This window comes from Empidonax traillii, unplaced genomic scaffold, assembly GCF_003031625.1.
Source record: "Empidonax traillii isolate 1590-97213 ecotype Southwest subspecies unplaced genomic scaffold, ASM303162v1 scaffold67:size1865537, whole genome shotgun sequence".
Taxonomy (NCBI): domain Eukaryota; kingdom Metazoa; phylum Chordata; class Aves; order Passeriformes; family Tyrannidae; genus Empidonax; species Empidonax traillii.
This window is the reverse complement of record NW_020955260.1, coordinates 427,058-498,843: the sequence shown is the minus strand read 5'-3', so window position 1 is coordinate 498,843 and position 71,786 is coordinate 427,058. Positions and strand designations below refer to the sequence as shown.

Here is a 71,786-nt window from a genome sequence, read left to right as displayed (position 1 = left end):
GCCACAATCTTTTTCTGTCCCTGATCCCTATCAGCAAGATCATTAGCTGAATAAATGATAGTTAAAAACCCATTAACAAAAGTCAGATTTGCTAGGCTTGATCAATTAGGTTTTCCAAGTGTAAAAAGATCCTAACTCACAACCCTTAAGGAGGAAGACACTTCAGCCTAATGTATTATGTAATTTCTGATCACTGCTTTCCTTTTCCAATCCCTTCTCAATCGCTCCTTGAAAAACAGAGGTTTAGGGGAATTAGAGAGAATAGGTTATACTTTCTGATACTCACATCAAGGATTGTCTTTTTTGTTTTAAATTTTGAATAATTTTATTATTTGATTTTTTTCTCATCTCCAAGTCTGACCAAGGAGTTAAAAGTGAGGTGGATGATGCTAGATAAACACAACTGGATTTCCTGTTGCCAATTTGATTCTTTTTCCCAGGGTTCATACCAAGGCTGTTGTGGCACTGCTAGCTGTAACCATTCAAGATCAACAGCCCAGTGGGACCAATTACTGCATTTACAGTAAAACATGCAAGGAAATCTATCTCCCTATCTCCATACAGCCAAATTTACTGAAGGATAACCTACTACATTACACAGATTAATACTCCAGTGAGTAAATTAATCCTTAGAATTTCACTCACTATTTGTGGCTTATAAATTTTAATTGGTTCTAAACTGCCACATGAATTTATGTGAATGTATATTGATGAAGTAGAAAGAAACAGAAATTACTCTAACACTCAGAGCTTAGACATAACAGGAAATGTTGGTACCAACTTGTAAACATATATAAATGTTTACAAAGCAGGATTCAGACTGGTTTTAAAGGTGCATCATCATAGCTTACATCAAACTCCACTGAGGAGGAAAGCAGCAACATGAGCTGAGAATGAAAGGCAGTTTCAGAAGGCAAAATGCTTCCATTTTGCAAAAATTCAGATGCAAAGCTGAAGGGTGAACAGTGCTCATGCTATTTTTGATTGTCCTGTTATTGATCCTGGTCGATCAATATGACCAGTACAGCAATCAGAACAGCTCTCTGACACATTGACATCCTGCTGCACCATACAAGGATTATTTCTAGAAGAATGAAACATAGTACCAGACTTTCAAGTGTACCAGAAGTACCTAATGATATAGACTAGCATCTTTAGGGCATCATAGAGTTTCAGAAAGTTCTATCATAAGGACAAAACATTTCCTCATATACCCATTCGTTTAAAAAGATTCAGTTCATTGATTGAACCTTCCAACAGTGAATTGTGATAGCATTGTTTCCCTGACATACTATAAGCGAAGTTTAAAAGGACATGTGTTTTTTTAACCACTTGCTATAATATTATTTGTTAATCCTGAAACATAGCCATGATTATTTGAATGCCAATAACAGACAGTGTTCTACTACTGCCCATGACAACAGGGGCATCCACAGCATATTATCCATCTTTGTGAAATACAGCAGCAGTTAACAAGTTAAAAAATCAGAAAACTGACTTATAAATTCATATCAAGAATTGGTAATATGAAAAGCCAAGACTATCTCTGGTCTCCTGACCAAATATGAATAGCTTCTCCAGAGCCAGGAAACAAAACTGCAACCCAAGAACCATCTCCCATCCTTGCATTTCAGTTAGGTATTTTTTCATTTAATGACTGTGGCACAAACTAGTAATTATTACACCACACTAATCAATTTAATATACCATGAAAATAAATAAAATATGATATAATGAGAGGATGGAGTTTTTTTCTTATTTATTTCCATACCTACCAAGGCTTTCACAAACCTTTCTAAGCAGCTTCATAAATTGCTTTAGCTTCCAGTAGCTAGTTATTTAGAATGTACCATTCAGCACCATTATCAGTGATACTGCTGTAGGGAAGAAAAACGCTCCCAAACTAAAATAACCCATTTGTCCTTTGCATCTTTTGGTTGGATCATGGAATTACTCCAGCAAATATTTCAGTAGGAAAATATCTGGCGCATCCTTTTCAGACTACACTTTCAAGTTCTGTGAACATATTCTTGTAGTTATTATGGTTCCTAATCATAAATTTAGCTTCTGTAACAACTAGATCATTTCTGTCTTCAGAAGCCTTGATATCTGTTATTGTTGGGTAAACCATAACAAGAAGGCAGCATAAATTTTGTTCAAGACAAACTCCTTAAAACCAGATGCACCAATATATTGTAGTAAACCCTGAGAATGCCTTGGCATTCACAATAGTCTTTTTAACACTGAGGAATAAAAGGTAAAGCAACCAGTAATTTTACTGTTACATATGTACTAAGCAACTACTAATCCTCACATGTCCTCAATTTATACTCTACAGCTGTCTATGGCATCACCAAGCAAAAAGACAATTCAAAAGCAACAAAGCTACACAGCCTCTAAATTGTGAGCTATGCTACACATAATAAAATGAGACTCACTAAATAGAAAAAGGTTTTTGTAGCTCTAATTTTAGTTTTTAATCCTACCTGAAAACACTGGTTAAACTAGAGAACACCTTTTTATAAAGTCATCTTTTGGTTCAAAACCCAATGGGCAAACAAGTGAAAATAATTACAAAAAGAGGACTTATTTCTTGATATTTCTTTATAATGTATTTATTTTACCCATTTAACAGCATACCCTTTTTACTTTATCATTTTCTCTTTTGCTAGCTTTTAACATTGTGAAGCTTAGAGTTAAGCCAAACCATTTTTTTACTTTGAAAGACAGACTCTCTCATTTAACTTTTTTTGCTCTTTCTTATAAGCATTTCCAATTTCTGAATAAAAGCAGTGAAGCTCCCACAGTATTAAACAGAGATTCCAGAGTTTTCCTACCTTTATCTGAGCTCAAGACCTCTGCGGGTTGTTCTTCTTGAATTTCAGGATAAGCAAATGAACCCTAGCACATTCAAAAACATCTTGGCTAAGCAGTCATTCTTCCACCCTCTTATCCAAAGAAAATGAGGCTGTAAACTTTCAGCCAGACACTCCTGATTCTCCTTTCTCTGGGTTTACAGGCTCAGAACAGCCATGAGGGTGGAAAGCCCAGGCACCCTTGCTGGCAGCAAAAAAAGCTCCCCAGCCTCACCTGGCTCTGATGAAGAGCAGCTGTGCTGCATCACTGTCCTGATCACTTTGGGCCACTGGAGATGAGAATCAGCTGTGCCTGGCACAGAATCAGCACCTGCACTGGGTGTGGTTGCAACACTTCATGTTAGGGTTAACAGGGACCAACCTGTAAGGCTGTTAGGAAGAGCAGTCTTTTTTTCATAGGGAGGAAAGAATGATGTGATTGAATTTGTTGTTCTACCTCTTAAAAAACAGTGTGAGGTACTGTACTTATGTCACACTGCTTGTTCTAATTGTTTCCATGCACAGTGTATCTGTTTTGATATGAGCTCTTCTTGGTAAAACCTCAGAACTTTCAAGTAGATTAATAAATAATATAACTAATATTCATTAAGCATTTGTTCTTTTATTCCCTTTGGAGAAATAAGCATATAATAGAGCATTTTAAGATAGTATATATTCTCCTGTGTTGTTCTCTATTTCTGTCATTGCATACTATATATCAGCTGGAAATCAAAAGATGGCCCTTTATTTTACTTTCTCTCCCAGGTGCTATTCAATATATCCAGATTGCCATACATAGAAGGGGTTCAGAGTTCTCTGGCTGAGAGTTTAGCAGGGGAAGAATATCATCTTTTCTAGGATAGTTTATTGTTTTGACCACCTTTAGAAAAACAGATACAGAGTGTAGCCCATCCTTTCTCTTCCAAAAGGTTCTGAGGCAAAACAGAAATAGAACACAAAGTTTGTGAGAACATTGTTGGCTAGACACATCACACAGATAGGCCTGGCACATTACATCTAGACAAATAAACTAATTAGATAGTAAATATTAGGAGACCTACTTGTTCATTAGACTAATCGAGCTAATGTTGTCCAGATATTAAAATACGAGGAATGAAAGCTATATTCAAACAAAACAGCTGTAATGACTTTCTGGTAAATACTGCCTGGCTGCATAAGGCTAGAGTATATTACTCAAGGGCAGTAGAAAGATTTCCTTTGCACAGCAACAGTAATCTATATAACCACAGAGATTTTAAATGCATGACTGAGATCTGCAGCATCCAATGTTCCTTACAGAGGGAGAGGTAATGTTGCAGCTAAGCTTCTATTAGAAACCAGAATCCCTGAATTCACATCTTCTCTTCAGGAAGACATTTTGTACTAAATTTTTGGAGAAATGGACAAGGGGTCTTTGAACTAAATTGCTGGCAAGAATAAGAGAAAGACTAAATTCTAATGACTGCTTCTAACTCAATTGTTACTTCCTCAACAAAACAAAATTGAAACACAGGAGAAAAATACTTCCAAGGATGGGGCATCCACAACTTCTTTGGGCAACCTGTGTCAGTGCCTTACCACCCTCACAGTACAGAATTTCTTCCTTATACCTAGACAAAACCTGGCTTCTTTCAGTTTAAAGCCTTTCCCTCTTGTCCTGTCACTATACACCCTTATCAAAAGTCTCTCTGGCTTTCTTGTAAGCTCCCTTTAGGTACTGTAAGGTCATCCCAGAGCCTTCTCTTCTTAACCCTGGCTTTCTGAGTTGGAAGAACACATTGCCAGGTAACACTGAGCTTCTTGTCAATCGATACCCTCAAGTCCTTTTTTCTTGGGACTGCTCTCAATCTGTTCTCTACCCATCTCTGAGATAAAATTGTTTGTTCAAGACCAAACCTTGCTAATTTCAAATTCTTTCTTTCTGTGAAAAATAAAGCACTAAAGCTTCATTCAGCCTGTCATGAAGTCCCATTGCTGACAGCAGATCTCTACTGTAGCTGTAAATGAACAGTTTCTGAGTGTAGTCTTTTTCTCTAAAGCAATTCTGTCCTCTAATGTGTAGGAGTAGTTTAAAAGAGGACAGAAGAAGACAGGAGGAGAATATACACCTTATAGAGGTTTTTTTCTGATGTATCAATGGGAGCTTGGGAATTGTCTGACATGCTTGCCTTTCAAAGAACAGGAACTTGCATACAGATCTCTCTCTACGTGTATGTCCATATTATCATACAATGAGCACATGAACCATAGCAAGATGTCAGCAGAATCAAGGTCTGTAAATGGTTTTTTTCCCACATTGCATCCTTGTTTGATAAAACAAGATGGAAGATAAAGTGGACAGAAGCATGCATGCGGGAAGTAAACAGTTTTCCACTTTGTTGCTTCCGCAGCTTCCTGCTAGTGACATTGGTTTTATTCACTACTTCCTACCTGGCCTTAACTGAAGGGATAGGCTGACAAAAGCTTTAGGAAAAAATGAAAAAAGACTGGAAAAGGGAATTTTATGTATGGATATGAGACAGAGTAAAGAAGAGTATCAAAAATAGGGTGTAAGGCGAGAGGAAAGCCTAAGGACAGTGATGTGGTGGGTATACAGTGGAGCCACTTGAGAGAGAGAGAAAGGTTACCTAAAACTGAAACTCTTTGTTTCACTGCTCCTCTCTAGCCTAACTAGTTTCTATGTTTACAAAGTCTTGCTGGTATCCTGGTCCTGTATATGGAGACTGCATGACTGCCATACTAAAATTTCTTTCAGCTTCCCCAGATTATTATTAAGAATACACGTTCTGCCTGGAATAACTCAAATGGAATCCATATATCACAGTGCTTCTTCCTTTGGATAGTTAGAGAAAACAATATTTATATAAATGTCTTCAAACATCTCAATGGCCATTAACAGCTTTGGACTGAAAGGGAACAGGAAACAATTCCAAGGATTATTTTCAAGGGGACTGTCTTAAAGCTGTGGCTTTCTTATGGTGCTGGTTGTTTGTACTCTTCCAGATGCATCCTAGTGATAGGAGTTCAATCATCCTTATCCATGAGATATCGTCTAATTTGATATGAAAATGTGAACATGTTTTGCGAAATAGATCACAACAGAACTTACTGCAAATGCCCTACAAGCCTCTTACACTGAAATCATTTATCAAATATGTGCAAATACGTCAGGAATGAGGATTTCTGAACCTTGTCCTAGATTGCGTTTTACATATGGATTAATGAATGAAGTAATAAATCAAGAAAGACTGTTGTGCTCTGATTATTCTCATTTCCTCATATACAACTTTTAATGTCCTACCTGCAAGGCAATGGGGGCAAGCAAGGGGAAGGAATAGGACAGAAAAAATCAGGACTGGAGGGAATCAGCTTTTCTCTTTGTAGTGTTTCTAGCTAGTGTTGCTTACACTTTTTTGATTGTATTTGCACTGTGATGCCTAAAACCTGGGTGAGAAACAGAATTCCTCCATCCCTAAAAGCACCCATGCGATCTCTGAGAATGGGTTTCTTCATACATAGCATAATAATTGAATGTATTTCAAAAACAGGATAGATTTTAAAACTTATTTGTTCTTGTATACACTAAAGCATGGAAACACATCCAGCTAACTTGGGCATTATTATATCTCTTAGTTCCCCCAAAGTAGTTAATTACAGCCTTATTATTAACATCAGTTATAGTCCTAAAGGTCTCAGGTATTACAGAAAACAGCATGGATTTAGATGCCTAATCTAGCTAAGATAGCTTGTTATAAGATGAAGTGAAACCAAGTGAGAATGACTATAGATGAAGGAGTTATGCTTCTTTACCAATATATCCCTTTTTTTAATTGTGTGAATTTGTCATATGTACAAACCCAAAATGTCATGGAAATTCATAAACTGTCATAGTCTACACCAGGTAGTTCCTGGCAGGTAGTACAAAACAGAGTCCAAAAGTCTTTTCTAAAACTTTAATAAAGCAAATCTTCCTTCTGTAGCTTGTGGAATCTGTCTAAATTTATTTTCTTTCAGGCATTATAATATCTTTGGGAAGGAGTGTAAATGAGGAAGAGACATTTCTGGCTCCCAACAGTGGAGGGCTATATGACTTGTAATCACAAGTGTCCTGACAATGTTTGCTATTCTGTTGCTGGAAAATCCCCCTTGCCCATCCTGAAGCTTTTATTTTCTCCTTATCCCTCATTTGCATTCTCTCTTTCATCCAAACAACAACACAAGTTCAGCATTTTGACAGGTTGTCATCAGTATCATTCCTATCCTGAGGGCTAGATCCATGATGTACAATTGTTCTCCATGGCCTCTTTCATCTTTCCTATAGAGCATAAAGGAGGATGCAGAAATATTTCAATGTTTTAACATGCTCACCACTGTAGAAAGAGGGGATAACACATTTTAGCATTCAAAAGGGTGGATGCCAGATTAATATGACTAACTTGGAAGAAGCTGGATAGATAGCCAGGAAAAGATGACACAAGGTGCAGGAGAATGAGTTTTAAATTGGTGCTGAAACAAGCCCTGCTAGCATTGATGTCATGAAGTCATAGAGTGTTTGCATACCACAGCAAGTGTTTGTTTTCTCCTTAGGGACCATTTGTGTTTGCTATAGCTGACAACACGAAAGGTGAGGAAGAGAGAGCTGGTGTGTTTTAAAGCATGATAGGAGAATAAAAAAAAAAAAAAAACAAGTCTTTTATATTTTCCTGGTATTTGGAGAATATTTTGCTCTGCAATTTAAACAGATTGTAGCTGGTAAAGGAAGGATGGGAGTCCTTCAAACAAAGGGACATAGGAAATCAAAATGAGAATTGTTGGCTAAATCCTGAGTGCTGAACTGACCAGGATGCTGTATGATAGAGGGTGTAGCAAGTCAAACAGACGCTGGCAACTTTGAAAGCCATTTGATAGGGATTTCAAGTCACTGTACTTTAGTCAACCTATTGACATAATATGAAATGGCTCAGACTTTGTTTATCCTAAAGTTAAAAGGAGTAGATTATCTGCAATTTCAGCACATACACATATAATCACCTGCAGCACAGTTTGACTCAAAAAATATCCCAATATTTTAGGGTTTTTTTGGTTACCCCATGCACATGGAGGGTTTAGAAAAAAGTAGCTGATGGTAACCACTGAACAGTCCCACTGATGACAAACATGGGACAGTTCATTTCCCTTTGTGGTCTGGGTTGGATCCAAAGACATGATAAATGCTGAATTCGAAAAGGATTGTTTCCCTACAGTGACCAGATATACATATACCCATATACATGGAAGCTTGAATAAGAAATAATTTTAAGATATTTAACACATTTTAAAAATAAATACTTATCCTATAAGTCTTTCCATATCATATCAAGTTTTTAAAAGAAAAAATTATTTTCCTCTATATATTACAAGATTTAAGAGCTCAGAATTGAGATGCAAAATAAAATCAGTATTTCAGGGTAGGACGGTGTCATACTGATTACTGTACAGTAGCCAGAACAGTGTTGTCTCCTGTTGAAGTATGAGAAGAAATTAAAGTATGGTTCATTTCAGAAGTTCACATTGCAGACAAGTGATGGTATAGCAAACACTGGTTTTTTTTTTTTAATCTCTGTTGAGATTTTTTTCTAATTGGAGATGCCTAACAATTACTCTGAAAGAGATGGGTAAGTGGTGAATTTTTTTGTCTACAGATGTGCCCAAAGCAGGTTAACTACCTTCAGGTGACACCTCCTCAGACAGGCAATTTCTTGTTCTGTTCTTGCACTAATGGATGCTTAACAACCCAGCTCAGCAGAGACTGTGGAATTTGCTAGGCCAGGGAAGCTGCAGCAAATAGCAGAATTTTAAAGAATTTGAGTGTTTGTGTATTTGTTTTTCTCGTGTAATAGTCTCAGCCTTCATTTAGATATACAGCATTAGGGTATGTTTTTAAGTACTTTATCCGCGTATCAATTATTCTCTGAAGAGGGCTTCACTGTATATCTACAATATTGCACTTGTGCAGTAAAAACAAGCATCTGAAGAACCCTCATGAAAATACATAAAAGCCAATTATTGTGATTTGTGTTTACATTCCAGCTGTCTTCTAATGAGATTTTTTCCATGCCATTAAAAAGAGAGGATAGTGCTGTCAATTTCTGGACTCAGAGATAAAGTTCCTGAAGACATTTAAGTATCTATTTCAGGTTTTGTCTTGCTGGAAGATTTTCCTTAAAATAGATGAATTTAAACATATGCAGGAGTGACTTCATGAATTAAAAATTTGATTTAATAGAAGCAAGTAAATGCACAGTGAGACTGAATTCAACCACCATTTGTAGCCGTGGGTTCTTTCCCAGCACAAAGTAACCACTCACCTTTGAGGATAAATGCCCCGTGTATTTCAGGGCAGTTGATAGGATAGATCTGGCTTCCAGAGGAATTCTTCCAGACTACTTTGAGCAGAGAACAGAGGATAAAAGGTAAGACCTCGTTAATGCCAGTAAACAAATGCCAGCTTCTGTGGAGTGCCTCAAGTCAACCTGCCGACACCCAGGCACAGAGGTCTGGAAGCTGCCTATGGGGCCCCCCCTCCCTCCCCAAAAGTCTCTAGTCTGCTGAGGCAGCACAGCACAGCACAGGCACACACATACTGAAAAAGTTGAATTAACTCCTGTAGGAAATGAGGAGTGGAGTGAATATGCCACTGTAACTGCATTGTAACACCCAAACTGCAGCTGCTGTAATAGCGCAGTGAATGTTCCTGTTTCTTAAAGGGTGTCATGCATATCAAACCTTTCTCAGTCTTAATTACAAAACAAAAAATAATATTATCCTCTTACTGTATGCCTTTATTTACCCTCTCATCTGCTCTGGCATTTTAATATCCAAGTTTTAGTTAGAAACAGATGCCTCAGCTTTAGCACCCTCTTGTAATGGCTTAATACTCTAGGTAAGATCAAAGACAGGGTAGAAAGATGCTACACTGAGCACAACTTTTGAGCAAATGGGTTTGAATATTCATTAAACAACATTTAATTTAAATACCCAAACCCTAAAAGCAGCAACATATGGGCCTGTTTTATTTTACATAAACTGAATAGGAGGTTGTGCCATTAGTTTCTGCAGACATAATGTTCATTACAAATGAAGTATGTTTTCCTTTAGGGAATGCACCACCATTTCTGTAGTGTTGTCATTCCCCCAAAAGGTTCAGTATACTTGCCATATGAAGTACTATTCTTGGCAATGTGCTTCAAAATGTAAACAAAATTCCCATAGATTTTCATCGACAAGGGGAACCTGGGGCAAATTAAATTCCTTAATGAGAAACAAATAATGTAAAGAGTCCTCCCTTTTTAAGAGACTATCTCAATTACATAGTTTGGTACATGGGTTTTCCCCTTACTCTTTGTGATGGAACATTTTTGCATAACTGTGTGATACATGGTTCTACAGTCCTCTGCTGGCTAAAAAATTACTTTGCACAACCTCTTTCATAATCTTGCACGAGTCTTTACTGAAAAGCAAGATATTTGCTCTTGAATTTTGTGTAGATTAAAAATGGCTAGATAAAACATTTTGATTACTCAGCAAGCTCCATGAAAAGTATTTTACATGTCCTCCTGCACTTCATATCCCAAGAGAGCTTCTTGAGTGAGGGAAGAAAAAAAAAAAAAGGAGAAGGAGGAGACTGGGGGAGATAAGTACTTGGAGAACTAAGCCAAAAAGCAACAGAAGCTTCTTTACATTTGGGACTGGAGGTTCTGTTCTCTCTGTAGTGTTGCTGTAACTATGTTATTGAGAAGTATCAATTCAAGAGTGGATCTCTGAAACACCTTATTCAGAGTTTACTTGGTAGGTGTCTGATGTAGTAATCTATTTCCATTTACTAATTCTAATAGAAGTGAGGCAGTGAAAGGTTTGTTTCTATTCCTTTTTGGTGTTTTATTTGTTGTTGTTTTAAATTGAAAAACCCTTCAGAAATTATTTTGGATCTTTGTTAAAGAAAGACAGTTAATGTAGGACTGAAGATGTATAATACCTTTATACTCCTGGGAAGTCTGTCTCCTTTCATCCACATAACAGCAATAAAAATTGCTTTACAAAGTTCCCTTACCCCTGCAGATAGCAACCTCAGGTTTCTGCAGGGTTTTTTGGCACTTTTACCCACACAGGTACCAGTGGAACACTGATCAACCCCTAGGATAGAGACTGATAAATAAATTGCTTTATATGAGCTGTGTGATTACTGTTCATTCTTACACAATTTATGGCAAAGTAAAGCTAGAAACAGAATCTGCAAGCAGAACAAACCTAAGGAACAAAAAGTCATTGGAATGAAAATGGCAAGAATGCAAAGTAGAAACACAAGAAAAATTGAGATATATCACTAAGCACGTATGCCTTGAGACATGCATCAGTGCAACAGCCATACAGAGGTAGCATTTCCCAAAAGTGGGTAGAAAGGTTTCAGAATGAAGCATGGTCCATATGCAACAGACATCTTGAATAAAGACAGGATATTCTCTTGGCTAAGCAGGCTTGCAGGTTAAAGAAAACTCAGGCTTCTTTAAGGGCACAGCAAAAAAACTGAACCCGCTCTTACGGGCTTTGCATAAGGCTGACAGTGCTGGTCAAAATATCAAATATGGAAACAAACATGGTTGAAGTTTCAGGGTGGCACAGCTATTGACCTAAAGACTGTGTTATAGAACACCACTGAGGCAGAACAGAGCTGGTTGAGACTTGGTTGCACTCAGTGCCTCTTACAAACTGAGCCTCTCCCTGACTATTTCCACAGACTCAAGTCCCATCTCTGGTTTGTGAAAAGAGAGCAGGTCTAGTAGTTAACAAGATGCTTACCTTGACACAAAGGTTCAATTCCCCAGCACATTTGCTTCATTTCTGATCTGTGGAGAAAGCCAGAGGAATCGTTGTTATATTAATAAGAGTTTCAAAGCTGCACCAGGAGAAGTTTAGACCAGACATTAGAAAGCATTTCTTTACCAAGGCCGGAAAAACACTGGAACGGGCTACCTCAAGCCTGTCAGTGTTTTAAAAGTCTTTTGGACAGCACCCTTAATACCGTGCTTTAAATTGGTCAGTCTTGAATTGGGCAGGCAGTTGGACCAGATGATCTTTACAGTTCCCTTTCAGATGAAGTATCCTATTTATTTGTACAGAATACATTTCACAGAATCGCAGAATATGCTGAGTTGGAAGGGATCCCCAAGGATCATTGATTCCTCCTCCTGGCCCTGCACAGGACCATCCCCAAGAGTCACACCACGTGCCTGAGAGTATCATCCAAACACTCCTTGAACTCTGTCAGGCTTGGTGCTGTGAACACTGCCCTGGGGAGCCTGTTCCAGTGCCCAACCACCGTCTGAGTGAAGTACCTTTTTCTAATATCCAACCTAAACCTCTCCTGACACAACTTTAGACCATTCCCTCAGGTCCTATCACTGGTGCCTGCCCTTCTTCTTCCCCTCTCAAGGAAGTTAGAGACTGCAATAAGGTCTCCCCTCAGTCTCCTTTTCTGTGCATTGAAAACAGTCAGGTAAAAAAAAAAAAAATCTTCGTACTTTATTCTTCCGTGCTTCATCTATGAAGTGGGAATACTGGAACATTCCAGCCTTATAAGGAATTGTAAGTTTGTCTGATGACATCCTGCCAGGACCATAGGAGTGTCCCACTTGTCTTCAAAACCAGTGTAGGTTTTTCTAAAGAGACCTTCCAAGCATTGGTCGGTGCAGCACACCATGTTAAAGCTTCTGTGAAAATATTTATTAATCCTACACCAAGGCTTTCACCCAGGTCACCAGACATGCCAAACCAATGAAGTATTGCCAGGAGCCCAAAGAACACTCTTGAACCAAAGAAAGTATTTTAAAGCAATCATCTACTACACCAAAAGGAGATTTATTTTTTCAAAAGCACAAGTCAGAGTCACAAAAGGCAACTAACAGACATTTATGTCTGTGTAAATGTTCACGGTTAATAAAAATGAGAAAAAAATTTAATGCATGTTGCATTTATTCCTTGTTTAATGACAGATGTTTACTTTGCAGCATTTCTTTGACTCTGGACAAATCAATTTCACCATGTTTTCTGTGGTTTCTGCGTGAGTACAGTCCTTTGTGCTTATTTATATGAGCACTACGGAGTTCAATGCTTGGAAAAATACATTCTCATTTTATTTAACTCCTGAAAAAATCCTAAAAGTTTAATATTTTTGTGTCAATAGGAAGCAGTTTCTTGCAATCCCAAGTCCTTAAATCAGTCTTTCCTTTTGTAACAACCTGAAGTAGGGCCTAGATCAACCTTTCCCCAATAACCAGAAGTGATCAATTAAAATAAATACTCAAACCATGAAATCTGTCAGTTCTCATGTTTTATTATACCCCTCTGCTTACCTTAAAAAAAAAAAAATTACTTTCTTCTCTGTAGCAGGATTCATCATACTATAAAGAGAATCATAAAACAAACTATGCAAGGACTGTTAACCAACATCTTAAAAATCAACTTTTCCCCCCCTTTTAATTTAAAAGTATTAAGCTGCTTTCACTGTGATTTTTACATTGGCTATTAAACCAGACAGAAAACACTGAAAAAGGAAAGTGTCAGTCCCAATTTTCTACTTATAGCCAAAACTGTGCAAGAGATATGGATCTGAGGTCATTTGTCACAGAAAAGTTTTATTATCAGTGATTGAAACCTGTTATCAAATCAACACAAACGATGCCTGGCTTAACAAACAGGCTAGCAAAAATTGACAGAAAATGATAGCAGGGTAGCAGCTCCAGCACAATCAAATCAGATCATCATGAAAGGCAGTGAAGCATGTTTCTCCTAATGGGGGTCAGTTTGCAGTCTGGTCAGCTTCATTAAATAACAAGCTGCATTTTAACCCAATGAACACAAGTACAAACTGTTATCATCTACCTCAGTGATGCATTGCACTCACATGATTTTTGCTGATTGTGTAATAGCTACTATGTTAAGAGAAGGCACAGATGCTCTGAATCTCCTTCTGCCTCAGCACACTACTTGAGCTTATTTAAGGTCTCTGTGTATGAACAGCAGTAACTTGAAAGGGAGATGGAGCTTTATTAGTAGTATTGGTTGCCAATGGCCAGCTCTTGGAAAATACAGTTACCTTCTAGCACATGATGTGTCTTTTAGCCACCTTTGCAGCTATTCCATTAGCCACAGCCTTTACAGAGAGCTAAGACTAAAATTATGAGGAAACTTACTGAATTTGAAATGAGGATAAAATTCCACAGAGAATATTTTAAAGATATAACTAGAGTTCAAAAATACTAACAACAAACCTAAGTTTCCATTTAATCCCTTTGAAATTAAGGACTCCAGAGGCATTAATGTACTTGGATGTGCCTGCTCCTGACATTGTTTTGTCAAAGGTTACTTAAACCTTTTCATTTTATATCTTAGAGGCATTGTAAAAAATGCATTCATAGAAATAACTTGATCTTATTGCTATTGTATTGGGAACATGATGAACAAAAGAAATTTGCCACCTATGTTGGAGAATTCACCTGCTCAGATGAAATTTTGCCAGAATTCATAGCAAAAAAAAAAAAAAAAAAAAAAAAAAAAAAAAAAAAAAAAAAAAAAAAAAAAAAAAAAAAAAAAAAAAAAAAAAAAAAAAAAAAAAAAAAAAAAAAAAAAAAAAAAAAAAAAAAAAAAAAAAAAAAAAAAAAAAAAAAAAAAAAAAAAAAAAAAAAAAAAAAAAAATTACTCTCATCTGGTCTCTTAGCAGTATCAAAATAACCATCCTCCAAAAAAGGTTCAGTCGATCTTGTTTTGCTCAAATAGAAGTAAATCAGCAGGGAGCATTTGCAATTGGAATTTCAGACTTAGTGTATGCATCTAGTATCAACAGCTGCTACAGGACAATGTTTCATTTCCTCTGTGTAGGAAACCAATGACATTAAAAATTCATTTTTTACAGCAACTGACCAGAGTAATATGAACAAGTTAATTTTGTCTGACTGTTGCAAACAGATTAGTTAGTGACCTAAATACTTTAGTCCTTAAACAACACATTTTCTATCAACAGAAAGAATCCACATCACATAGCACACTATGCCTCATTTATTTCGAGACACTGACAATACTAACTTCATTTGTTCCCGTCAATATTCTCAAACCTTTTACAAGCTGGTCCCTAGACCAACCCACCTCATTTTGCACAGATGATGTCAAATTTTACTATCTTTCATCTTTATCAGACTTATCTTCTCCTATGAAGCCAAGACACTCATCTCTGTTCCTCCAAACAGACTCTGCTAAGTCCTTCTCTGATATGCTGTAGTTTGTCTTTTGCCTTCAGTACAACAATCTCCTTCAGACAGGAGCCACTATTGTCTGGCTGTGCCATACCTATCTCACTGAACGTAGGAATGGAACCTCAGCAAAAAGTTGGACCACTTGATACAGTTTAATTTAAGACAAGTCCTGAGGCTTCTGCACAGCTTCCAAGTGTTTCACACAAAGATTTAATTTATTCTTACTAGACTGGTTATGCAGTTTTAAGTCCTTCCTACAGAAAACCCCCCCCAAACATTTTCTGTGCATGCAACTCCAACAAGTCCAGGTCCATTATTATAATAATGGTGGTTAATAAAAGTCTTTCCACATGTACCAGTTTGAGATAACTCACCACCAGATTAATTTAGAAGCTGGTCTCCAAAAATGCCTTCGGAGTCTAATCTGGACTCCAGACTGATAAAATACTTGAGATATTGAAATATGACAGCCAGGCCAAAGTCTGAAAGCAGGCAACAGTGACCAAACTACTACCTATAGATGATGGGATGTGCCAAGATGGGCAGAAAATAAAAGGGTTCCTTCAGCACACAGTAGGGAAAGAAGTGCAGATTCCAGTTCCACTTAATTTTTTCACCTCCCACAGGAAAAGGGATTAACCCAGAGTCTTCACAGCACAGCGTGTGCATTAAACCTTTGAATTACAGAACACCTGCTACACATAGCTTAAACTGGAGTGCATATGGACAAAATGTTGGCAGAACAGAAACTCACATGAAGAGCTGCTCACAACTCCCAACCCCTGAAGCACGAAGATTTCATTTGATTGCTCTTTTCCAAGGAGAATGATAGGGAAAAGATAGCTACATCAACACAGAATATTGCAGAATAATGGAAAAACACCAACAGGCTGATCTCTTCAATTAGCTCTAGATCTATACCATTTTGACCCCTTCCCCATTTTTTTGTGCTTAATGGTTCATACTGCAAGACCAGAGTACAGCTTATAAATATGTGGTTATAACCTAACCATCCAACAGGAGTCAATTGTTTTATGGATTCACTACCTGTTTTTTTGCTGTCAATCTTCAATCAAAATAGGGCATCAAATACCAACTTAAAGCACCAAGCAATATCTATTTCAGTCCATCTCCTTTGGCAAGTTACTGTACCACAAAAATCTGTAGTAAGTAGAATGTAAGACATTGCAAAACCGAAGAAGAGAACCTTAAATACTCCAACTCCAGAAGTAATTTCTGCTTCTAGAGGTAGACACCTCAGGACAGACACCATAGTACTGTTTACTATGTAATCTCAGAACACCAAGTCTACGCAAGACACATACCCCTGTGACAGCACTTATTTAGAGAACCTTTGTTGATTGCACAAAACCAAGATGAGGCTTTTGAAAAGACCAACTAAAATTTGTGCCAGCACTCTACAGCTTTCAAGTAGTAAACATTTGGAAAACACTAACTGTATGATCTTCACCAAAACTGATGGTTTCCATTGAATTGAAAACAAGAGTGAAGCAAGAACATGGCTTAAGGCCTCAGCTTCTCAACAATTATTTTTAATGCATGTTTTCAAAGGAGCTGAGATCTTTGGCAGGTGATTTGACCTCCTTTCAACCTATTCTAGGAAAAATTGTTATATAAGTCTTCCTTTTATTAGTATTCCTGTGTTCACACCACCCTCTAGTGATTGTTCAATTACATTAAATACCATGACTCTTCTTTCCTTTCATATATGTAAAGGGTTTACCCTTGAAATAGGTTTAGATTCTAAGACTCATGATCATAAGATTTGCTCCATATCCCTCACAGTATTTTCAGATATCTGAAATTTACTCACCAACTCAAGAAACTCAAGTACAGTGCACATAGTGTATCAAAGTACCCACATCCCACTTTTAATACCCCTCTAGCAATTCTTCTGTTAAGAGTACTTTCCAGTCTGACCATCCACGAGACTCTCTTGCAGTAATACTCACACCACCAGAGACTTTCGCTGCGGCACCAGCAGGCAGCCCCTGCACAGCAGGTGGCCCCCACACACTGTCAGACCAGGTTTCCTTACCAGTTCGACCCCAGACTTCCCAGAGTCTCATTATATAAAGCCATTTATTCATGGCACAGTAACATACAAAGAGCTCCAAACGGTACCCCTGAGGAGTGACCCCAAGCTAATGAACTCCTGGGCTTTTACCCCTTCAGAGTCTAAGCATGTGACTCCTCGGCTCCTGGTGCCCTCCATCTCTGTGTCTTTGTGCCCATCATTACTCAAAGGTTTGGCAGTTCACGACCTCTCATCTCAGGTTCCCACCAAGAGCTCATCTTGCAGCTCCCATTGCTGCTGCACTCTGAGCTACTTGCACTGGACATACATTCAGAACATACCTTTAGGAAGAACATCCAATGGGTATGTATCTTTGAAGCCCTGCCTGACAAGTGTGTTAACGTCCATAGGATCTCAGAATCAAATCCATTATGGAATTGACCAGCATGTTTCGCCACCCCCTTAGTCTACTATCACTAGTTCATCTGTGGTTTTAAGAAACCAGTGCCCTTTCACCAGACCAAGTGCCTACTACTCCCAGTTGCTAACATCAATAAAGGCAAAAAAACTACAGCATGAGGTAGAGCATTTATGGTTCAGCTAACAGTGTGATGCTGCTGAATACAGACAACAGCAACCTCAGTAGGTCAAAACTCAGGCTGAAGGTATTAAGCGCTTCATCTATACTTAGCAGATCTTGCACAGTATCCCCTTAAACCACTTTAACAACTCTTAACTATGGTAGTGCTGGTTTCCCCAATAGTAAAAAATGCCTTTCCTGCATTACAATGTGCTGCCTAAGTACAATGGTAGTACAATTCAAAAATACTGTACTTTAGATAAGTCAGAACCCTAATCAGCACAGCTGCTACAGCTGCTGTCTGTTTCAGTCCTATTTAGAGTATAAAACTTGTATTTTGCTTGCTCCTCAAAACATCCGCACCAGAATGCCCCTGCTTTTATCTTATATGGTTGCTTTAACACTACCAGATGAAAAATTAGGGGTGTACTACAGAGAGCTGAAGACAGACCCCAGGGCCTGTCCTGACAACTTGGGAACGAAAGACAAATTATGCCCAACTCCTTCCCTACTTAAAATCTTAACTGTGGAAGTAAGCAGCTCTGAATATCTCTGTGTACATGTTCTGTTCTCCCTAACGCTGTATTCTACAGGTCTGTACACATCAGGCAGTCAAACAAGAACATCTTAAAAAGACTTTCCAAACCAGTTTTAACAGATGACAAAAGCCTGTCTATCTCCATGAAATAACTACCTGCTTGGAATTAGTTCGTATTTCTACCTGTAGAAAGCATTTCAAATTGGTACTCAAAACAAGAGGTGTTTAATTATGAAGATTTTAATACAGTGCAAACAGTGCACCTATGCTCAGTTTCTCAAACTTTACAAACAGTAGCTTTCAAATTAAAACTATAGGACAAATCAGCATTTTATTGACAGTTTATTTGATGTTAAAGTCAGATGAACAGGTTCTACTTTCCAGAATAATTCCTTCTGTACATCTTCATAGAAGGATGCAGACTGTAAAGGAAAAAAAAAATATTACTAATACAAAATTTAAACAATTTTTACACTTTTACATTTATAAAGCCTGAAACTCTGGTTCCCAAACAAGTCAGGTGAACCACACTGCTCTCCTTTCAAGAGCTTAAGGTTCAGAATTTCACAGCACTGTCATGGGAATAAATGAGAGCCTAAATTACAGCATTTCTGTAGAAAAACTCAACAAGCTACAAGTGCTTTGACAGCTTTCTGTTTAAGACACTATACATGCTATATCATCTCCCAGACAGATCATTTGTAATAAAACCACTTTTTTCTGGAACACTTACTGAACACAGCACTTAGGTTTCTGCAGCAACAACACAAGGACTTATCTGTAAGAGTATCACCTTTTTTTATAAGGAATTTAATTGAAATAAGTGTAAGAAAACAACAGAAAACTCTTCTGAAAATAGTCATCATACTACTTTAATCTATTTAAGACAATAGAAACCAAGGTCTACCATCCTCTCTTTAGCATACCTACAAGTGAAAAATGTAAGCCTTGTTTACAGTTAGACTGAATGATCAGCAGCTTTAGGAACAGTAAATGTGAACTGCCCAATTTATTATTTCAGCCTTTACACTAATGAGGTATTTCATGTAAGTGAAGGTATTTCACATAATTCAGTAGTAATTGACAGTAGTAATTTGCAGAATTGATTTGTAAATATTCTTTCCTAGTCTTAAAACTTTTGCATTTGGTTCTGTGTCTGCACAAGTACCACGGTCTTCACATAAATCAATGTTAGACCTACGACATCATAATGACTGGACTGCTGAATGTCTACCCTTACGAAGTGTTCTCAAGTCATACCTGCGATCCATTTTCCATCTGAGGAATGTTCAATTACTGAAAAAAAGAAAGTAGTAATTAACAATAAGAATATTTTTATTTAAGTTCTACTACTGTAGAAGATGGAGCTTTGAGGAGTTTTACTGACACTTGCAATATGCTTTTTTCAATAACCACATCGAAATGTGCGACTTCAAAATTTTGACTACAGTAGAGACTGAAGACTTAAATTTTTTCACACATTGTCTCAAACTCAAAAGGGGACAATAGTTGTTAAGAGCTTAACTAATATTCAGAACACAACTCCATGTTCAATTATACCTACAGGCTACAATGGCTTAAAGTGCCTATCCATCCACACTTCTGTTTGATAGCTTTTTTTTTCAGAAAGGCCTCATGTGTCACAGGTACAGCTGTGACATTAAAAGGGAGGGTGGTTGGCTTTTTTAGCATTTCAGTGTTGCACGGTATATGGGTCACTGCACTGAAAGCGAAGACTAGGTGAAGGACATCCACATATACTTGTTGCAAATTTTTAGCGAGCTCAGCAAAGTCTAGAGCTACAGTTACATTAAATAGCACACAGCACTTTAAAATACTTCTCTTGAAACTGCAGGGAAAACAGAATGGGAATTCTAATGGAGTGAGAAGGAAGCACCAAAGAAAACAATCAGTCATTGGCACAGTTACATATGACCTGAAATTAAAAAAAAATTATTCAAGTATGATTCACCATTTCAGTAATTTGCATGACTAGATGGTACATAACTTTTAGAATATACACTTGCCTGAAGATTTTTCAGAATCAAGTGCCTACATATTTCTGAGATAAATAGTTCTCACAGACTGTATAGGTGGACTCAAAAACATACTCCAGGACTCCTATTAAAAATTCCTCTGCATAGCTGTGATAAAGGATGATGAACCACATAATTATCTTTTAAACACGCATTTTTTAAGATAAATTTTAAAGACACCAGTGTATTTCACATTTTTCTGTAAAGCAGCACAGAACTCTTCTCAAGCAAGTTTTCCAGAAAGCACGCAAAATAATTTATCCTAAGTGAGGACACAAAGATTAACAAAGGTAGTAAACAAGTAACATCTAAACCATGCATACTTATCAACTTAAAGATAATTTAGAAAGATATCAAAATGCTAATCAAAACCACAGTTCACCTACTACTAATATTGCATGCTGGTTTGGGAAGAACTTGATATGTAAGTCACATCTCCTACATAATTACCACAGAACATGATCCTGGCCTTAAATTCGTGAAGTGTTGATATGCTTTAAGAGGATTTCTCTGACCTGGACAGCTTGAGTAATTCAAGTGACAGTAATTTAACCATTTTGCATTAACTCTCAACAACAGGTGCTAAAGTCTTGATGGGAAGTAGTTCATCCATACCACTGGGATCGGTACAACACTCAATTACTCCCTTGCCATTGACAAAAGGGTGTATATTAAGTGTTACTACTACACCAAATGCTATTTTGGTGCCATAAACAATTGTAGGACTTCATGGTTAAAACAGCATTAAAGCAGAAAGAAAGAAGGCTCAAGACCTATCTAGTAGACTAGTTCCCTCATTTAGTAATTGCCAGTAACACTGGTTCACTTCCATCCAGTGATAACAAGAATTTGACTTCTACGCTAACTAAAAAATGTTATTTCACTGAAATATCCAATTTCACTTGAATTTGTGTCTTAGCTTGGAATACTGTAGGGCAATAGTTAAATACAGCTTAAGGCTGACAACTGTGCCTTTTTAATTTTCAAACACCATCTCAAATGCACTAAGGTGTGATGTGACTCAGCTTTCATGTACACAGCTACTTACACACAACAGTCAAGTTACACATGCAATTGCACTGTACTACTTTGAATCAGATCCTGGAGTGTTCTGAACCAATGCCTCCAATTAGAGTATTAAGCTTCCTGGATCTCTTCTCACCGAGTTCCTTATTTTAAAGCTGATTCACTGGTTTCAAAAGTCTTGTTTGCTACTGGTCAAATTTTATTTCTAATTCACACAGAATAAAGTTCATTATGTTATTATTCAGCCCTCGAAGGACAGATTTAAGTTTAAATCAAACACGCATGCAAGGCAGTACAGTGCTTTAACTGAAAGGATGGACACATGTCAGTGATGTATAATTCAGTCACCACATCCATGCTCATTTCCAGTACCTGTAGATACTTCATTTCTGATGATGAAATCCAAGAAAGTTGAAAAAAAGCAAAAGTGAAGATTACTAAAGTACAACATGTCAAGGCATTTTTGCAGCTAAAGAACTAAGCATCAAAACCCACTACTCTCTCTCCCCTTATTAAAACATCTGAAGAAAACCCACTTGGCTGCACAGCTTATTCTGCATTGGTCAAAGGACAAAACAGCACAAACGAAGATGACTGGCTTCCCACCCAGTCTATTCCTCAGTTGTGGTTTTGTTTCATGACAGAGGAACTCTGACTCCCTCCTAGCTGCTTGTATCAGGTTCCAGCCTCAGCCCAGGAAGCTCCCACCAGAGGAAGACTCCACTATCTTGGGAATCAGTCACTTAAACCCAGGATAAAATAGGCATTCTACTTATTTCTATTTACACTCTGTTATTATTGCCTACAATATCCTTAACAAACTCACCTTGATAAATAACACCATAAGTAACAGTAACTTGGTGGAGTAAGCATTAGGTATTTAGGCAGTCTAAGTAACAAGTGTTAAGATTATCTAATGTGTGTATTGCAAGACTGATTTATGTGATTAGAGCAATACTGTTAGATTTATGAAAGTGTAACTTTAGTTCAAGTGACACATAGGAAACAGTAATTTAAGAAGCATTCTTTCATGTTGTATCAGCTAAGCTTGCAGCAGTGAGGAGCAAAACTAAGCTACTGAGCTGATGACAAGCTATACAACACACAGATTACCTTCTGTTATCCAGTAGAACAGGTGAAAAAATGAAAGAAAAAAATTGTTATTCTGTTGAAGCATCTAATCAACATTTCAAAGGCAAATGCTCACTCTAGTTTAAACATATTCTCATCCTACCTTCTTGCCAGCACCAACATTTGCCTTGGCTGTGCCCCGGACTTTCTTCATTCTGTTCTTACGCTCCTTTCGCTGCTTCCTGGAAGTCTTCTTCTTTTCATACAGGCCATGCTATTAAGGAAGTTAAAATTGCATTTAACATTGTTTTGCTGTTATTCTCAATTTAATTTGTATTACTTCTGAACTCTTCAAATACAGTTTAAATTTGAAATATTAACTAAACATCAAGTTCATTAACTAATAAATGATTCAACACGCTTAGGTAGAATATGGATCAGCCCCATCTCTTATGCTTCTTCCAAACCATTAAAAGTGATTTGTTATCTATTACCGCTAAACATCTCTGGTAAGAGGTATTGCCTTCCCAATTCCCCTGTAATGTAGAGTAAGAAACTCTTAGCCTCTTTTGGAAGTGCAGAAGCTAACCTGTGTTATTTTGTCTCATTTTCATTCATGGCTAGGCTTCTCAAACAAAGATTTGAGAGGGGCTCTACCCACGCTTGCTACAAGGGTGCTGAATTTTGTCTCGTATGACTGAGTACACCAACAGTACTTCGACAACACTTGAGGTTTTACACATGCAAGTACTGAATAAACACTTTCAACCTGTCCCAACTGCTTCCAAGATACCAGAAGACAACGTACCCTGGCAAGCCTATGCTTTGGTTCATTTTTCTTTGCATAGTCCAAGGAATCGTAGATCATGCCAAAACCAGTTGTCTTGCCACCACCAAAGTGAGTTCTGAAGCCAAAGACGAAAATTACATCAGGGGTTGTCTTGTACATTTTTGCCAGCTTTTCCCTGATTTCTGTTTTGGGGACTGTGGCCTTCCCAGGATGAAGCACATCAATCACCTGAGAAAGAATTTTGACAAGTTGTATAAGAGGTCAATACCCAGTGCAATAGCCAAGTGCTACAGTCCCACTGTGAACTTAACACTTAAACTAACCCACCTTAGCAGCACAAAGTATTATTTGATATAAAAGGAATCAAAAGTTTCCTGCTTCACAGTCATTCAGATTGGAAATCACCTTAAAAATCATTCAATCCAACACTGTCAGGTCTGTCAATAGTAGTAAGCCATGTCCTCCAATGCCAAATCTACATGTCTTTTTAATATCTCAAGGGATGATGACTTAACCCCTTTCCTGGGCAGCCTGTTCCAATACCTAATAATCCTTTTGGTGTGGAATTTTTCCCTAGTATCCAATCTAAACCTCCCCTGGTGCAACTGCCAATGACAGAACAATTTGCTACCTCACCATAAGTATTTACCTTCAGCAAACATCAACACATATAAAGCCATAAGCTTTTACAATAAGAACTCTGGAGATTTCAAGGGTCCCGTACTGACAGTGGCTAAAAACCACGTGCAGCCCTGAGCCAACAGACAAATAATTAAAGGCAAATTTCTGTATTCTTTTACCATCTGCTTGCGCTGCAGCAGCCTGTTTGTCATGAACTTCCTGGTTCTGATGGTCACTGTGTCATTCTGCAAGAGAAAACAAAACAATAGCTACACATGCAACTGAAATTTAATAAATGAGTAAATAATGCACACTACAGCAACAGTCAGGAGCCTCAGACACTGATAGTGAACTCGTGATCTAAGCGGACTGGTCCTGGGCTACAGAAAACACCTGTAAGGACACTGAAAAACTGACAAATTCATCCCCAGTTTTCAAACATCACAGCAACATACACACTTTCACCATTCCGAGAAGGTGAAGTAGCTTTTAGTGAAACACATGCATTACAGACCAAGAATTGTAACAATGTAACAGAAGTTTCCTTAGGAAGCTCAAATATTACCACCTCTGTGGTGTCCCACCCTTAAGGGGAAGGGAGCACCCAAGACTCCTAGATGCTTGTGGCTGACAGGTAGGACAAAGGTCAGAGGGTCCAAAAAGCTTACAAAGTTTTATTAGCAAATTACACGCTTGGCATAGAAATGGGTATGCTAGATCTTGAACTCCCACTGACAAGACACAGCACTGGATTTTGTATAAAGGGATATGCTGAAAGGCAAGAGAGAGAAAGAAGAGAATGGGAGAAAGGGATCACCAATCCTGGCTCCAGCATCAATCCCAGCTTCCTAGGGGTACCTTTTCCAGGTAAGTTTCTTCCTTTCTATGCCACTTAGTTATCCTGTACAGTCTATTCTTCTGGACCTTTCCGGAAATAGGTGGGAGGACTCTGATGCCCACCAACAGTCCATGTCCACTTCTTAGCCTCATTCCTTCACCTGCACTGTGCTGTGCTCATCTCAAGGAGCCAGAATAAGAATACCTCTTCCTGGAAAAGTGCTGCCCCACCTCCCCATGGCCCCTTTCCCCAACCACAGCAATCCTTGGCTGTCATTATCAACACTTGGTTGGCTCCACAGCCACCCAGTTATTGTTGCTGAAGACACACATGAGCCCCTTCAGCTTTCAGGCTTCTAGAGCTTCTTAAATGTTATAGAAGGCTTGAGGCAGGGAGGGGACTACCGTGAGCCATCTGGCTCTGCTCAAGAAGGGTCATCCCAGAGCACATAGCACAGGGTTGTGTCCAGACAGTTCTTGAAGATCTCCTGTGAGGAAGAACCCACACCTCCTCAGGGCAATCTGTTCCAGTTGCTCACACAGTAAATAAGTTTTCTCTCATGTCCAGGTGTAACTGTCTATGCCGCAGTTTCTGCCCATTGCCTCGTCCTATTGCTCAGCATCACTGAGCAGAGCCTGGTCCATTCTCTTTGCACCCTCACTTCTGATACTGACAGACATTGACGAGGTGACTTCTAACCCGTCTCTTCTCGAGGTTGAGATGGCCCAGTTCCCTTAGTCTGTTCTCATACAAGAAATGCTCCAAAACCTTCTTTCTTGCCCTCCACTGGATCTGCTGCAAGAGCACCATATCTCTTTTGAACTCGAGAGCCCAGATCCGGACACAGCACTCCAGAGGTGACCTCCCCAGGGCTGTGCAGAGGAGCAGGATCACCTCCCTCGACCGACCGCCCATGCTCTTCCTAACACAACGCGCAAATTTCTCTAAAAAAAACCCCGCACAAGCCTGTTCCCGTAACGCCTCCAGACACAGCAGCCGTGACAAACACATGGCTATAACCCACGATAACCCCACAATAGCACCTGAGGAGCCCCGCGTTACCGCGCTATCAGAGCCCGTGGCCGCACCCGGCCCGGCCCGCGCCCCACCGCTACTGGCGGGCAGTACACAGGGCGGTCCGGCCACCGCAGCGCCGGCCCGGTGCGCGCCATCGCAGGGCGGGCGGGTGCGGGCGGGCCAGCGCGGCGGGTCCCGGCGGGGCAGGGGCGCGGCGGGGCCGGGATGGCGGCGGCGCGGGGCGGATGGCGGGGACGGGCCGCGCACTCACCATGGCGGCGGCGGCGGCGGAGGCAGCGGCGGCGGAAAAAGGGCTGGCACCGCCCCCCGGGCAGTCATAAGGCGGCGCGGGGGCCTTCCGGCTGGGTGGGGCTATGTGTGGCGGTGACTTCTGTAGAGCCTGGTTGGAGTAGGAGTCTCTCTGTGTGCCTGATGGCTCCCGGGGTGGAGCGGGGTTGCGTCGCGAAGGAGCGGCGGGATGGGCTCGGCTCGGCTCGGCTCGGCTCAGCCTAGTTCAGTTTAGTTCTCCCGTTTGAGCTGGCGCTGCCGCGGGTCTAGCTCCTCCTCTGTGCAGCCTGTGCTGGGGCTGCTGCCGGGACCCCACGCTCAAAGTCACGGGCTGAGCCAGAACCACGGACTGAGCGTGGCTGTGGAGTTGTTGAAGGCTGAGGGAACTGGATCTGTTCAGCCTCGAGAAGAGGCGACTGAGAGGGGACCTCGTCCATATGTATAAATATTCGAAGGGGGGGTGTCAGAGAATGGACCAGGCTCTTGTTGGTAGTGCTGAGCGATAGGACTGGAAGCAACGGGCAGAGAGTGCTGCACAGGGAGTGCCACCTCAGCACGAGGAACAGCTTCTTTACTGTGCAGTGACCGTGCACTGGAACAGATCACCCAGCGAGGGTGTGGAGTGTCGCTCACTGGAGATGTCCAAGGCTGGACATAGCCCCGTGCCGTGTGCCAGGGGTGTCCCGGTGTCCCCGCTGTGATCGCTCCCGACCCGGCCCACCCACGCTCCCGGAGCCCCGAGCTCGGCGGGGGCCGCCAGGGGGCGCTGCGCGCGGAGGCCGCCCCGCGCGGCCTTGGCGGCGAGTGCAGGCAGGCGGGCCCGGCGGGACCCGGTGCGGCCGCCGCGATGGTGAAGGAGCAGTTCAGGGAGACCGATGTGGCCAAGAAAATGTGAGTGGGGCCCGTGCGGCGCTCCGGGGGCTGGGAAGGGGAGCTGCAGGATTCCCAGGGCAGGGCGGAACCACTTGAGCTGGGGAGAGGTTCGGTGCGGGGAGCGGGGGGAGTCTGATGGCGCGGCGGCTCCGCCTGGTGAAGCGCTGGCACCGGCTGGGCTGTGCCTGTGCCCAGGTGCTGGGGCTGCGCAGGAATATAAACCACCAACTCACCGCAAAGCCGCTTTGTTCTTTACAGTTACCTGAAAAGATCCTACTTCAGCACTACTGTGCATCCATTTAACCACCTTTGCATTACTTTAGGGTACTTTCGGGTCCGGAGAAGGGCAGCGGGGCTGGGAAGGGTCTGGAGCACAACTCCTGTAAGGAGCGGCAGAGGAAGCTGGCCGTGTTTAGCCTGGAGAAAAGGAGGCTCAGGAGGCACCTAATTACAACTACCTGAAAGGAGGGTGTAGCCAGGTGCGGGTCGGTCTCTTCTCCCAGGCAAGGACGGATAGGACAAGAAGACACAGTCTCAAGCTGTACCAGGAGAGGTTTAAGTTGGACACCAGGAGGAATTTCTTCACCGAAAGAGTGATTAGACAGATTGGAAGTAGCACTGAGTGCCATGGTTTAGCTGACATGATGGTGTTCAGTCATAGATTGGACTCGATGACCTGAGGGCTCTTTTCCAAATTAATTGATTCTGTGACGCTTAGGGCTGTGTGGGCTTGTCACTGGAAGTGTTTCTGCATACGTCTGTGTGCCCATACATACATATGGAATTTTCCATTCTAGAAGCCACATCTGCTTTGGCATGAAATCTCCAGAAGAGATGCGACAACAAGCTCACATTCAAGTGGTCAGCAAAAACTTGTATAGTCAGGACAACCATCACTCTCCACTGCAGTATGGGGTGCTGGACCATCGCATGGTGAGAACCATTTGTTTTTCCCAGACTCTTTCTGTGGAACTACTGAAGTGGTTAAAAAAAGCTGGGGTCACTGAAATGTACCACTTATCCAAAAAACACAAAAATGAGTCTTTACTTGAATTTCATAAACTGTTACCTGCAGAGGCAACTACTTTATTCATGCTTTTGGGGGGTTCAGGAATGCATTCTTTTGAGGCAGGAGGTAAATTCTTTCTGCCAAGTTGTTGGGAGACCTAGAGACATGTGTCAACATCATGCCATATCAACAGGAACAAAATGCCATAATGTAAATTAATGGGCTGTGGATCACTTCCAAGAGCTGTTTAAGTCCATGTCATTGGTGTCAGTAGGGGCTGTGCATAAAAAACCATTTTTCTTAAGGGTCGGAGTGAATATAATGCTACTGTCATGCTTCTGATGCTGGGAAAAAGGAGGGAGTCTGCTGTTAGGATACCTGACTAGCTTAAAAGCTCTTGTATTTTGTGTCTATTCAGTCAATAACAGCAAATTTGTCTTTCTTTACATGTGCGTTCTTTTTCTCCCAAAGGGAACCAGTGAAAAAGACCGTCCCTGTGAAACCTGTGGAAAAAGTCTGGCTGATTGTTTAGGACATTATGGGTACATTGACTTAGAGCTGCCATGTTTTCATGTTGGATACTTCAAAGCTGTGATAGGCATCTTACAGGTAAACATGATTATGATTTGTTGTCAGTTTTTAGTCTTGAGAAAGGAAAAATTCAGGCAAGATGATGACTGAAAGTTAATTGAGAAGGCCAAAATAAGGTTGCGTTATTAATTTATCTTTATGTTTTCTTTTGCAAAATAAATGTATTTAAATACAGTCTTAGTGATGTAAATACATCCATTTTGTTTATGCAACTTCAGAATGATAAATTTAATTCATTGTTTTTCTGTCATTTCAATTAAATATGTGCCATAAGTTGCCTTTAAGGACATCCTGGTACATCAAAGCTCTGTTTGCTATATATGGTTTTTTAAGGTCCTGCAGAGCTTAGATAAGGGTTTGCCTCATTTACTGTAACTTCTTTTTCTCCTGGGCTTTTTAATGTATCTTTCAGTGTTTGAATTGGTCTTTCAATAAGACAGAAGGTAGTATCTCATTAAAAAAACTGCATTCTGTTGAAGACCTTAAGCTATAGATAAAGAGGTTACATCTCAATGTTCGACAACTCTGTTTCTATGTGTTTACATTTAAGATGATCTGCAAAACCTGTTGCCGTATCATGCTGTCAGTGGAAGAAAGAAAACAGTTTTTGGATTACCTAAAGCGACCTGGCCTTACATACCTTCAGAAGAGAGGGCTAAAAAAGAAAGTGTCTGAGAAGTGCCGAAAGAAAAACACTTGTCCTTACTGTGGGGCCTTTAATGGTGAGTGTTGGCATTAGCAGTTGGTGAAGTTGTCTACTGTGATGATTTTTACCTCGACAGCTGTGATAGGATCCAAATCCTGAATGTGCTTGTTCGTTGCACTGCTAGTGGGTGTTCTCTCTGCCTTTGTTAAGAAACAGGTAGTTCTATGTCTAGTGCCAGGCACATGCTTGATCACGTCTCATTTGTGTAGATATAGACATTCTCCTAGTTGCTTGTATTGTTTCATGGGAGTAAGTAATAGTTGATACTTAATGTGTTTTTAAAAATACTGGGAACTGTTGGCAGTGATTAATACCTGAACATAAATACATGGGTAGACTTTGAGTAAACGTAATTTTTCATCATTGTATTAAATTGTCGTTCTTAAGATTATTTCTTCTTCAGGGCAGAGTATCATCATAAGATTTCACAGTGATTTTCAAAACACATCTTGTTTTTTTTCGTCTATACTGATCACATGTTACTGCTGTTTAAGGACTTGAAGTGTTACAGATTCATAGTAGATAGTTAATCCGTAACTTAGAACTTCACACTTTTAACTCATGAAAATTGTGGGTTGTTTGTTGTAATGATCAACAACCTCAATAAATGGAGAGTTACTTCATCGTAAGTACATCTAGGGGGCATAAACAGTAGGCATTTACAAAATTATGTGTTAAGTTGGAATACTTCAGTAAAAAAAAATGAGCATTTGTTCTAGTTTGTGAAAGTTTCAGGAGTAATGTTACCTGCATGACGTGCAAGTATTTATTAGACTTTTTTGATAATTCACTTCCAAAATTACTTCAGAAGATACTGGGATGATACATAAATGGAACATCTTAGTCCTGTTTTTTAGTGTTGGAACTTCTATTTTAAAAAAATACCTACTGTGGATGAGATAAAGCTGAATTAAAAAGTGTGGACTAAACCACCTGCTTTCAGGTTCAGATGCAGCATCATGATGTAGACACACTAAGCCATCCATACAAGCAAGTATGACTTGGCTGTCATCATATTTTGTGAGTTCAGGAAGCTGGTTAATAAAACTATTAACGTTTTATTTTGTTCTTGTGCTTACAGCAGGTTTAACTAGGTTTGGAACTGTACTTGTTTTAAGTTCTGGTATTGTTTTGTTGCTTGCAGGAACTGTGAAGAAATGTGGTTTGTTGAAAATAATACATGAAAAGTACAAGACAAACAAGAAAGTCGTAGATCCAATAGTATCTACTTTTCTGCAGTCCTTTGAAACTGCCATTGAACATAACAAAGAAGTAGAACCCTTACTGGGAAGAGCTCAGGTGACTTTTATTACAACTTAAATTTTTTGCTAGTTTTTGTGCATGAAATAAAACTCCTTAAGGGTTTCCAGTGTATCAGCTGGAGTCTTGTGGTAGTCCAAGAATTCTGTATATCAAAAGACACATGAAGAATGTTTGTATCTATTGCAATAATGTTAACTTTGCTAAAATAAGAAATTTAGTTTATTGGTATGTTCTGATACATCACTTTCTGCCTGTAAAGAATGAGGATGTTCTTGGTGTGTTAAGGTTCCATAAACTAGAAAAGGAAGAATAAACACAGAAGAAAAACAAACAAGTTTACACATACAGATAGTTTGACTGTAACTCCTGTATAATTCCAATATACAAATACTTTTTTTCTTCAGAAGACCATAACGCTGAGAAGGAGAGAGGAAACTTTTATTTACTAACTTTGTTTCATGAAGCTTTGCATTGAATACAGTTTTGTTTCCTCCTGCTCTTTGCAAGCTGGGAAAAATCTCCAGGTGCATCTTTGAATAGAAAAAGTGGTGAATATCTGGAGTTTCTTACCCTACAGTAGTATCTATTCTAAGAAGAAAGAAATTAAGTTTTGGAAAAGAGTCTAGAAAGTACTGTAATTTATGTGAGTTTCTGTGAATAAAACTAATAGATTGTACTCTAAGTTTGTTGTAGGATGCTAATTGAGTTGCTTTGTTTATTAACTGTGAAATACCCTCTGTTAACTCTTGAGAAAAAACAGTAATATAATGACAAGTAAAAACTAGTATATAGGAAAAAAACATGAGGAAAGAATATAGCAAGTTAACATATGAGATGCTAAAAGTGTTGGTTCAGGATAAATAAACCAAAACGTAGTTTTGTTTGCATAATTCTCTGTTTGGCTTTGAAAACGACTTTCTTTTTGAACATCAGTAAATAAAGGGAGGAGGGAAGCTCTGAAACTTGATATGATGGCTTCTTCTCCCCATTTTCGAATGGATTTTGTAGGAAAACTTGAATCCTTTGGTAGTATTGAACCTCTTTAGAAGAATCCCAGCAGAAGACATTCCTCTACTTCTAATGAACCCAGAAGCAGGTAAACCTTCAGATTTGATCCTCACACGACTCTTGGTGCCTCCACTGTGTATCAGACCCTCTGTGGTGAGTGACCTGAAGTCGGGCACCAATGAAGACGACTTGACAATGAAACTGACAGAGATCATTTTCCTCAATGATGTAATAAAAAAGGTGAGTTGTCCTTCAAGCCCTGAAACTGTTGCCTTCGAAAATATTTGATTAGAATTGAATACAGCAAATGGGTTTACTGCTTACAATCTGCTACTGTATTTCTATGTTGTTGGGGATTTTATTGAAAGAAAGAAGAAAAGCTTGCTTCAGATGGAGCTGGCTGACTGTGTGCTTGCAGTTTAGGACCTGCTGAAGATCTGCTGGCAATCTTATGGGAAATACTTCGTCATTTCAGCTCTGGTCTCTTAACATTTTTTTTTCCCCACTTCCTCCTATGACACTTTGCAAGTGGTCACTTACAATGAAAATATTACACTTACTGATTTTTCTTTTGTTGTTGTTTTTGTGTTGTTTTTTTTTCCTTGTAGACCTTTTGCTTTTTTTGCTACATCTTTTTCCTTTCTTTATTTCACCATCTGTTCTTTAGAAGTCAGGTTTCATTTAGCACGGTTATCAAATTGAGACTAGAAGTGAATTTGACAATTTATCAGTTGTTTAGGAGAGCACTTTTATCAGACTAATACTTTTCACGCTTTTCAAGGCTGCTCTTTTGTCAAGCAAACAAAACAGGTTGAGTACTAGCTCTTCCCTGACTGACAAATTATGAACTACTGGTGATATTCCTGACTGGTAAATTATATTTGCTTAAGTGGGTTGGGCAGAATATAATTGAAACAAATCCCTAGTTTTGTCCGAAGCCCATGTTAGTCAATTTTATTTTGGGTTCTCCTGTGACTGGCCTTGTACTATAGCAGGATGCATCCTGTAATAAAGTTACCTTTCCTTTTTCATTCCAGTGTATAGAAGTGTCATAGTTTTATTTGCTAAAGAAGAGTCATAACAGAAAGATACTTTGCTAGTTTAATATGTGCTATATTTATTTTCTGAACTGCATGACTATTTTGTTTAGCATAGGATATCAGGAGCCAAAACACAGATGATTATGGAAGACTGGGATTTTCTTCAGCTACAGTGTGCCCTGTACATTAATAGTGAGCTCTCGGGAATTCCTCTCAACATGGCACCTAAGAAATGGACCAGAGGTTTTGTTCAGAGGCTTAAGGGAAAGCAAGGTATGTCTCGAAAGTTGGTTTTAATTTTTTTTTTTTTTTTTGAACTGCAAATATTTGCTATTGTCAGGTGTCTCTCTGCCAATGATGTATTACACTTCAGTGCTGTACCTTAAAGGATGTTCTAATATGCTGTTTTAACAGATAACATTTTGAAAATAATTTTTAATAAGAGGGTTTTTTTTCTTAGGTCGTTTTAGAGGCAATCTGTCTGGAAAGCGAGTGGATTTTTCTGGCAGAACAGTAATTTCTCCTGATCCTAACTTAAGAATAGATGAAGTAGCAGTGCCTATTCATGTTGCTAAAATACTAACCTTTCCTGAAAAGGTAAGTAGTATAGAACCAAAACTCAAAACTCTTCCTCTGCTTCTTTCTCCAAACCAGACCTCAGCGTTGTTTCACTTTAGCCCTTGTATAAAAGGGAGTGAATTTATTACATTATGTTTGAAAGGTCATTCAGTGATGCTTTGCCAGTTCTGTTGCTGCTGGCAAATAAAGGCTGTTGTGTTGGATATGACAAGGGCCCAGACGGCCTGTGGTGTAAGGAGTGACCTATCTAGAAGGAAGAGTTTTGCTTCATATTTATTGAACTCCAACATAGCTTCATATGTTTGTTGGTGTATCCCTCTAAGGAGTGGTTGGGTATTTTTATATTTATCACCCAGATTTTTAATTTAATTTAACTCTGATATTGTGCTCAATGGTTGGCTTATGTTTTCCTCATCTATTCCCTCCTGCCAATTCCCTTCAGCAGCTTGAGGCTGTGGCAGGAGATTGTCAGTTGAGCCTAAAATCTGAAAAGGCAAAAACCACCAGTAAAAATAAGAGATCCTGAAATGTGTTGTGTTTGTTTCTGATTGAAGTCTTTATGCAACAGGTGAACAAAGCAAATATTAATTTTATGAGGAAACTTGTTTGCAATGGTCCTGATGTTCACCCTGGAGCCAACTTCATACAGCAAAGGCACACCCAAATGAAAAGGTATCAGGCTTTTCTGTAATGATTCACTTTTTATTTCTCCTCATCAGCTTGTTCTTAATGCTGTATGAAAACAGTTACATCTAAAGGGATTAAAATTTATTTTTAGAATCTTTCATAATGGGCAGTAGCAAAAGACTTGTCATTATGTCCTCAGGTTTACTGTAGTATTTATTTCTAAATCATCTGTTACATTTAATCTGAAGTGCAGATACTGATGATAATGAACTGCATTTAGATTTGTATTTTTTGTGACTGAGACTTGTTGAAATAGAGGGCATAGTACATACGTAAATGAAAATGGACAGTTATGGGCAAGTTGTACTACCTGTTTTCGTATGAGAGCTAATCTGCAGTCAGTTTATAGGTAGTAAAAAGGGATAATATATGAATGAAACTTGTATACTCTCCGATACAACTGAAACAAATTCTGTTTTTATAAATTGACTTTTTTCTTACTAATCTAATTACTGTAGCTTTGTTAACTGATGTCAAAATACATTCATTACTTAAAATAGCAGCAGGACTGATGTTTAATGATTCAATCCACACCAGTTTTGTCATCTACTTATTGTAATACAAATACTCCAATATTAAATGGAAAAGCTTGCATTATTAACACAATTATATTTTGGTTGTCTTTACATCTACTGCTTGTATTTCTTCTGACTCTGTTATTAAATGTTACTGTTAAGATTTTTGAAATATGGGAACCGAGAAAAGATGGCCCAGGAGCTGAAATTTGGTGATATCGTGGAGCGACACCTTATAGATGGTGACATAGTCCTGTTCAACCGCCAGCCCTCCCTTCACAAGCTGAGCATCATGGCTCACATTGTAAGTGCACACGGTCTAACACAGAGGTGGGGCATCCCTGAATATTGGGTGGTTTACCTTTGCTGGTGTTTCTGTCTTATATAAGCACAAATAAACAGCGTTTTCTGAAATGATTTGTGGGGACTAGGATGAGTAGAGTGCAGCTGTGCCTTTGCATGGGAACTAATGTGTACCAGGATAACTGTCTGGACACTTCTCCAGTAGCCATAATTGACTTCAATACCTATTCTTATGTGAGCATTTAATTTTTGTAGAGTTGATGTGATCTCTAAAAAGCATGTTGTCTTCCTGTGCTTTGTATGAATTTTTCACAATGAAAATTATTAGCTACATTTCTATAATATAATGAGTACAATATCTGTCAGTTGCTGCTTGAGTTTAATCCTATAGTTAGGAATCTTGACTCGTGCCTGTAATGCAAAGAAAAGATAAAGACTGCAAGGAAGCACTCGGGCATGGCTTTCCATCTTGCAACTGTGTTCCACTGATTGTGCATCACTTTTTTTTTTCCCTTTTTCCAGGCTAGAGTAAAACCTCATAGGACATTCAGATTCAATGAATGTGTCTGCACACCATACAATGCAGACTTTGATGGAGATGAGATGAACCTTCACCTTCCTCAGACGGAAGAAGCAAAAGCAGAAGCACTTGTTTTAATGGGGGTAGGTAGATAATGTTTGGGTTCGATTTTGTCAGTGACATTGGCTGAGCCTTTTATTTCTTAACTTATGTGTGAAAGCTGAAATTTTATCTAAATTACTGGGTGTGGATAATTTTTAACTTCGAAGCTGCCTGAAAACTCTGCAAAAGGGAATTTAGAATAAATTAGAACTGTTACAAAATGGTAGCCTAATAGACTTAGGTTTGATATCCATGGAAAATCCAGTGTTTTTACGTAAGCAGATGTCATTACTATGTTTCTGCCTGACTGTCCTTAGGGATTGCTAACCAACTAGGGTGGCTCTCTTACCAACAGATATTTGCTTTCTGGTCTGACAGCCCAGAGGTTAAATCTAAGATGGACAGACCAGCTGGATGTGTGGCAGCACTACTGGGCTTATGCTGGAGAAGGCAACTTACCAGAGAAGGCAGGAGGCTCTTGGGGCAGGGTCGAGAAGAGAGGGTAGATAAATAGGGATGCGATGGTTGCAAGCTTTGATCTGTGTTGTGAAAGTAGAGTCAGTAGCATCAGGCTGAGGATTTTCCAGTACATTGCTCCTATAGGGTGACTAAGTGACACTGCTGCTTCAGATGTACCCACACAACTGTTGGCTGCAGCATGTATGGGCTCAGTGAACTGATTCGTGAGCTTAAAAGGAAAGCCCCAGCCCCCAGGTGTATGATGGATGTCTTTGTGGGGGTGTGTTCACTGGTGCATAGGTGGGGTGATGAACTGGAGCAGCAGTCTGAGTAAAACATAACAACATGGGGCTGGTGGAGGTGGCTGGCTTGATTGTTACCTATCAGTAAGGACCACACAACTTGCAGTATCCCAGTAGCTCCCCATAGTAAGGGTAACCTCTTTTCTGCCTTCCCAGGTTCTCAAAGCTAGCTTGTCTTGCCTTCCCTGTCCCTACCAAAAGACTAAGTTTATTGCAATTTCTACTTTGGAACCAAAATATGTAATTTCTAGTAGCTATACTCAGACTATTCCTTAACTTTCAATAGATGTGCGTGGACTACAGTGAACTTAAATTGCTATTTTATTTTTCTATCTTTTTGAAGAAAGCTGTATTTAGATTTAGAATAAGTTTTGACCATTTTTGCTAAAATAAATATCTTAAATAGTAAAGTTTTGTTTTGAATATCAAATGGAATATAAGTGTCCTCAGATGCATAATGGTTTTTTTGCATCATATAGACTAAAGCAAACTTGGTAACACCAAGAAATGGAGAACCTCTTATTGCTGCTATTCAGGATTTTCTCACAGGTATGTATATAAGCTTATTTCAGAGCTGTGTGATTTCCCATAACAATCATGTCCCTTCTTTCCAGAATTTTTCTAAATTAAAAAATTTCTCCTTTCTTAAGTCAAAGTGACATTATGAAATAAGGCCATTGTTTGCCTGAAATGTAGTGATGTCCTCACTACATAAGAGTGATTTCTTATACTGCTTTCCTTTGTGGCTGCAATTATTATTACCTTGGCATATGTTTTGCAGTGTTTTTCCGCAGTCTTTGTCTGCATTAGGTAGATAGTATAAACTGTTTAAGATTATGGTAGAGGAGTTGTTTTCATTCACTGAAAATTAGTTTTAACCTACAATAAGTACCTTCAATATCTTAAATTCTTTGGAAAATGTCCAGTGAACGTAGAGAAGAAAGTTTACAAAAATAAATGCCAAGGCCTTGTTTTCATTGATGGGAGAGATTCTGAAAGAGAGAGAGAGAGAGAATAGATTGAAATGTGCTGTTTCTCATTTTTAAAAATTTGGTGTGGAGCAATTAAAAAAAAATCTGGAAAGTATTTACATCTGATTGTCATTTTGCATAAGTAGCTAACTAGTATAAGAATGAAGTAATTGACACTGAATATGCAATAGTTTTTAAATTTAATCTTAATTTACTCTGTCATAATACTTTCTTTACATTCCAGGTGCCTATCTTCTTACATTAAAAGATACCTTTTTTGATCGAGCCAAAGCCTGTCAAATTATTGCTTCTATTCTGGTTGGCAAGGATGAAAAGATTAAAGTTCGCCTCCCACCCCCAGCAATTCTGAAGGTGTGTCAAAATATTTTTTTCATTTTACTAAGACTTTCTCTGTTGTTTGTCCTTGACCCGTGATAATGTTCTCAGCAGAGACAGTTCTTGTTCTATGACATTAGTTTTGTATGAGATTTTGTATTTGTCTAGTGTGAAGTGCAAGGATCAGAATTTGGGGTCGAAACTGTGCAGAAGTGTTTTGTTGGTTCCTGATGCTGAATGGTGTCAGCCTTTCATGGTGCTGTCCATATGCAGGATTCCTTCAGGGTTCAAACAGCTTTGCTGCTGCCCTGTTGATGTGACACAGCTCCCCTGGCTTTTTGTGATCAGCAGAAGATACATTGTTCTTAGAGACCTCACTGTTACTGACTGTGCAGAGTAATATGGGGCTGAGTGCAGAAACTGCATTATTCCTTGGGTACCCTCGAATAAGATCCTGAAACACTCAACAGTTCAAGGTTTAGGAGATAATAAACCTGGGAAGGAGTATACTCTAGTTGTGTTAAAGGTTTAAGAGGATGAGTGATGTGGAATTTGTTAGCGGGGTGACTGTTTTTATCTTGGTTACATCATGTACACAAAAATTTATTAAGGGCAGAGTATTTGTGGTTTTTTTACAAACTTTGAAAAGAGTTTTAGTATCATTTATTAGATTGTAGTATGTTAAGCCTTCACTCACATACATTTGAGGGTGTTTGTATGTGAATTATTTTGTATTTTAGGCAAATAGTATTGTCTGGAGAGAGTACATTTTAAAATTTGTTAAATACTGAATGTTGATGTATACATTTTTATATCCTTTATCTAATTTCAAAGTAATGAGTTTAATATTAGGGGAATTCCGGAAGTGGAATTGAAATATCAGTGAATAATACAACTTAAAGCAAGATGAGGGAATTTATGGGCAATATCTAATATGAATTTTAGAAATTTATATTAACTTTTGCTAATAGCCAAGAGCAGTGACTCGTTGACTACTTCTGTCATTCCAAATGAATAATTTTAGTGCTAGCTGTGACAGTTGCTTACATATAACTCCAGCTTAGGGGAGTACATAATTATATTAATCTTTAAACTCCTAAAATTTTAAATCAAAGACACTCTATAAAGAAGGAATTGTAAATGTTGCAACTTCCTCAAGAAATGAAATGACAACAACAGCATCTTCTTTTTTTTTGTAAGAGAGAGCAGTAAAGCATGTTTCTCTAAATGCAAGCACATACCTGATGTAAATGATAAATGTGCTGCACTCAGGGGCTTTAAAACTATACAAGTGCTTAATTCTTCCCTATTCAAAGCAATGCTTCTGTGCACTTCTACAAATACGGTTCTCTATAGAAAGATTCAGTATATAAAACAATTTTTCAATTACATTCTTGCATACTGTTTTACTGTAGTTATAGCACAGACTTCTAATCCTAATTATTCTGTTTCTTTAAGCCTGTAACACTCTGGACAGGAAAACAGGTTTTCAGCCTCATTCTCAAACCCAGTGATGATTGTCCTGTAAAAGCCAATCTACGAACAAAGGGCAAACAATATTGTGGCAAAGGGGAGGACCTGTGTTACAACGATTCTTGTGAGTGACACTTCTAAAGCTGTGTTTTCAAAGTCTTCACAGAAATTGTAGCTGTTGTTCACTGTAGGAGTTCAAGTGGTACTTCACATAAGTGTTCTTGAAATGAAAAATAACATTATGTGGTTGTTCTAAAAAGTCGGAGATTTATAATGAAGTTGGTGATGAATATATATTGTACTCTTGTCAGAAAATAAGTTTGAAGTTCATGGGCACAAGATACTTTTTAATTGGTTCAAGACTAAATCTTAAAGGAAGATTTAGTGCCTGAAATGGAAGGTTCTTAATGAAGGAAAAAGAGTAACGTAAGAGAGGCATCAAGTACAGGCATAAAGGCAGGACAGATGTGTTGTTATGGTTCTCTTGTAATTAAAGGGACTTAGGAGTCTACCATGTCTTATAACTTCAAGCTGTGCCTCCAGAGGTGATTTGATTAAACTGAATATCAGAATCTTCAAATAAGAGAAGTGTAGCTTTCTGAAGTTTTTTTGCTCTACTTTATAAATAAATAAATAACATTGGTTTATTATGATGGAGGACTTTGTCTGAATGGATAAAATTGAAGACATTGTTTGGATTAATGAAGCAAAGTTTATTTTTAGATTTTTACCAAAAACTTATTCACAGTGTTTCTCACAAATCTTTAATTAGATACAGTTGCCTTTCTAAGGAGGAAGGGAAGTAAATTTTAACTTCATTTGGTAAGGTCAGGTTGTAGGCTGTTCCCCTTACAATGCTCAGTTATGCACTTCTACAGATATGTTAAATATGTCTTTGGGTTTTTTTTCTTCTAATGAACGGAGCTTTTATTTCAAAATTCTCTCCCTAAGTGATTACTAGTGATTAGTTCATGATTTAGAAAACTGATGAATTCTTTTTGCCCTTTTATTTCTAGATGTCACAATTCAAAACAGTGAGTTAATGAGTGGCAGTATGGACAAAGGAACACTGGGTTCGGGATCCAAGAACAACATTTTCTACATCTTGTTGAGAGACTGGGGACAGGTGGAAGCTGCGGATGCCATGTCACGTCTAGCCAGACTTGCTCCAGTCTATCTCTGTAAGTGCATTGCCTTGTAAAGTAGTACTTCAATGCAGAAATAGGGAGCAAGCAAGTAAGATTTTTGCTTCAAATGTGAAATACTGTGCTTAAAAAAAATAAACTAGTTGTGAAGCTGGCAGATGGTGAAACAACTGATTGTGCCTATGAACTGCATATGATGGTCACATGATGGGAGGCAAAAATGGAAGTTCCCAATGATAATAATTTCCTGGGTTTAATTTGTTTTCTCTATATGAGATGGAGCTATAATTTTTTTTTTCTTTAAATAATAGCTAACCGTGGCTTTTCAATTGGAATTGGTGATGTGACCCCTGGTCAGGGCCTGCTAAAAGCTAAGTATGAGCTCCTGAATGCTGGCTATAAGAAATGTGATGAGTATATTGAAGCTCTGAACACTGGCAAGCTACAGCAGCAGCCTGGTTGTACTGCAGAAGAGACACTAGAGGTAAAATTTTTTGGTTTAAATCACTATACATTTCAAGTAAAAACTTCATAAATATATTCATGTACATTGTGAAGTCTAAAGTTATCTTCTGAAACGTAAAAATAGAAGCAAATGCATTCCCTAGGCGTACAACTTGAGCTGAGTCTATATAGACTTAATATTAAGATGTTTGTATGCAATCTAAAAATGTTAGCTAAACACTTAACTGAGATCTTCCCTCCATGCAAGAAGTACTAGGCTGATGCACGAGAATAAAATGGCATAGGTAGATGAAATGGAGTTGATTACATTTATCAAGACTTGCTAGGTTAATTAAGAACAGAAACAGTAAAGAAAGTGATACAAGAAGCAAAACATTCCTTTGGTTATAGATCTCATGCAAGTGTTATCTTGTTCCTTACTGGGGTAAAAGTTAAGTGGACTTTGGTTATGCTGGGTTGTTTTCTTTTCTCTGCAGCAATTTTGATGAAGAGCAATGAATGTTGCCCAAAAGCTCACTGACTTAGTCAAGTCAGCTGAAGAACACTTTTCATTGTATTTAATGATTTTATATGTTCATCTTGGCTGGCTAATGTCTACTTTTTACTTTAAAAAAAAAGTAGAAAGGAAAAGAGAAAAAAACAAACATAACCACCACCCAACCAGAGAACCCCACCCTATGATGAAGTAGTGCCACAGTTAACCAGTTTGAAGTGAAGTTTTGACTGAAAGAAACATCTTGCAGCACTTTCCACTCTTCATTTTTTTTTGACACCTGTATATGTCCTAGAATGTTTTTGGCATACAGTTATGTTTGTTACAGTTGGGGAGACGAGCACTGTACCCTCTGAGAGCAGTCCAAAAATACATTATTTTTGTGGTAATCTTGCATGTAATGCAGTGTGTCTTTAGAACTGAGTGCAGTGCTCAATTTAGCTTAAGTTTGAGCTACTGGTAAGAGAGGGTCATGTTTCTGGATATCCCTATCTTATCCCAACGAAGATATTTTGTGCAGCACACTGGAAGTTAATGCAAGTTAAAAGTTAAAATTGTTTTACCCAATTCAATGACTAGGTTTCTTGACTGTGTTTTGAATTCCATTTGAGTACTGAAGGTGTCGCTGGGAGTGATAAAGTACTGTTTGTTTGTGTGTGTTTTTAACAAATGCTGAACCTCTGAAATAATGAATTTCAGGCCTTGATCCTTAAAGAACTCTCCGTCATCAGAGATCACGCTGGCAGCGCCTGTCTCAGAGAACTGGACAAGAGCAACAGTCCCCTTATCATGGCCCTCTGTGGTTCTAAAGGTAGGGGTAGCTGAACTTTGCATGTAGGTTGCTCACCCCATCACTGTTGTGAAAATTACTTGTTCCATCTTCTTAGCTCGATTGATACTGTCATTTGTGCAAACTTGTCATATCTATTTTAAGTGACTCAGCAAGTACAGGTTGGATATAATTAATTAAAATTAAGCTGATGTTCTAGTTTTTGGATCTCTAAATTTTTAGTACAAGTTGAAAAACGTCTTATTGGAACTTTAGGTCTTCTTAAGACTAATTCATGAGTAAAAGTTTTCAGTTGCATTTCTACTTCAAGTTTTTGTATCACATATTAGAACTAATATTTCCCAGAATCATGGAATTTTTTTGGAAGGGACCTTAAAGGTCATCTAGCTCCAATCCCCCTGCTGTGAGGGTTGTCAGTAGAGCAGGATGGGATATCCACAACTTCTGGACTGGTTCCAGTCCATCATCACAGGGAGGAATTTCCTCCTGACATCTAATCTAAACCTGCCCTCTGTCAGCTTAAAGTAGTTTTTCCTTGTTCTATCACTGCATACTCCTGTGTAAAGTCCCTCCTCTGGCTTTCTTGTAGGCTCCCTTTAGGTACTGGAAAGTGTTATGAGGTCTCTCACATTACTGTCTGAGCTTCCCTTTGTTTCCTATGAGAATTTGAAGGAATCATTTCACCCTTTTGCTTTTTTTTATCTGTCTAATAAATTCTGGAAAGCCTCAGGGTGACATGTTTTGTTCTAAAAAAATACTGAAATCTAAGAAGAAAAATACATTAAGTGTATAATTCGGGAGGGAGAGGTGGGGAGGCACTGTTTGCAAGCATGTTCAGCAAATAAAACTTCTAAGTTAGTGACTTAATGCTCCAAGACTTCATTTGTTGTAGGAATCTTGGTAGATACTGAACCCTTTATGAAAAATGTGTTCATTGAAGGAATTGGGAAGTAAAATATGTAGGTTAGGGTCATGGACTGTATAAAACACAGTCCAAAACACAAACCAGCATAATGTAAGGACTGTAGTCAAATGATGGTGGCATTATATGTCTATGACACAAAGGAAAAAAATAAAATGAGATGTTGGCTGTGTCATAGACCAAATTGTCAGCCTCTTTGTAAATGCTGAAATGAACAGGACAAGTAGCAGAAAAGCTTCTTAACTCTTGCAATCCTGAGTGTTTTTTTAACCAGTTATGAGGCTGAGATCTTCATGGAAGTTAAGATAGCTCATCAAGGAAGCAGTATGTCCCTCATTTGTGAATGAGGGTTTTTTTCCTTTCTTTCAGGCTCCTTCATTAATATATCCCAGATGATTGCTTGTGTAGGTCAGCAGGCTATCAGTGGGTCCCGCGTTCCTGATGGATTTGAGAACAGATCTTTGCCTCACTTTGAGAAGCATTCTAAGGTAATTCTGGATGTTTACAATGGACTGTGAAGGAAAGTGAAATAAGTTCTCTTAAGCCATTTTGATAAAGATGCATGGTAACATGGGTTGTCATGATAGGCTGAAGTAAAAGGATCACATCTGGTCCATGTAAAATGTCCTGAGTGTGATTTGGGAGTTAACAGTAGTGTTCTGTGTTGCCATAGAATGCCATGAATTTTTACAGCTAAGCCTTGCTTTGACCTTTCTAACTTAGTACAATTAAAGTAAGTCTGATGATACATTTTTGGTTCTCTTGAGAGTCCTATAAATAATTTGTTAAAGTTTCTCTGTTGTGTTATGTGTGACTGCACTAATAGTTTTCAGGTCAACTGCTGGGTATGTATTGGTATCTTTAGACAGGTGAGACATACCAGATAAACCTTTCTGGAGTCTGGTTTTTTTTTTTTTCCTTCTTTTTCCAGCAGAATAGGTATCCTGGGTTATTCTCAGTGTTTCATGTTTGAATTTGGTCCTACATGAAGCAATAACAAGTCTCATGCACTTGTTAATATTTGTTTAATTTGTTAATATAATTCAATGAGATTAATTTTTTAAAACTACTATTTGAAATCTAATGAACAGTGAAGAAGGTTCTAGGTATAAGCCATTAATCTAACTAGTGTCTTAAATAACGAAGTGTCAGATGGTAGCCATGACACTCTCATTTGTCTTTCCATGTCCAAATTTCCACTTCTGAGTCCTGTAACATACTGGATAAATAGAAGAAGAAACAATACTTCGTAGATTAGATGAGAAGGTAAAACTTAAAATGTAGCTCTAGCATTTTTACTGTTTTTTAACTACCTGTTAAATAAGAAAAAAAGTGATTTTCGAAGATCAAACTCCGATCATGGAGGCAGTTTGGTGTTACTTGACTTCAAGGAATGCCTATGTAAAGTTGATTGGCAAGAACTTTTCTCAGGGGTGAGAGAAAACCACTCAAGAGACTTAATTATCTACATATCTCCAGTCATATTTTTTTCTGGGTTCCTTAGTCTTCACAACCACAAATTCCTTTGCACTACTATTGCAAAATGAATGTTCTTAATTGCCTTTTCAGTTTTTGCAAGTTTAAGGGAGTCTGAAGCATTACAAGTTGGTATAGTGTTTGCAAGGAATGGCTAGAAATGTGACAAGGTTTGTAGGTAGAAGGAGAAAGACTGTTATATTAATTTGGAAGAACTAGGCAAGGCATTTTGAAACCTTTATTTTTATCTTCTATACAAACAGGGAACTTGAGAGCTAAATGCAGGTGAGATGATTACCCTGTGTTTATGGGTGTATTGGCTATCTCTTTGAAAGAATTTAGATGACATGCAGCACGTTTTTCTGTAACATACACAGTGTACATTGCATTTTAACTGTGTTTTTCCCCACTCTTCTCTGTAGCTCCCTGCAGCAAAAGGCTTTGTTGCTAACAGCTTCTATTCTGGGTTGACTCCCACTGAATTTTTTTTCCATACAATGGCGGGTCGAGAAGGTCTGGTTGACACAGCTGTGAAAACAGCTGAAACTGGATATATGCAGGTAACTGTCAGTGGGGTGGGGTGCATATTTCTCCTGTGTATGTTGAGGTTACGGGCTGGAGAAGTGCATACATTGCATGTGCGTGTGTGTGTTTTCAGTGTAATGGAGTAATTTATACTGTGAAATACATGGCTTGGCTGTTTTCTCCAGCAGAGGTGGCGTTTGTAAATATGCTTGTATTAAGCTGTTTCCTCTCAAATATGGGTTGCAAAAGCCTAGAAATTAATAGACTACTTTCTATGTAGTTTGTTTTCCTAAAACTGACGTGAATGATTACAGAAATATGGCTAAAACTCTCTTCCACTGGCTATTCTCTCTAGGTAACAGGCACCTTGGCCATATAAACTTAGACTAGTTCTGTAATATGTTAGTGTCTTTGCTGTACCTCCTGTGAAAATGTCCCTCCATCAAAGCTTCTTGCTATTATGAGCAGTCTTGTGACTTCTGTGCAAATATTTACACAGTATTCAAAGTGTACCCCTCTTTTCAGTGTAACAGGCAGTAGAAAAGCCAAGATAATTTGTGACTGAGGACACATTCTGAGATATGCAAGTAACTGTACAAAGACAGAAAAAACACTTTTTAGGGTGAGCGACTAATTAGACCATTTGTCTCAAAAACTAATGGAATAATGTTGGCATGTAAGTATTTACAAATACATATAAATATAAAAAGCAACCTGCAAAATGTTTTTCCTCTTCAACTTTGATCCTGTGTGAATAAATTGTAGCACTTGGACTTTGGAATTAAAAAAAAAAAATTCTTAACATTTATTTCACTTTACCTTTTTTATCCTCAGTGAGGAAAATAAACCAGTTTAATCTTTGGTGATCTAATTTGCTTTCACAGAACAATGAAGTCTGTCTCTCAAGTAATAATGTTTTTAACCACTAATGCTTCACAGCATGCCTTCTTTTTGGGATGCGAAGGAAGATGATAGTAAAGGGATTTCTAAATACCAGGAGTTAATGTAAGACAAGTAGTTAACATAGATGGAAAAATGGCCTTGACAGATGACCTCTTTGCTTTTTGTTAGTGAAAAGAATTGTTTACTGATTCTGCTTCCATACACAAAAAGCATTGCATCCCTTGAAAAATAAACCTGATTAGAAGAATATGATGTCAAAAATCCTCAAATTCCTCAGATTTCAATTGGTTCTTGCAGTTTAGCATTAGGTTTCCTATATGATAAAATTTCTAAATGTGGAGTAGCGTGCTGTTGCTTTAAATGTTGTTATTGTTGACTTTTATGTTCTCTAGAAAGTACAGTAAAGCTGTAAGGCTAATGTGTGATTTTAAATAGGTTTTCGTGCCTGCTTATCACCGTGTCAGATTTATTTCCTGAGTCCAGTTCCTATGGTTCTCGTAATCCCAATCAATAGCTATTTTTATTGATCCATTTTAGTTTCTTTGCACTTTTTTTCCCCCTTCAGAGGCGGCTGGTAAAATCACTCGAAGATCTTTGCTCACAGTATGACTTAACAGTCAGAAGTTCTACTGGTGACATTATACAGTTTATTTATGGAGGAGATGGATTGGATCCTGCAGCTATGGAAGGGAAGGATGAGCCACTGGAATTCAAGCGAGTTCTAGATAATATCAGGGTAAGGATTGCTGAAATCCTTGTTAGAAGTGTGAAAAGACAATTAAGCATGTAGGAGGAAGTAGTAAATTGTGGGGAAAAGGTTTAAGTATTTATTTTTAAATTGCCTTTTTTGAGTGGTCCAGTTCAGTCTTTCAGCATGTGTATACAAATAGGTATTTTATACAGTGAAACAGAGCAACTAGGACCAAACTGCGTATAAGCAGTAAAAAGTAAAATTTTTCTGTGCTTAAACCTAGCTTTGGGGCCTAATATCGAGCTCAGTAGATAAATGACTACTGACCTATTTGGGTACTAGTTTGGTACATTGCACAAAATAACTCCTTATTAAATCAAGGCATGCATGTTCTTTGTATTGAACTGGCTGATGGGTTGTTCAGTAACTCTGGATATGTTGTGATGTTTGAAGAGCTGTATTGTTTGGCTTTGTGGTTGGTTGGTTGGTGTGTCATGGCCCCCTCACAGAAAAGCCTTTAGCAGAAATAACTGTTCAGATTTCTGTAATGTGAGTGTAATAAATGGATAGAACTGTGTATACCTGTGTGTATATCTTCATATTTACATAAAAAAGTTGAACTGTGTGTCTCTCTGCTTTTCACAATATCTGGTATAGCATAGCAAAAGAAAAAAGACAGATAAAAATCCCAACAAACAAACTACAAAAAACCACAACCAAACCTCAAGAATGGTGTTAATCAGTTTTTCATATCTGTATTCTATGTCTTTACAATGAAGTACTGTGCATGTGTTTTATGTGAAGAAGTGATGTTTTTCCTCTTCAGGCTGTGTATCCGTGCCGAAATGAACCAGCCCTCAGTAAAAATGAATTGATGTTAACGTCTGAGTCCATCATGAAGAAGAATGAATTCCTTTGCTGCCAAGACAGTTTTCTGCAGGTAATTATCTCACTTCTTTATCACAGTGTGATTAACTTTTCCTCATCAGTTAAGGAAATGAAATAAAATGGTCTTATCAATCTGATGAAGCAACAGCTGAATTTTACATGTTAGTAGCAGGAATAGTAATGCATTTTTTTACATTTAGGGGTGGGGAGCTAGGACTAGTGATTTTAATGCTTATTATGGTAATGGTTCATGTTCACCACAGGAATATTAGAAATGAGAAAAAGCTAGGGGTTTTTTGAGTAGAAGTTGGATTGATCTGAAATCTTTCTAGGGTTTCCTTTCTATAGCAAGATGGTACAGTAAGTATGTGCTTCCCCTGGGACATCAGAAATTAAATATTACTTATTATCTCTATGTAAGAAACCACTAGGACTGAGTATCATACTCATATGGTATTCATATTATTCATATATTTTGGTATTATCAATTCTCTGAACAACTATTTTCCCTTATTTGCTTGTTTTGCTGTAGTGGAAACACCTATGTGCTTACATAGACACACACATATATAAAATCTAGTATATATGTGTGTGTGTATATATATATACGTATGTATATTTACACACCTATATACCTTCCTTATGAAAGTAACACAGCAAAAAAAATGGGTCATACAAACTGCTTTGCTGCACAGGGCTTTAGCCTCTGGAGACTACTTACATATCTTTTAAGGATGAGGGAATGTTCACATGACTGCTTGCACTTTGAATTGTAAAAGTTGATTTGTTTGAAAGAGTATTGGACAGTTTTAATATTTATGAGAGCAGACACTCAAGAGGTCTTTGTTAGTCAGTGATAAAAACTGTAGAATTAACCTGCCTGTGGAATTAACCTTCCCTTCATGTTAAGCTGCTCCTCTGATGAACCTTCTGATTGCTGGCAGTGATGAGAGCAACATGAGTTTAATGACCTGTGTTTCAAGGGTTTATTTTTAATAGATCAGAGTGCCTCAGAGCAGAAGGTAAAGCTGATGTACACTTCTGTTGGTAGAGTGGAGTTGGAAAAAATAGTTATATCCGTATTTGAAATATGCTGTAAATCTTACCTTTCCTTTCTCTGAAGGAAAAAAAATATACAATATTTTAATATCAGAGTCTGGGAATAAAGCTGTTATTTGAAGTATACATATTTTTAGTACTATTAGGAAAATAATTTTTATGAATTTCAGAAGCACAAATATTGCTACGTCACCCTAGTGATAGTTTGACTTAAGGTTTTTAAGTTTTAGATAGTTACGTTTTCTTCTTTCCTTTTTTTTTCTGTTCATCCTTGAAGACATTAACTGAGACAGGTTATGAAAAATATAATGAGGTAACTGTAGCATGTGTGTGCAATGTGTGAGCATTAATGTTAGTGCTTTTTAGCTAAAGATGTGTGTATAGTGCTAAAGGAACTGATTAGCATATATACATTAGTGCTTGTTAAATTATGATGTAGGTGTTCATCACAGTAATTTAACCTTTCTGATGGTAAAAACTATGACACATGAATGGATGCCCATAGTTACATGTAAGGATTTTGAGGAAGATTTCTTTTGGTATTGACTCTTCTTTCAGCCTTTAGGAATGTTAGCATGTTTTTCTGGTGTTTTCCTATCCCTTCCTCCACTTTTCCATTCCAGGACAGTGATACTTCTCATTGTTATTTTAGCAGGAGGTTCCTATAATGGGCTTATCCACTCTTGTCCAGAACACAGTATGTCTAAATAGCCTTTTCATAACAGACTAGCATTCGTTCTGCCTGCACTCTGCCCTTGCTGGAGGGAATTCAGCTGAAAAAAAGCAAATTGTTGGCTGGCACAGTTTCAATTGTGTTAGTGTTTTAACCTATTTGATTCAGGTCAAGGGAAATTTTCGTTTTCTTCTTATTGGAATCAGGGGAATCTCTAGAAACTCTCTCAATTAAAAAAAAAAAAAATTCTGTGTATTTTTTGAAGGTGATGGGATATGAGTGCTGAGAGTGCAAACACAGAAAAAGCTCAGCACACAACCACTCAGAGCTGCCATATGAAGAGTTGACCTAGTGGATCTGCCTGGACTTGAATACATTTTTGCTGAATCCTCTAGCATTGTCTGTGCCACTTTGCATTTCAGTGGCTTTTTGACTGTGAGGGTTCTGATATGCGCAGTGCTTCATGTCTATGAACGATCCCAGCAGTGCTGGGACACGTGCTGCAAACCCCTGGGTGACTGTGGTTTATACCCTGGACTGTTTTGACTAAATGTCAGCTCTGTAGGAGCTGACAAAAGGCCCATGCTGAGCCAGAGCTTAGTCTGTTTGGTCCCTTTTTGTTCATCTGGTCAAGGCTAAAAGACTTATAGACTTAGTGTGAAAAAATTCAATGTTTTTTTTGAGCCTACTCTGGAAGTTACATATCTGTGCTCATGGAGGACAGTATTGCACCGAAAATTATAAGCCCATAGAGGTATATAAGCTCAGCAAAGAGTGAGTTACATTTTCATTCCATTTGTAGCATAAATTAATCCATAGTTTGGATAAACTGCCAACAGCTGAGAGGAATAAATCACTTCCTCTTTTAGGTCTTATGTGTAAATGAAACTTGTGACAATGAAAAATAGATCTTCAGAGGTTTTTTTTGCTTTCACCTTTTTTGACTAGTGGATGGAAGTAACATATAATTTGAGTATCTCACTCAGAATTATATATAATAATCGATTTACTATGTTGGATTTGTTTGGATTTTAAGTACTTTGGAACTCAGGGACTGTCAAAGAGAAAAAGACTTCTGCAAGTCCTGCAATATTGCTTTTTTTATGCACCTGTAGTAAAAAGGTTAACTTCTCTAATGCCACAAAAGAGGGTCAAAAAACTTTAAAATGGCCAGATATTTCATTTGTGAATACTACTTAGTGCAGGGCAAAAGGGGCAAAAATGTATCTTGTCATAGAAGTGTTTTCATAATGATTCTGTGATCTCAGTTGTTAAAAAAAAAAACAGTCCCTCAAATACTTAATGAGTTTTGCAAGTAGTTGTCACTGCTCAGCTACTTAATGGTTACAAGGGGTTGAGTACCTAATGCAGAAGAGGTCATATTATGTAATCATAACCCTCTTTGTCAGGTAGGACTAGTGGCATAGAGAAGGTTTAAAAGGATTCTAAAAAATCAAACTGTTCATTTCTCCACAGAGAAATGCTTTTTGTTTATATTTTGGTTTTGGTAACTCTGTTACGGTAATGACTTTTGTGGAAGAGTTTAATCATGGACCTCATATTTCCTGACTTCTGGTGTACATGTCCATATCCAAAGTGTAATAACTGAATGATCTTTCACAGAAATGTTGGATATTTTTTCTAACAGTATTGTTTCAATTTATGTTCCAGTAAAGACTGTTAGAACTGTTCTTGAGTAAGCCTGGTAAGAGAGTGAAAAGTTTATGTACTTCAGCATGTTAAGTACAATTACCTACACGACCTCTACAGCACAAAGGAGTTATTTGAATTATGTTAGGTAGAGACGGACAAGTATATATCAGTTTTGAGGTTTCTCATAAAAAAAGTACATCTTGAATCTTTGAAATCTATCCAGCAGTTATACTTTATATGCTACTTCTCTTGCGATTTTGACTTATATACTTATACACTTCTTCTCCATTTTGACTAACTTGAATACTGAGAAATCAGTGAGAATGTGTTTATGTCAGTATAGTAAAAAAAATAAGAATTTTGAGTTTCGTGGGGTTTATTTTTTAAATCAGTTTCAGTAGGTGCTGGGTAGGAAGAAAGGATCAACCCAAGTCAATTACCTTCAGCTGTCAGTGTGTTCTCAGGAAGGATGTGTTTGCTCAGCTGGGACCGTGTTCCTCATGTACTGCTACTGATCTCTGGTTACACAAGAGCCAATCTGGTTTGCTAAATTCTAGTGCATGTGTTTGTCTAAGTTTTGATGTTCTTCTCTTCATATTGTACCTTGTTAATTTTGTAAATACTCTGCTGGGAGCCTTAAGCAAATTACTTGCTACTGAAGACTTCAATATGAAGACCATGTCTTTACTTGTTGTTCTAATGTGATTTCAGGAAATTAAAAAATTCATCAAAGGCGTTTCTGAGAAGATAAAAAAAACTAGAGACAAGTATGGAATTAATGACAATGGCACAACAGAGGTAAATAGTTGCAAAAGGGTAATTACATGGTTCTTTTCGGTCCAACTGTTGTCCAACTATTCTATTCTCTTTTCAGCCACGAGTTTTATATCAGTTGGATAGGATTACTCCAACACAATTAGAGAAGTTTCTAGAGACTTGTAGAGACAAATACATGAGGTGAGTGTTTACCCTGCTGTGTTCTCAATACTGCTGCTTTCTTGGCCGCGTAGGAGTGTATTTTGCTATTTTTACTGAATGAATGTTGGTTCTGTTGTGAATGCAGTATTTGCTCCAATGACATAAACATTGCAAGGCCAAGGTAAGATGCAAAAAAAAAAAAAAAAAGTATCATCATCTACATGTGGGCTTGTTAAGGCAGATTTGAGTCTTGTATGACAGTTCTAGAGGTCTGACAGATGAGGTTTTTACGTTTGTCTTGAGTCATAATCAGATTTTTTCATTAAAAGACTTTGTTTTGTTTCCTTTTACATTGTAGAAAAATAGCTTTGTTTTATTTTCAGCTCTGGAGCATGCAAAGCTATCTGCTTGTGTTTAGGCACCTTTCTTCTGAAATAGTAGTAATCATACCAATGAACACAGTTTTCTCCTGTAGCTACTTACTGCTTATTCCCACGGATTGTGTTTTGACAACAGATTCTGATAAAAGCCAAAAGTGATAGGATTCAGGGTAAGGGTGGATATTGTTTAAACATGAACATTTTTTACACCCACTGGCAGACACATTCCCTTCCTCCCCCTCTTACAGGAGGTTGTTCAAAACCTCAAATAAATCCATGCAGAACAAAGTCTGAATAGATCAGTTTTAAATTTATATGAATCTTGATATAGTTATTTTTGCCCTATGCAGTCTGTGAGGAATTACATCACATTTGGTTCTAACATATTGTTGGATCTGTTAAGCATTAGTAGGATCCTCTTGTTTGTTATTCTTGGTCTCTAACAAGATAGTGTGGATAGTGTGTTAGTGTGGATGTTTTAATCTCTTTGTCTACTGAGATTTATTCCATTTACTAGACTTCTCAGATTTGGTCCTTCTCATACAGCCATTGGTAACATGTACTTAGTGACCTCACTCTCACCTGCATAAATTTTCTAGTATGTTTTTTTGTTTCTGAAAATTCAAGTATATGTTGAATTCTTAACTATTTCAAACCAGTTACCGTTTTTTTGTTTGCAGTTACTAGGAGTACTTGCTTATATTTGTCTTAAGGGTTCTTAAACATGAATTACCTATTTTACTGAAATAAATAAATGTTAGCATATGGGATTTCCCTGAAGGGCGAATCCTGGATCTCATGCTCCATGCTTTGGAGGAAGCATTTTATCTGTTATGGAAGTTGCACTGAATCTGTGGAATGCCTGTATGACAGGGCATCTTTTTATATCTTATGTATAGGTGACCTTTTAACCACTTTCTTGTTTGCTGATTAAGAACCAATAATATATTAACAAACTTCTTGTATATCTACCAGAATAGTTTCTGTTCTTGTTTGCTTAGGACTTCATACTTCATTGAGTTCTGTGTCTCTTTCTATATTTATCAGAGCACAGATGGAGCCTGGTTCTGCAGTAGGAGCTCTTTGTGCACAGAGTATTGGTGAGCCTGGCACACAAATGACTCTGAAGACTTTCCATTTTGCTGGTGTTGCTTCAATGAACATTACTTTGGGTGTGCCAAGAATCAAAGAAATCATTAATGCTTCAAAGGCTATTAGGTACTAACACTGTTTTAATTTGTTTGGTGGTCTTTTTCCTTTGCCCAAGTGAAACCTGATGGATAAATTTGTGGTACGTGATAGCATTTCCCTATTCTCAGCAATATATTAGCTATCATCCAAAGTAAATACTCTGAACAACAAAAATCTAATGTCTGCCCAACTGTAAGTGATACTTAGGCCCAGAGAGATGGCCAAGTTTTATTTTTCTGAAAATCAAATGAGGGAAAATGGTTATTTGTTAAGTTTAATGTTTCATTCTGTGTCTCATATTGTGAAGCTTTCTGGTGTTTAGCAGTAGTTGAAGCATACCTATTCCTAGGTATGCATGAAGCCATATTTAAATAATACTGGAATAGCATATGCCATGAAAACAGTCACTAGTACATATGTTATAACCTCTCCTGGGTTTGCTTATTTTTACCAGCCTGAAGTACTTGAACAATAACTTTCTTAAATATACCTGAGGAACCTGAAGGTCTCTTTTAAATACTACTCTAGATAGAAGATAAAGTTGATAAAGCAAGCTGTAATTCAAGTTACCATCTGTAATCTAGCTGAGCTGTTTCCTAACTGGTTTTGTGTGTGTGTTTGTTCTTTGTAGCACCCCTATTATAACAGCACACTTGGACAAAGATGATGATCCTGATTTTGCCCGTCTGGTTAAAGGAAGAATTGAGAAAACTTTGTTAGGAGAGGTAGGAAAATTTGTTTTACTGCTAATCCTTTAAATGTAAGCATTAGCCAGTTGCTGTGGGGCATCTGAGCTATTTTCACATGCTAACTATTTTGTCCTTGTTTCTTAAAGATTTCTGAATATATTGAAGAAGTGTTTCTGCCAGATGATTGTTTCATCCTAGTGAAGCTGTCTTTAGAGCGCATTAGACTGCTGAGGTTAGAGGTGAGTAGTTCAGTTGAAAGTGAATGAAGGGTGTCCTGTTGCTACATTACATCTGGAAGGGTCCCTTTTTTTCCCTGAAAAGTGGATAATATTCCCCTTATTTGGAAATGAGAGAACATCCATTCATTTCTTTGTGTCTTGCTAAATTCTGGGATGACGTTTCTGTCCATTGGTTAATGTACAGGCTGGCACCCTCGGCACTGGACAGTGTTTCATGCAATTTATAGGGGTAATTTATAAGCATATATTTGGGGGTCATTTTTCCTACAGCCTTCCTTGTTATATTCTGTTGAAAGACTGCTGCATTTATTTGAGCAGATTGATATATGTTGAGAGATAACCCTGATGTTTGCTGACTGACTTTTGCCACAGGTGAATGCAGAGACTGTGCGCTACTCCATTTGCATTTCTAAACTCAGAGTAAAGCCTGGGGATGTTGCTGTCCATGGAGAAGCAGTTGTATGTGTGACCCCTCGTGAAAATAGCAAGAGTTCAATGTATTATGTCTTGCAGTCCCTGAAGGAAGAACTACCGAAGGTAAGAGCAAAGGCTGTCTTGTGCTTTTGTGGGATGTAATCAGTAGTGATAATTTGGGGGTCTGTGGTGGGAAGATTAAATAGTTCATGTCAGTATTGACAATGAAGGTAGGCTGAGTCTGTAACTCTTAAATAGTGATGGTACTGCTTTACTGTTGAAACTAAGCCTTCCTTTAATATTTGTAAATAAAATCAAAGCTTTGATACTTTCCTTACATTTACTGAAGCATTCTCAGCTCAGCAGTATGAAGTAGCTATATCTGCATCCAGAATTGAACCAAATGACAGTATCTATCATTTTTTTGGCTTTCTGTGAGGAGACTGTCTACTCAGGATTTTAAAAATAGTGATAAGTGAAGCTTAATTATTGGCAGCATGCCCTTTTATTTGTGTGGGTCTGCCACCATTCAGAGACCCAAGTCTGAGTGTGAGAATACCTTTTATACTGCATTACTGTATATATCAAAGTTACTAGGATTTTTTTGTTTTCTGAAGGTTGTAGTGCAAGGTATACCAGAGGTTTCCAGAGCTGTCATTCATGTTGATGAACAAAGTGGAAAGGAAAAGTACAAACTTCTAGTTGAAGGTGATAATCTACGAGCTGTTATGGCTACTCATGGAGTGAAAGGAACAAAAACATCCTCTAACAACACTTATGAGGTAATGTTTAAATGGGTACTGTGGGTTTTTCCCCCATGGCACCTTTATTACAAGTGCTTGTTTGTGCTCAGATGCAGCAGTTGATACCAAATCAAGCCTGATTTCACTAATAGATGTCAGAATGCATTAACATGAGAGAATAATTCAAGTGGCAGCACTTCACTTCAAAGAAAGTGTTTCTATAAATATTCTTCAAATGGAGAAGTACAAAAGGGTAGTAACGGGAATGGAGTATTAATATGATGATGGATGGTACTTATTCTAGGACTACACTTGCTCCAAGCATTCAGCTTTTCATTAACCTCATATAATCCCTTGTGTAGGTGGAGAAAACACTAGGAATTGAAGCTGCTCGGACAACCATTATCAATGAGATTCAGTATACAATGGTGAACCACGGTATGAGCATTGACAGGAGACATGTTATGTTGCTGTCTGATCTAATGACTTACAAGGTTTGTACTGTGTTTTTTCTAAATGTTACATTAGCCTGTTAATACAAATTGATTTTACCATGTTTGAGAATGATGGATGAGGTAAGGAGATGAAAGTCCATTCTAGGCTTTTAGAATTCAAAGTTGTACTTATCAAATACTGTTATTTTTATTTTACACAAAAAAACTAATTACTCTAGTTCCTGGGGGGAGCGGGGACTTATTTTGACTGAAAACAAGTTGATATAATAAGTTGGGAACCATAATTTCATAGTGGAAATAGGAATCCTCAAAATTATGATATGAAAAGGGAGTGTTTGGGTAACCATGCATGCAATTTAGGGCTTGCTGTGCAGAAAACCACATGGGGTGTGATTCATAACAGCTGCACTGTATGAAAGAGTCTAAGGACACAGACATTACAAATAGAGTCAGATTACATGAGCAGTCTTACAGAAATTGTTAGGAGAAAATCATATCTGCTCTTTATTGATTGATTTTCTTTACTTCACATCCAATGAAGAAGTACATTTAGTGAAGTAAGATTTTCCAATTTGCCTGCCAGAGCACAAGGGTTTAATTTGGTTGAAATGGATGGAGGTCTGACTTGTTCCTAAACTGTAGAGCTTTGTTGTACTGAGCTGCAGCAGTCCCCAGGGCTGACCCTGTGGAGCTGCAGCACAGCAGTGGAAAAGGGCATCAGAGTGCCATGTTGTAAACTTGCTGGTCTCCTAGCGTGCGTTTTTGTGACTGTAGTTCTTGACTTGTGTTTCTGTGCACAATCTGTTGTAATCAGGATGTGATTAACAAACATAGGCAGAAATAAGTCAAGTTACTTCAAACAGCTAATTACCTTTTTTCTAGAGAGTGGAAAAATGAAGATTTAGCATCTTCTGTGATCTCCTGGCATCAGAAGTCAGATTTATCTTTAGACAACAGGCAGTAGGTTCAGCATAGTGCTCTCACACCCCACTGAAGTTTGTAGCTGAGCAGCTAGTTTACAGTTTGTGGGGTTTTTTCTTGTGGCCATGTTTCTTTCAATCTTTTTCATACTCTTGCTTAAAAAAATAATCTATTAAACATTTATAATGATTTCTGTTTTGTATGAATAATGACTTCTGTTTTAGGTAAATATTGATTGTTACCAAACTATTAACCTTCAAAATGTTGAACTGTGAAGCAGCATATTATAAAAATGCTATATTGTAGATAGTGTATTTTTTACTCAGTCTTAATCTTTGGTTTTTTTCCTCAATCAAGGGTGAAGTGCTGGGCATTACTAGGTTTGGACTGGCAAAAATGAAGGAAAGTGTCTTGATGCTGGCTTCTTTTGAAAAGACTGCAGACCATCTCTTTGATGCTGCCTACTTTGGACAGAAGGATTCTGTTTGTGGTAGGTATTGCAAAGTCTGTGGCAGTCTGTGGTCCTTAACCAGCATTTGTAAACCTCCTCAAAGCACTGGATTTTTGCCCTTGTTAAGCTTCCTCTTCAGCTTACATGTCAAAAACTTGAGGTCTGAGGCTGATCCATTTTATGGGATCTTCTTGGTCCTAGAAGTTTGGTGTATGTTTCTCTACTTCTCAGTCAGAGATCTTTATATCAGACATTTGTTGTGTGTTTCTTAAAAGAGACTTATAGTAATTTGGTTTTACTTCTCACCCTGGATCTCAGTGAAATAGCAGGAAATTCGTCCCTCTACCAGTAGTTCTGTTTTTTCAATTGTGAAAGTTTGTGTATCTTCCAGCACCTAGAGCTGATGAAGAAATCTATTACCTCGCTCAGTATTTACATTTCATTTTCATTCCTGCTAAGAAGTACGAAGACGTTTGTCTCAGTCTAGGTGAAGATTACAGCACTACACGATTACTAAGTTGATTTGGCAGTTATACCTAGAAATAAACAGGCCAAGTTCCTGACTTCTTCAGTTAGTTCTGATCTAAATAGATGAAAATTGTTTCCTAATTTTTTTAATTAGAAGCTTTGCTTATCAGTATTCATTAACAGAACAGATAAGGTGCCTGTCCTCAGAAATTGCTTTCTAAATGTATCAGTTTTAAATTTAGGTTCATTACCATCGATTGAATCATCTCACTGAATTCATGGAAGAATCTAGTAAGAGTTAAAAATATGTGCTTACGTGCATATGAGTGCATGCATGCTCAGATACAGCAAAAAAAATAAATTCAGGAGATGAGTTCTGGCATTCTGTTTGTCTTTATTTTATATGTTTGCCACGCACTCCAGTATTTGGAATCGAAGTTATTTTTTGGGTTTTTGAATGCTTTTACCCCCTTCCTTTCAGATTTTCTTGTCCTTTAAGCTGCTAACATCATTTTGGGAACGATTTGTTAAGAAGTCTCTGTCTAGTAGTTTAAACAGAAAAAAGAAGTCAAGCAGGTTTCAACCTTTTTAAACATCTGTTTAAGCAAGACCTCCATCCTGGAGCTGGAATTGCTTGTTGGTTTCTGGGTGCTAGTGAAATAAAAAATATAAATGTGTCATGTTAAGGTTTACTAGTTTGTGTCTATGTGTAGGTAGTCTTAGTGCAGTCAATTTGCAGCAGTGCTTTTGTGGACAGTATTTTCTGAATCACTGGAATCTGTTAAAACCCTTACATTACTAGTTTGTGTTTTAATAACTGAGCCACTTTCTGACCCTCTAGCCAGAAGTGGGTGGGATTTTTTTTTCTTTAGTTATTATTTGCCTGTGATTAAAGCAAAGATTTTATGGGAGACTGATTTGATTCTGGACAGTAAGGAAAACAAAATGTTTTGTTTGTTGCCCTCTGAGCTGGTAAAATCTTGTTTTGAATAATGTGGAAACCACAGGTCTTTTGATGTTGCCTTCTATATAAATGTTTTTGTTCAAATAAGGAAATGCAATGGACAAAACAGCAATTGTTGTCTGCTTACCAAAACTGAAGAGATGATACTGGCTTGCTTGTGTGAAAAATTGCTCTGCAGATGCGTGATGTATTACTTGGTCTGCGAGGCCAAAGGGAGGTGGGGAGGAAGGCTTCTTGGTGTATGCATGGAAGTATTGCAAGGGAAGAGGGATGTCCAAAATCTAAATGTAGTTTTCATGGTTCGGTGGTTGGGTCAGGTTGAAAGGTTATTGTGCAGAACCAGGTAAGTTTTATTCTGCTAGATTTAGAAAGGTATTTCATTTTCCGTTGTAACCTGTGTGCTGTAGGGGAATAAATCTACAGTACTTCCTGAGAATTCTATATCCTGCACAAGATTTTTAAATGCATATTGTTGGAAAATAATCTAGTAGAAATGCAGCAGTGGTCTAAGAGCAAAAATACAGATTCTTCATTCATATACACTTAAATTGCTAATCTAGTTTTGCCAGAATTTTAAGTAAATTTATTTTCATCCTTTGTGCATTCAAAGGTACAGCTGTTTATTGTTACTTCCATAAACATTTATGTGAAGGACAGTACTGTTATACTCCTGAGAACGTGCAAAGGTGTCATTTGGATCATAACTATGCTAAGAAAGAAATGCTGATATCTGATAGCTTGCTTTTAATGTGGAATGTACTTCAGAAGAGTTGTGTACATCAGTAGATCTGGACTATAAATATGTCATCACATCGCAATGAAAGTGTTAGAGCTCTCAAAATCATTGAGACAGACTAAAATCTTACAACTCAAAACAAGCACTTTTTGAATTCTGAAAATGCCAAAAGCATAATAGCTCAAGCACTGTGTTTTTCTCACTGGAAACTTGAAGGGGTTTCAAGGGAACTTGGCCAGATTTGACTGAAGTCAGAGAATAGACAAGTAAGTTTGCCTTGCATCTTCTGCTACAGGCACTGCATGGAATGTATCTGCTCTGAAACCAAACCTTTTGAAGTGCTTTCATTACTAGATAAGGTTAGGTTGAATCTTTCCTGTCTAAAGTTGAACACTATTTGAGTAATGTACTGATCTGGTGACCATAACATTTAACTTGGTCAAGTGAAGAGACCTTGGCCCTTATATGTGAGGTTTAAGGACATATAAGAGAATGGACAAATGAAAATAGTTTTGTAAATCCTTACTGTTCAGAGGCTCATCTTGTTTGGTTTGTTTTTTTTTTTTTTTCCCCCTAGGTGTCTCTGAGTGCATCATCATGGGAATTCCAATGAATATTGGGACGGGACTTTTTAAACTGTTGCACAAAGCAGACAAAGAATCAACCCCTCCTAGGAGGCCTCTGATATTTGATAATAGTGAATTTCATATTCCCATTGTTACATAGCACTTGGACATTATACAATATAGCAAAAGATATAAGAAGCAAACATAAATTTAAAAACGTGTATTATCAGTTCTGTGTGTCTCAATAACTGTGAATTGGTAAGTGAACTACTATCAAAAAAATTGCCCAATTGTTTACACCTGTTCTTAGTGCAGATTTTGAAAGGAGAGGCTCCTCTACAGCAGAGAGTGGAAAGAAATTTAAAGTGGATATCACCTGATAACATTTCCTTTTTGATGTAATAGAATTAGCTTTTTGTGTTACTGTTAATGGGTGGAAGCTCTTATGAACTCAGCATTACATGTGTATTCAGATTTTGTTAAAAACAAAACAAGTAGAAAATGGCACGAGAGTTCTTTGAGCTTGCCCGGAGTGCATTTGGAAATGTCCTTTCAACAGGAGCTGCAGAGGTCAGTCTACAGCTGTTAAGAACAGAAACTTCAGAAAGCTGGAACTGAGTCTGTCATTAATTCATACTGAGGTCAGGAGTGCTGTTCAGAGTGTTTGAAGTATTTGCTCTTTGCTTGTGGTGTTTTTAATTGGTTTTCCTGTATCGCAAATTACTATCCAGTAAATTGTTTTCTTCTCCAGGATTCTGTTGTGGGGCCATATTTGCAAGAAGCTGCACATGGTAAAGCTGCTAAGAAATTCTGAGAACTGTTTTAAGAATATTGCAAATTATAAATAGCTTTTGATATGACAGGAACTGTCTAACTGCTGGAATCTGTATTGTACAGCAGTCTTCGTTTTGTGAAAGTTTCATAATTGGGCAGAATCATCAGAAAAACTTAGTTTTATTTTACTGTGTAAAGTAGAAATATAAAAGGTTACTGTTTTTATGCATTGCTGTGAAATAATTTCAAAGTATTTTTACCTTTAGCCCATTGGAGCGGTTTTTAGAATGTATCTAGATTTCAAATTATTTCAGGTTAGTATGATTAAATTTACTGTGGTGCTATGGAGGGGAAGTATTGTAGTGTTTTCTCAGCAGTGTTTGGATATTTCGTGTGCTCATAACATGGGTCAAGGTTGGAGAGAAATGAAGTCGAGAAAAAAGCTGGAGTTGTGCCCTCAAGAAATATAAGCAGGCTGCTGAGGATCCTAGCATTTGAAGAGGAACATGTTTATGCTGCAGCTTGTCTTTATGTAGCACCAAAGGAAAAGTGTAAAACAACAGACTTACAGTCTCTGAATGTAGCTTTCAGTCTTTAGGTGCCACTGTGTTTATTTTTTAATTCATCCTCCATGCAGACAAGATCTCATGAGAAATTCAACAAAGCTATTCTTGAATTATTTTGTGTTTTCGATGTGATGTTAAGATCTACTTCTGCCTAGATTTTGGCAGGGTAAAGATGGAGAATGTAGTGCATTTAGCATCTGCTCTAAAAGCCATATATATATATATTGCTATCTCTGTTTTAAAAATAGAAATTTAAGAATAAATTAAAATTTTCTTGGTGATCTCAGTGAGATTGCCACTTACTGATTTGTCTATTTCTTTTCCAAGACAGGAGTTTAACACAGGTAGGGGCTACATGCAGAGAAAGCCCATAAACCTTTCCTGTGGTTAAGTATGTCATTTTATTGTGGGAAATTCTATTGAAAGTATTTGGCATTTTTGTGAATAAAGATTCTTCCCAAGGTCTGAATGGTTTTGTATTGCAACAACTAACCACATTTTTCTTTTTTTTTTTTTTTTTTCTCTCTAAATATAGTGAAATGGGCTATTTAAATGGTGGGTTGACTCTCTTGTTTGTTTTAAAAGTATGAGTTAAATGATACCTGTTATCATTGTCTTTGATAAAAAATTAGCAGACCTAAAGGTAAACTTTGTGTTTGTTTATTGATGCATTATATTTGTGCATAATTATTTCAATGGACGAGCCAACCTCCATCTCTCTCATTTGCTTAGTTATTAAGACACTGGAGAATTACTGAGCTTGAATCTCAGGTATTTACAGCCTAAATGAATATGTAATATAAAACCTATCTTGCTTAAAGTCAACACGCCTTGTCTTCTGAGCATGCTCTGTGGCTCATGAGTGTTTCAACCAAAAATAGCTTGTTTACAAGAGCACTCTGAATTAGTAATTATTGTTTGAGCTCTCTGTACAGTCAGTAAACAAATTAGCTGTTGGATTTCACTCATAAGCAACTTTTTTTAAGGGTCATTTTTAACAGTCAGACCCTGGAATTTTGGGATATTAAAATTTACACTTTTATTAATTTTCTTAGCTTTAGGTTTCATTTTTCAAAAAGTAGTATTTTGTAAATTTCCCTCTATTTTCTACTTTATATGGTAATTGAAATTAAATACTAAGTTAAATGTAAATTTTAAAGAAACAATTTTGTTTCTGAGAAATTAGCAGATAACAATAGAAGCCCTAGAAAAGAACATCACAGACAGGCAATACATCTTTGCATGGAAACGATGGAAAAGCATCTCTCGTTCATTTATGATGCCTCGCAATTGTTTGTGTACTTAATATACAGTAAAAGCACGTGCAAAGTTAATGCTAAAATCTACACATTGGGTTATGGGAACAATTAGGTACTGTCATTCTGAATTGATCATTGGACGCCCTTAAAATATTGAACATTGTCCAGCTCATGTAGAACACAGATGTTGACCTCAGCACAGTTGGGCTGCTGAAGAATGTCGGGCATGAGCTGCATGGCCAGTGGTGCAGCAGGGCCAGCTGCAAGTGGGTGGCCTGAGATGGGAATCCACATTGATATCAGTACATTTTTAAAAGGCAAAAATTGGCTCCCAACTTTCATTAAATTAGTTGTGAATATCCATATCCTGCTTTCTCATTTTCTTCTTGTTTTTCATCTGTTTTAAGACAAATTTCAACTTTTCCTTAAATGTCAGGCTTAGAAACATCTCCAAGTTATTATTTATAAACTGGTCCTTTTTTTCTTCTCAGTGAGGTCTACTGAAAAATAGTACTTGACTTGTGACTTGCACTAAAACTTGAAAATAGTTTTTCTGGTTTTATCTCAGGTAAATAGCAAAGCAGAGATATTGTTCATTTATTTACTTCCATGATCAGTAGTCCTGGATTTTATGTGTGATGGGTCAAAAAAGCCCCTTCCATCTCTACGTTTACTTTCCATCTAACAATAGGAATAGCTGAACAATTATACAATACTTCAGTAGATGCTTGGAGATGGGGTTGAGCTTCTCTCTGTCTCTCTTTGCCCTAAAAACAAATTTAAACCCACCTGTGGTCCCTGTGCTGAGAACATAGAAGATGACCTGTTAGTCTGGTGATAGCTGGGCTGGAACAGCCTGAAGGCCTGGCAATGGAAGTAGGAACCGTGCCAAGAGATGGGCTGAGCTGGGAGCGAGGGCAGCGTCTGCTCGAGGATAGGAACAGAGCAGAACATGAGCAGAAGGGTAAGTGAAGGGGGAGCACACAATAAAGAAATCAAATGAAGGTAAGTAAAGCTCTGTTTCCTGAGGCTGTTGCAGGAGGTATTTGCTGGGAAGTGCATGTCTGTGGCAGCAGTACAGATGGAAACTGCAGCTGGGGACTTGCAGGAGGGGCCACCCTTTGCTGTGGAGCTGGGCAGGGCTCTGGGGTGGGTGCGCAGCGTCAGCTCTGGGGGTGAAGTTAAGCTGGAGTGCTTTTCCAAGCCCTATTATCCTACAATATATGCAGCTGCCCTGGATTCAACTGGCATAGTTAATTTCTTATCAGTAGCTGTTGGGGTGCTGTGTGTTGGATTCAGTATGAGAATAACGTTGATAATAAAGTGACGTTTTAGTTGTTGCTAAGTCATGTTTATCCTAAATCAAGGACTTGGGGATGGTCCTGTGCAGTGCCAAGAGCTGGGCTTGATGATTCTCATGGGTCCCTCTCAACTCAGATTATTCTGTGATGCTGTGACTTTTTTGTGTGCTCTGCCAGTGAGGAGGTACAAAAAAAGAAAAAAAAATAGGAGGGAGCATAGTGGGGACAGGTGACGTGAACTGGCCAGAGGGATATTCCTCACCACAGTGTTCTGCCCAGTATATAAACTGGTAAGTTATCCAGAGTGGGGGCTTACAGAGGTTCAGGGATGGGGTCTGTCATGAGTCAATGGATGGTGAGCAATCATATGTTGCATCACTTTTTTTTTCCTTTTTGTGATTATTATTTACTATTACACTTTCCTTTGTTTCACTTATTAAACTGTTCTTATCTCAACCTACAGGTTTTATTTTTGATTCACCTCCCCATTCCACCAGAGTTGGGATGGGGTGCTGAGTGAGTGGCTGCATGGTGCTTAGTTGCCACCTGGACTTAAACCACAATAGCCTACATAATTTTGACAGAAGACTAAATATAGGCCTGACAGGATTCTAATTTTTACAGTAAAGTTTACATTAATTAGCAGTCTGTTACTGCTTAATTGATATCCTTTGACAAATTACTCTTCTCTCCCTGTACTGTTTGTATTTGAGGGGAAGAGTACTCAAGGTAGAAGAAGTATGCAGGCAAAAATTGTAGTTAAAATTAATTAGTAAGCCAATAAGCAGAGAGTAATTTTTTTAAAAGGCATTTCATTAAAAAAAAAAAAAAGTATTCAATAAAGTACTGTCTTGGTATGTTTATCGGGAAACTACTTTACACATCTCATATCTGCAGAGAGATAAGAAAACAGCAGCATGTGCTATACAGATTACCTGTCATGACTATGGGAAGTTGGAAGTAAATGCAGAACTGTGCTGCTTTGGTTCATAACTTGAAGCAAAAGCTATTCCCTTTTTGCTTATCTATGCTTATGAAAAAGGACAGCACATGAATGGTATGTTTGATCAAGTTAGCTACAAGTATGATAAAATTTGGCTATTTCAGTACAAATACTCCTTGATGGCTGATCATTTGTCACTGTTTCAGTATAAGTTGAAGGAACCACCGCAACAGGAATTCCTCAATTTTGTATCACTGTGCTTGCAGACACGATACAGCTTCTCGTATTAGCTCCATATTTGGCTAAATTCTTCTGTCAAGGTAACTGATAAATCTATCTTCAAAGTGGTTAGCTAAAGCTCTATATACATACCTAGCAAAGTCTGTCAATAATTAAATATGCAGAGGGAAAAAAATAAGACAAATTGGCCTATGTTTTTACATTGTCTAAGAAACAGGAAAATTAAAGGGATAAAATTATAAGATGTATTAATATTGTAATGCACAAGAACTTGGCAGGTTATTTGGATGTGATTATGGTAGTGAAGCATAGCAAGTTATCTTGAAGAATAAATGCCAAAATCCCACAGACCAACCTGAAAGCCTCTTAGAAAACAAACCAGCCCTGCTACTTCTGTATATCAGTGCTTGTGAAAATGAATTTTAAGGTTTCTTGTAACTGATAAAATGAAAATTTTAGAACATTTCTTCTAATGAAATTAGATCATAGCATCATCATCCACTAGAGAGCAGCATTTTCTTTTGAGAAAAGAGGTATTTGGATAGCAATTCTTTATTTATTTTTCTATTAAAAATGGGGGGGTTTTATAATATGAGGACTGAAATATGAGAAGGAAGGTTACCTGTTACAATTATATACATAACGAAGGGGACTAAGGGAATTTATTTTCTTAAGAAGGAGAAACCAGAGTCCACATAGGCTTTTTCATTAATTAGTAAAATTTTCACTTGCATGTTTCCTGTCTATCTGGCTTAAAAACCAACCAAATAAGCAAACAAAAATAGTACTTATGTAGCAGGCTGTAGTCATTCCCAAAAGAACGTTAGCAAGTTGCTCCTGGGAAGTGAGAACAGCGAATCTGTCCTGTGAACTGGGACATGTCTTCTGTGGCAGCGTTTTCCATGCAGCACTGATTGTTACAATCTGCGCTCACTCTCCACAGTGAGCACTGAAATACAGCTCTGAGAGCTTCTCTGAAGCGTGAAGTCCTGGCAGCTCACTGGGTAGTGTCTCACATTCTTCAGCTACTGCAGAACTCCAAAGCAAGGCTGCATTAAAAACACTTCAAGGTGATGCTGCTGATCGATGCAAGAGCCCAATAGTTAGGACTGAAAATAATATGACACAGGTGGTCTTCTCTGTGTACAGACAGCTGAAAAGAGCAAGATTTATTAAAGATGACTTCCACTTTAATGTCTGAAAGCTACAAGGGTACCTGTAGCTTTGTTAGTTTCTATCCCATGTGTGACTCAAATCACAGTGGTGAGGATTTGGTATTGGCTGGCTGTGCTTATGGGTTCTGTGGGTCCTGACCTGCTCTGGGTACTGCACTGGCTTAACCACCACAGTTACTTCTAGTTTTATATAAAGCCACCATGTGCATCATATGGTAAAAGGTGTTTCTTCGCCTAAAGAGTGTCCTGTGAGTCCAAGCCTTCAGGAAAAACTCCATGTTGGAAGCAATGACAGTAGGTAGGAAGGACTGATGTTGCACAGGAATATGGTGGTTTCTGCAGTTGTTGAGGATAGAGGAAAGAAAGCTGAAAAGGCAGGGAATGTAAAGATAAGCAAGGGGATATAAAGCAGAGCAGAGTAGGGAGTTCAGATCTGTTTGGAGAGGAAACAGAAAGGTGGCACCTAGGTGAAGTGATGCACAGATATTTGTAATCTCCATAAGGAGTCCTAGTGAAGTGATGGAAATAGCTGGGAAAAACATAGGTATTCCCGAGAACTAGGATTTCTCAATTTGTACTGGAGATTACTGTTACTGGCTGTAACAAACACAGTGCTATCTTCATGTTGGTTTTGGAGCTGCATAGTGCTGAGGTGTTTTAGTCCATGGGGTCAAAAAGGACATGCAGGGGCCCCTGACTGTGGTTTTTAGGGTCCACAGAAACCTGGGTTACCCTCCAGGACTTTATAACATGTTCCTTCTCTCTTTTGATGGCAATGTTTAGCCAGTGAGACAGTGTTGGCCAGAAATGAAGCTATTCTGAAAGCAGCAGGTACCTAGATTATTAACCATAGGCTTTTTATTCTCCTTTTTGTGAAAGTGTAGGTTGGTTAGCCCTAATGGCTAATCTTTCAATACATATGGCAATTTTCTCAGCATGCACCCCTTTTAAATGTTAAATTGTGTGGACTTTTAAAAGCAAAATAAAGAATTTAATTGCCAAGAAATGGAGAAGTGATAGTGAAATGGTGCTGGTAAACTTCAGGAGTCCCAGAAAATGCCAGAATTAGGTGTGAGACTTCAGAATTAATTTACTTATTATTCAAGGTTTTGTTGGTTTCTGGGAACTGGTTAGCAGTGTGGTGTGATTCATGCAGGTTTGACACAGATGGGGGATTCTTTGCCTCAGGTTGATTCACAGCATCTCTGTGGTAAACCGCTGATTGTCCTTGGAGTGACAAGCATGGCTTGGGCCATGTCATGGTGCAGGCTTGAAGCACCAGCAGTGACACTGTGGGACTCATTTCTGAAGGGCAAAGTGGGTTGAGCATCTTTGATGCACTTGCTGGAAGGAAGGACCTCACTCTTTACTCAACCCTGATCCCTGCACTTTTTCAACGCAATGACGCTAAAATGTTTGCTGTATGTGTAAGTACCTTGACAAGCCCACACAATAACTTAATCCCATTCCCATGCGCAATTCTTCTGAATTTTCTGGTCATGCAGACATTTTGAAGTTATTTCAGAGACTTCCTTTAAACTTCTATTTTTCCAGAAGATATATGGTTCTTCAGACTTATGCCACTGCTGAGCGTTTTCTACTTCCCTTTGCATTTATTTCTGTCTCCTTGTCCTTGTTCCTAATACAGATTTGTCCCTTCTGGACCCATGGTGACTGTCACTGCTGGTGACACTGCTTCCCTGCAGCAGTGCTATGTCAACCATACTGTGCCACTGGCTGGAGTCAGCTCAGCCATGCAAGGTTACCATGAGCAATTGCCTGCAGGATAATTAAACCACTCAAGGAAAAAACATCTCCTCAGCACATCTGGAGGTGGAAATTTACTGCCATCAAAATTACAACTATGGTCAAATAACTCTGAGTAAAAAAAAAAAAAAAAAGATATTATATAAGGGAATATATTCATACTCTAAACTGAAAAGCATCCCTACTTCATGTGGCTCTTTGTCAGCACTAAAAACCGTATTCAGCCCTTTAAGGCTCCACTTTTGTCTTTAGCCTGCTTCTGGTCCTCCCTACTTAGCTGACACCAATGTTGTTTCCCTTGCTTTTGTTTGTATGTATTCTGTTGAGAATAAATAAGAGAGATCAGCACAGCAGCTTGGTAGGTAGCTGGCACATGTAGAATCAGTTAACTTGCTGCCACAGACTTGTTAAGACCTGGGGAAATCTTTAGACTCTCTATACTTCAGATTCAGTCTGTTAAAGACTATTAAATTATAATAGTCTCTCCTGAGCAACATGGTTATAAGAGATGATAGAATCAATGCGAGTGAAGGGCCTATGCTTGTGAAAACTTAGGTGCTCTAGGAATATTTAGTAAATAGGATGTGTGGATTTAAGGATGTGATACACATCTGCTGTGTGTAGTTCTTTTTATTCTGTCATCTTCCAAAGTAAGTGAAAAAGTTTAGTATTTGGTGCTCTTGAAGTCAGCTGCAAGACAGACAGGAACTTCAGCTGGAAAAGGAGAGGGCAAAGCACTGAAGCTCTTGGCTGCCATTAATATTCTTGGAGGGGGGGTGGCAGCTCTAAAGACGAGTTAAGGGGAAAAAAACCTCTAACAGTACAAATAGCCCACAGTAAAAAGGATAATATTTGGCTTGCCTTGCTGATGAAGTGTATTTATCCTTCATGGAATATCTCTAGCAGACTAGAAGACTTTTTATTTCAGTTATTCCTTTGCACAGTATTTTTATTACCAAGCTGGGGCTTAATCCAAGTCCCCTGGAAACCAATTAGAGAACTCAGCAGAACTGGATGAGCTTTGATATATGCATTATATTAAATATTTTTATCCATCAAAAACTCTCACCAGCTAATGCATCTTTGTAAGTTTCAAACAGTTGAACAACACTTCTCTAAACTTCATTGCTGCATACTTGATTCAAAAAGAATAATTTTAACCTAAATCCTTTTTAAAGCTTCCGTGCCACTCAGGACTTTCTCAGATGTTTCTGCTTATTCTGGGCCATGCTGTGAATGTTCTTTTCCATTTAGTATCGAGGTGAGGATTTTCTATTTGTTTTGGGAGTTGTTTATTTGTTGTTCAATTCTGATAAATCCTGGTATTTAAAATAATTTAAGTTCTAAATTACTTTTATGGCATTTTTCTTTAGAAAATAGGAGTTAACTTGAACTATTGGATATTTAATTTTTACATTTGTGTTATAAGGAGAAAAAATAGATGTGTTGAAGATCTCTAGCTCAGTTTAAACTCGATGACCAAACCTTGTGGAAGCTGGTAATGCAGCTGCCACCATGCCAAGATGAGACATTTTTTCATCCTGGAACTCTCTGATGGCTTTCCCATCCCTTCCAAGGCATGTAGGCTGGCACAGAGACTGTATTACTTTTGCCTTCTAAATTAGAATGTATTTTAGGAGTTACTTCATTGCACGTTAGTTACTGTTTTCAGAACTAATTTTAGTTAAGTCCAGTATTTTTATCATTTTAAACACTTCTCAGTTTTAAGTTGCATCTTGGCCCACGGTGTGACTGCCTGAGCAAACTGACTATAGCAAGTTGTACAAGGGTTTCTCTTGGACTTTATTCTCACTGTAATCCCAATCTTGTGTTTATCTCCAGCAAAAATGATTTTCCTCTCCTGCCCGAGGAATATCCAGCAATGTTAAAAGTACAAATTCCTTCTCAAATGAAAAGCACATGGAATTTATGCAGTATTTATGTAAACAGAAATCTATCTATCACTGCCGAGTGGCAGTTCAAGTCTCAGCTATGGCTATGACACACAGGATCTGCTGAAAGCCCAGCATATTTTTCAGCATCCTGACCATCTACATTTGTCTAGTTCTCGCAGGCACTTGTAAAACTGTACATTTTTGTACAGTTTGAATTAATGAAAGTACACCAGAAATGCTTCTCCTGTGTAAAAAACCAGATTAATTCAGAATGCTGGAGCATTCATTATGAAGCTATAATAATCCCCTCCAGCTGGATGCTCCCCACAATCCTGCTTATCTGCTGCCATGCACGATAAGCTTTTGGAGTCCAACCAAATCTGAGTATTGGTCTGTTCTCACATGTGGATCTGCTGGGTTTGGTTTTTTTTTCAGGAACTGGGCTGCCACCTCTCTTTTCTGTTTAGCCTGAGCATTGCAAAACAGGCGAGTTGTGGGACAAGCTCTTGAGGCATGCATGGAAAGACAGGTGTCATGTGGTATCTAGAGAAACAACCACAATTCTCCATTTCCTCAGGGAGATAAGCTGTTTGGGCTTGGACTACGGATACTTGGACTAGCCTAGAATTTTCAAGGAATATTGGCTTCTGTTCACCATCAGGAACCTTTTTTTTTTTTTTTTTTTCCGAATCCAGTTGTGCCAAATTAAAGAATTGTCCCAGGAGACCCTGGAAAACTTAGTTTGTAACTGAGATGGATTCAACTCTTGCATCCTTGCATGTCAGTGAGCTGGGGCACTACTTGCTATTTCAAGTAGATATGCAGTTCCTAGCAGATCTGAAAAATGGAACATAAGGAAATACCTTTCCTTCTTCAAGAGCCTTTAGATTCAAATCCAGTTTGAAAATACTAATTGCTGACAGAAAACCAATGAAGAGGGTGAAAAAGTGCTGAGGCATTCTCTGGGGTCCTTACTATTACGTTTGTCTATGTTCTTGAACTGCAGTTTGGGTTTTCTTATGAGTTCCCAGTTTGTGCATGGCTTGTTTATAGAAGTTGCCCGTGGATGTTTAGGGTACCCGTTTGCTTTTATCCCCTCCTTAGTGTTAAAAGAAGTAAAAGCAAATGATTGGTATAAATAATCTCTCTTGGCTTGACTTGAAAACTGACCTAGAAACTGAACCAATAACAAACTGCAAGCAACAGCTTTTAAAGGGGCTGTTTAACATCTGCTTGCTTATAGAAGTTAACCACATCACAACTCAGCCCAGTCTTGGAAAAAAAATTAAATCACCCCCCGGTCTGTTCTAAGCAGATGGGTACTTCAGATTTGCTTCCAGAGTGTCTTCCTTACAAAAGCTAAAATTCTTACAGCCCTGCACTATCACCACCAATGTGCTCTGTAGTATTTCTGGTTTTCTTTTGCTGCCTTTTTTTGTCTGAGAAACAGAAGCGATTGTGTGTATTCACAGCTTCAGGAAAGGATTTGTCTACCCATTTCTTTCCCCCTCCCCACCCCAAACAAACAAACAAACACCCTTCCTACCAGGTACTTTGCCTTTTCTTTCTAAGTAAACCAATTTTTTTTATTTGCTTTTTTAACAGCCTAGGGACATCTAAAACTTTCTAAAATAAAAATTCTAAAACTGTTTTCTTTCTGTTGAAGCCAACTGAAATATGTGATCTTCTTCATTTAATTTGCCCAGGATAGAAAAACACCATAACAATTTCCATCTGAAAACTGCCTAGTGTAGTAGAAGATGAAGTGACTGATAGATTTTATGGCTACAGAAAAATAAAATAATAATAAAAAAAAAAGGTCTGCTTTCCCTCATACTGTATGTTATAGGAGCTCAGTTAAGAAAGAGCTAAACTATTTCCTGGAGTTCATGGTTACATATTTTTAGGAAGATAAATGATCCTTGTGCTTCTGTGTGTGTCCAACAGCAGCTCCCTCAGTCTGCAGCTTCAGCAGGAGCTCTGAGGACCTCAGGATTTATGGGCATAGCCCATTCCTGGAGACAGTACCGCCAGGTGAAATATTTTCCCTGGGCAGTTCCCAGACTGCTCACATTATGGTTTGGGGTTTTTTTAATGGATAAATGAGATCCATTGATCTCAAGACCAGCACCTTCCTATCCTGAAAATGCTAACTGATTGTCTCTCAGTCACATTAATCTGAAAAGATAAGCTGCTGCTGCGAACCATTTAGTTGCTGGTGTTTCCTATGACACTTGTGACAAAGTATCCATGGTGTCTACTTTTTAGCTACAGAGCTCTAATGATTACTTATATTTTTCATGTAGCTGTCTTCAAGATTGCATAACCT

The 71,786-nt window shown here is 38.1% G+C and overlaps 2 protein-coding genes across 6 annotated transcripts; one reads left to right on the top strand and one right to left on the bottom strand.

Annotated features, from left to right (window-relative positions):
- Positions 1 to 18,624: 18,624 nt before the first annotated feature.
- On the bottom strand, positions 18,625 to 26,034 carry RPS24 (ribosomal protein S24). Of its 4 annotated transcripts, XM_027880289.1 has the most exons (8): positions 25,966 to 26,034; positions 24,019 to 24,084; positions 23,237 to 23,446; positions 22,592 to 22,702; positions 22,471 to 22,473; positions 21,730 to 21,746; positions 19,556 to 19,591; positions 18,625 to 18,717 (listed from the first exon to the last, which is right to left on the bottom strand). In XM_027880289.1, exons 1-6 carry the CDS (start codon positions 25,966 to 25,968, stop codon positions 21,741 to 21,743), a joined length of 399 nt encoding a protein of 132 aa, XP_027736090.1. In that variant the 5' UTR covers positions 25,969 to 26,034; the 3' UTR covers positions 18,625 to 18,717; positions 19,556 to 19,591; positions 21,730 to 21,740. The 4 variants fall into 4 exon arrangements, with proteins under 4 accessions (XP_027736090.1, XP_027736092.1, XP_027736091.1 ...); XM_027880291.1 differs by lacking the exon at positions 21,730 to 21,746; XM_027880290.1 differs by lacking the exon at positions 22,471 to 22,473.
- Positions 26,035 to 26,786: 752 nt separating this feature from the next.
- POLR3A (RNA polymerase III subunit A) lies at positions 26,787 to 61,362 on the top strand. Of its 2 annotated transcripts, XM_027880287.1 has the most exons (32): positions 26,787 to 26,873; positions 27,653 to 27,788; positions 28,336 to 28,473; positions 29,006 to 29,177; positions 30,306 to 30,460; positions 31,433 to 31,672; positions 32,583 to 32,745; positions 32,933 to 33,069; positions 33,620 to 33,723; positions 34,416 to 34,557; positions 35,079 to 35,219; positions 36,419 to 36,488; positions 37,155 to 37,282; positions 38,705 to 38,843; positions 39,736 to 39,900; positions 40,176 to 40,348; positions 41,522 to 41,633; positions 42,904 to 43,022; positions 44,433 to 44,570; positions 46,004 to 46,174; positions 46,956 to 47,069; positions 48,354 to 48,389; positions 51,114 to 51,200; positions 51,277 to 51,359; positions 52,748 to 52,918; positions 53,523 to 53,616; positions 53,727 to 53,819; positions 54,192 to 54,356; positions 54,851 to 55,015; positions 55,339 to 55,470; positions 56,710 to 56,842; positions 59,549 to 61,362. In XM_027880287.1, exons 1-32 carry the CDS (start codon positions 26,830 to 26,832, stop codon positions 59,695 to 59,697), a joined length of 4,209 nt encoding a protein of 1,402 aa, XP_027736088.1. In that variant the 5' UTR covers positions 26,787 to 26,829; the 3' UTR covers positions 59,698 to 61,362. The 2 variants fall into 2 exon arrangements, with proteins under 2 accessions (XP_027736088.1, XP_027736089.1); XM_027880288.1 differs by lacking the exon at positions 48,354 to 48,389.
- Positions 61,363 to 71,786: the final 10,424 nt, after the last annotated feature.

Excerpts from the sequence above, each read along its gene's own strand:
- RPS24 (XM_027880289.1), bottom strand. Across the intron at positions 23,447-24,018 it reads TGCTGCAGCGCAAGCAGATG|GTGATTGATGTGCTTCATCC; the intron begins GTAAAAGAATAC and ends ATTCTTTCTCAG. Across the intron at positions 22,703-23,236 it reads CAAAGCATAGGCTTGCCAGG|CATGGCCTGTATGAAAAGAA; the intron begins GTACGTTGTCTT and ends CTTCCTTAATAG.
- POLR3A (XM_027880287.1), top strand. The coding sequence starts at position 26,830 with ATGGTGAAGGAGCAGTTCAGGGAGACCGATGTGGCCAAGAAAAT. Across the intron at positions 38,844-39,735 it reads CCTGTGTTACAACGATTCTT|ATGTCACAATTCAAAACAGT; the intron begins GTGAGTGACACT and ends TTTTATTTCTAG. Across the intron at positions 51,201-51,276 it reads ATGACAATGGCACAACAGAG|CCACGAGTTTTATATCAGTT; the intron begins GTAAATAGTTGC and ends TTCTCTTTTCAG.